We start from the raw sequence: 72,089 nt of genomic DNA, 5'->3' as shown, positions 1-72,089 counted from the left end.
AAAAATTAGTGGATAAAACTGAAAATAAAAAAAAAACTTTTAAAAAAAATCAAGTAAACTTAAGTGAACCTTATAAAACAAGTTAATCTCTAAAACTCATAACTTATTAATTTATAGACTTGAATTCAACTAAAAAGCATAACACCCGCCTAATTAAAAGTCAAAAGATTAAATCAATAAATTAAATTAAATTAAAAGCTAAATTTAACAAAAAGATTGAAAAAAAAAAAAAACTTAGAGACAACCCTTGTTATTTTTTTAAAAAAAAAAACAAATTTCATAACAAGCGAATAAAAATAAAAATAATGTTATAGGATGAAATTAAAAAATAAAAACTTAAAAAATAAAAAAAAAAATCAAGTAAGCTTTGAATGAACCCTGTAAACTTGAGTTAAATTTTCAAACTTAAATCAATTAAATTTTCAACATAGACTCAATCTAGTAGCTTTAACACTTGAAGAATTAAGATTTAGTGGAAGAAATCATTTAGTTTAATTTAATTTTAAAATGGAATTCTTTTTAAAAAAACCAAATATAATAAAGAAAAAAAAACTGAGTAACCATGTTATTTTTTAAAACCACTAAAAAGTCTCCCATAAAGTGAATAGAAAAAGAATAGAAAGCTTGAGGGTGAAGAAAAAAAAAAAGCTTAAAAAAGGAAAAAAAAAATTACAAAACCCTGGTCAAATTTATAAATCAGAATTAATCTTTTAAATTCATAATTAATTAAAATCCTTACTCGAAACTTAAATAAGAAACTAAACATGATTAAGCTCGCAAGTTAGGGCCTATAGATTTTTTCACAAGCTGCCATGTATATGAGTTAGCTCTTGTGAGGCCCACCCTGTTAAAGTTATTGTCAAACTTATTTTATTTTATTTTTTTAAATCAAGAATCTTTATGAAAAAGGAGTAAATTGTTACGGAAAGACGTTTTCAAAATGCATAGCAGAAAAGTCTTGTTTTGAAGAAATAAAATGATGCAGAACAAGCATAAGTATTATTTTTTTAATACAAACATAAGCATTTAATTCATTTTTTTACATAATTGTAGTTGCTCTTTTTAAATAGCCAAAAATGGGTTAAATAGTGGAAACTTCCATATATTCACATTGTTCTAGTTGATGGATTGCCCTAATTTTATCCCCTTTTTTTCAATTTATTTTTAGGGGTTTTTTTTTTTAATAATCATTTTGGTTATTTTTAGACTGATTAAGTCAACTTGATCATTTTAGAGCAACATCCACATAATTTAATTTTAAATCTGAATCATACAAGAAGTCAGGATGAAAGGTTTTTTATGTAAATTTTTATTTGTTTTTTAATTTTATTCTCAAGCTTTTTTTATCATTTAATCGGTTGTCTTTAAACTAACTAAATCGATCAGATTATATTGAGATAATTATTTAACTTTAAACTCAAATCAAACAAGAAGTTAGGTCAAAAGTTTTTTTTTAATCAACTTAATCTTTTTTTTTTTAATTTCATCATAATATTTTTTTTACTTATCAATCAATTTATTTTTTGATTGAATAAACCAACTAAATTACTTCTAACCAATCCCCACACTATTTAATTTTAAACTCAACTAAATTTAGTACTAATATCACATATTTTTTGTGTAATCTCCGTATATTTGGTTATGTTAAAAACGTAATTTGATTCGACCGACTAGTATCGTGGGCCAGTTGGTAATTAAAGCTGTTGAAAGTGTTAAAAGGGTGGTGGGGACGGATTAGAGGATGAATAATTAAGCAGTGTCCCACTAGCAGAAAACAGACAAAACAGGAGGACTTGGACGCCATGAGATTCAAAGTTTGTAAGAGATTCCACGACCAGCCGACGATTTAGGCCACACAAACCTGAGAGAGTAGAATCAATCAAGCACGGATTGACTTGTCGTCTGAGCATATTCATGAAGTTTCTCTTCTGCCCAGAAACAAAGAAACTTCAAAAAAGAAAAATGAACGGATATAATAGGATTTCACGGTTAATAACATAGTTTATTCATGTTATTATTATTATTTAATAAATAAAATAAAATAAATCCGAAAATAATTATCCGACCTATATAGGAAATTTGACTTGACTAGCCAATGGTTAATTTGAAAGCAGATACATACAATGATGAAAGCGTGGAACTTTAGAGACAAAAATCAAAGGATCAACATAATTAGGTATGCCCGGCCGTATTAAAAATACACGAATTAAAGACAATAATTTAACTTTAACTGAAGAAATTTTCGGGCAGGCTTGAATTCTGAGTAACTATGGAAAATCCCCCCTCGGTGTACGTAGTGGACCAACATTTTGATGAGCTTATACATGCATTTTAATCTGAAGACAATAAATGCATGCATCTAAAAGTTGACCATCTCTTTCTGAGCTACAATTAAAATGAACGTGTTGATTCATCAAAAGAATTCCAAAAAAAAAAAAACCAATATTGAGAATATATATTTGATTAAGGATTCCCTATTTGTGACTCTAAGTTCCTTTTTATTATTATTATTATTATTATTATTGATATTGATATTGGTGTCCGAGGTAGCATGCGTGTACCTCGATAAATTTCACGAACCCTAAAATTAATGATTATGTAAGTTTTTAATAGCCCTAAAAGGACTTGAACTCGATCGTGATCATTAAAAAGTAAATTCAAGGCCTAACTAGTTAAACTATCCCTCAGAATTTATTAGTATTAGTATTAGTATTCGATGCTTTAATTTCCATCTGTTCATTTCTAAGATAATAAAATTATGATACGATGAAAATCTTAACATTACAATAGAAGTAAACATTAAAATTATTATCAATAATAATATGGGTATTTGAGCTAGTTTTTTATATTCTAAAATTAATGATCATATAAGTCTTTAATGATCCTAAAAGGATTCGAACTTATGACTATTTAAAAATAAACCTAAAATCTGATCAGTTGAACTATTTCTTAGAATTTATTATTATTAGTATTAGTATTGATATTATTGCGCTTTAATTTACATCTGCTCATTTCTAAGATAAAAAAAATTATGATATGATAGAAAATCTTAACATTACAATAGAAGATCGTCTTCGCCATATATATGAGAATTAGGTAAATAATCAATGCTAGTGATGGCATAAAGTAGTGAATTCCTTCATCACGAAAATGAATTCCATGGATCAAGACAGGTGGTGGTGGAATAGGTGAAGCAAGCTCCTCCAAGGTTTTAATTTTTTTAGACAATAAAAAGAATATATATGTACATTTACATCAATAATAAAATATTCTCGAATTAGTTTTTCCACACACTTAAAAAAAAAAATTCATAGTCTGTCCATGCTATATTAATGATGTATTTATAAGAATATCTCGTAAATATCTTTTTTTTAATATTTAAACTTTAAATAATAATTTTAAAAACAAATTTAGCTTAAATTTTCAAAGATAACGTATGAAATTAATCACAAATAACTTATAGCTTGGTTTGACGTGGACCCACCAGTTGAGAATGCTTTTTTGACTCAATAATGAGCCTTTCCATGACGTTTTGTCTCTTTGGAAATTTTGGCCTCTGAGCATTTCCATGTTAACTTTAAAGGCATCACGATGACTATATCCAGATCGATTTTAATTTCTAAATAATGCATTGATTGATGCATTTCTAGAACGAATGCGCATCTTTGGTGCTGTGGAATATGACCAGAGATTTTATTAATAAGCATCTCAATTATATTAGATTTATGATTAAAATATTTAAGTTTTATTTATAAAAAAATTGATAACTCTGAATAAAAAAAATAAAAAAAACTAGAAAAAGCCCAACAAAACATATAAAAAACCAAAATAAGCATAAAAATATAATCCTATGATTATTAATGATTTTCTAATAAAAACCACCAAAATTTTATATTTTACTATAGAATATACTCTTGATAGATAGTTAGACAATGATTCCATCAACATGATTTTTACCAACAGGCTTACAAACAGTTACTATTCATCAAAAACTTTCTTTGATGATTCTTGTTTTGTAGGTCATTTCATCGGTAATGTAATCACCAATGAATTTATAGACATAAAAAGCATGCCAAAAAAACAATTTACTCATTTTAATTTGTCAGTATTTTCATATGTTAATATAACATTTCACCTATAAAAAAATTTGTTTGTGATTCCAACGATCATTTTTTAAATATTACCAAAGGTTTAATTTCATTGATAATTAAATGATGGTAGCAGTATTTTCTATAATTTTATTTCAACTCTCTAGAATATACTGACGGATTTAATCCATCGAGAAAACCATTGGTAAATTTAGTACAAAATAATTAAAACAAATTAAATAATTCAAAGAAGGTAAATTAAGATTGAAATCAAATATTTATTATCTATTTAAAAATTTATCATTTTAAATACAATTCATCTAGAATAAAAAGGCTGAAGGAGAAGGCAGGTCTCCTTCGAGATCGTGAGACCAATAAGGGGGATCACATGTACCACTCATCGGCAGCAAGATGGGTTGTCTAAGCTTTAAATCGTGGTTTGTAAATAAATTTGTAAAAATATTGGTTTAACTCAAGATTATCCAACAAATTAATTAAAACTACTCTAAATATTCATTATCAATTATCAACATCCATACAAATTTATACACATAAATTTACAGAAATTACAACTCCGTAAATTAATAAAAATTAAAATGGACCCATTAAACAAACTATTATTTATTTCATCATAACACATTTAATTCGGTAATTTGACTTAAGTTTCAACAATTTACAAACAAATATAATTTTATAAAATCTAAAACAAACCATAACAAACACAAAATTATACATTCATATTACAAATTTGTTTGAGAAAAAGCAATAAAACATGTACATACACTAACAAAATACATATACTAAAAAAAACATTAAATAATAATAAAATTGACATTTTAATGTTAAAATTAAAAAAATTTAAATTTACTTATAAAAAATAACAAAATCCAAAATAAATCAGAATAAGGATATTGTGACTTATAAAAATTAAACAAGGATGAGTTGTGTTGAGAAGAGGGGATAGTTTGGGGGTAAGTGTTTGCAGCTGGGGGGTAGTTTCTTTAGATGCAGTGGTGGGGGGAGAAGAAGGATAAATAAGGGAAGGGAGAGAAGGGTCGACAACATAGTGATATATTAACTTTTATCAATGAAATCATCGATGAAAATATTTTGTTGGTGATTACATCGGCGATTTGTTGATGAAGAGGTCACATCACCATACGAAGATCCCGGTTTGAATCCCTCGGTAATTATGTCGATAAAATCGCTTGCAAAAACTTCCACGTCATCAACTTGTTTTTTTTTTTGTTTTAATTCTAAATAGTTCCTCAGTAATTCTGTAGGTATATTATATACCGACATAATTGTTTTGTTGGTAAATACTGACCCCATTACCAAGGGATTTACATCCATTAGCAAATATCATCGCAAATTCCTGACAGAAAAATTTTATCGATAAGTCTGTAGGTTTTAATTGAATTTTTTGTAGTGAAGCACTCCAAAAACCTTGTAACTGCAATATAATGCAAATAAAAATGAATTATAGCATACAAATTGATATAAACATCAAGGGCAAAGATGAAATAGCAACAAAAAAAAAAAAATATCAAGGAACAACGAAAATAAAATAAAAGACAGGATGAGATAAATAGCGCAATTGATAAAATACAGAACCAATGCGAGCCCCTTTTTTTTTATTTTAATTTTAATAACAAATAAACTCACAAGTTTTCCCTCGTGCATAGTTAGGAACAACAGGTTTCCATTCTGTGGCTAATTCCATCTGTTCAAAAACAATATTACTTCATCGTCAGCAACAACAAGGGGAGTGTTAAGTGGAAATCCCAAAAAAGAAAAAAAAGTATTATTTTAGCTCTTTCATTCTTATTTACACTTATTTTTCTGACTCCAGTACCATTGATTTTTTAAATGATTTTTTCCCATTAAAATATACACAGTAATAAAAATAAAAACTATATTTATTCAATTTTAAATATCATTTTATATTCGCATCTCTATGCGAAGATGCTCTTGTAGTTTGGTGTGTAATAAGCATAATTTTAAAGCCTGGTTTGGCATGATAATTAATTTGAACTGGATTTAGACTTGAATTAAATAAAAAATAAAAAAAAAAAATCTAATATAACTCGACTAAATGACGGGGTGACCAGACAACCTCAATTTATCTGATAAGATCTAGTTAAAAACTTAGTTGTAACTCGTTGATTTTTTTTTTATTAAAACAAAGCTTATTTTAATTTTTTTTAAAAAAAATTGATTTGAGCAACTTGATAACTTGATTAAAATTCAAAATGTAGATTTTGAATCGGATTCGCCATAGATCTGGTCTAAAAACCATGGTAATAAATGTATAATAAAAAGGGATAATTTTGTATTTATGTAAAATTGGCGGTTACGGGCGAACATGAATACAGATAAAACCTGCAACTTTTTCTTTCTTTGACCACCGAACGCTTCCGTAGACTGTACTAATCAAAATTCCCTAAGAAAATATGACCAGTAAGAGAGACGACTAATACCCACACTCTCTCTCCCCCTCTCTCTCTTAAATTGTTTTCAATAATTTAGCGAGGCGCTTTCTCTTACCAATCCATAGACAAAAAAATTTGTCATTTCCACATTTGATCATTTATCATCAATCTCTCCGTTTTGCAGCCCCCTAGCTAGCCAATCTTCACTAATAATCTGTTTCTTTACACACCCACAAACATATATTTTACTTTTGGTGGCACTTTCAGTATCATTTCATGGATGATATTGAAGTTCCAAGATTTTTTATCTGCCCAATCTATCTCCAAATCATGAAAGACCCAGTTACAACCATAACTGGAATCACATATGATCGAGAAAGCATTGAGCGTTGGCTATTCACTAGTGAAAACACTACATGTCCAGTCACCAAACAGTCCTTGCCAAAGGACTCAGATTTAACCCCTAACCACACCTTACGCAGATTAATCCAAGCTTGGTGCACTGAGAATGCATCAAATGGTGTTGATCGAATCCCCACCCCTAAGCCCTGCCTCGACAAAGCCTATGTCCTGAAACTCATAAAAAACCTCTCCCATCATAAGTTGCAAATCGAAGCTCTTACACAAATGGAAGTACTTGCAGCGGAGAATGAAAGGAACAGGAAGTGCATGGTTGATGCCGGCTTGCCCAAGGCCATGTTAGTGTTCATCGTATCGTGTTTCGAGAATGGTCAAGTTTCTGGTATTCAAGAAGCTCTCTGTATACTACGTTTAATTAAAATCCCCCGAAGTGAATCGAGGGTGTTTCTTTGTGAAAATGGTAAGATTATCGAATCCTTGACGTGGATTTTAGGGTGCAAAATGGATAATTATGCCACTGTTAAATCCCATGCAGTTTCAGTGTTGAGAATACTCCTTGAAGATGCGAGTTCTAGTGTGCTAAAGAGGCTTAAACCTGAATTCTTTGAGAGGATTGTTGGTGTTCTGAGAGAGAAAATCACCCAGCAAGGTATTAAAGATGCCTTGGAGGTGCTGTTAGAAGCTTGCCCTTGGGCCGGAAATCGGAAAATGATGGTTGAATCTGGTGCAGTTTTTGAGCTCATAGAGCTTGAACTGGGATCTCCCCAAAGGAGAACCACGGAGCTCAATCTGGGTGTATTGTTTCACTTATGTTGTTGTGCCGAGGGAAGAGCACAATTCCTAAGTCATGGAGGCAGCATTGCTGTGGTTGCAAAGAGAATCTTAAGGGTGTCCCCAGAAGTCAATGATCGGGCCATTCTGATCCTTTCCTTGATATGTAAATTCTCAGGAACAAGCATGGTGATCCAAGAAATGGTGGATGCTAAAGCTGTGCCAAAGCTGTGTATGTTGCTTCAAGCTGACTGTGCACCATATCTGAAGAACAAGGCTAGAGAAATCCTTAGATCACATTTCGACGAGTGGAAGAACTTTCCTTGCATTTTTTCTTCCCTCTCGTGTCTTGAGTACAAGGTATCTAGGTGATTTCGAGTTCTTCATAGCCTTCTCCTTCCAATCCATTTCTTATAATTAATCAGTACAGCAACACGAATGTGAATCCCGTTAATGAAGATGCTAAAGGACCATCCAATAACGTGCACTAAATTACACATCCAAACATAAAACAGATGAATGCATTTGCAACTCAATGATATATATTCTTTCTAGGAGATGAAACTAGATTGCGTCCGAGATGATGCCATTCCCCGTCTAAAGGCTGACCACTGGTCAGCAAAATAACCTTAGCAGCTTAACTTTCTTCTTTTTCCGATTACAAGTTTCTTTTTTCTTTTTTTTTCTTAAAATGGTTATGCATTTGCTCACATCCCCAATAAGATTTGAGGGGGAAAAGGGTCTTAATAATTATTGTGAGACTGGTTGTTAATTGTATATTTACGTCATGATATGCAGCTTGCGATATTGAGATAAATACATATAAACTTGAGTTAAAATGAAAGAAGAAAGAGGTTCAAGCGTAATTCTTGTTCCATAAAATTATGCAGGTTGAGATGAATAGCCCAAATTTCAAGATGCTCATAATTAATATCGACAGGTTGGAAATAATTACTTCTCCTCCAGTACCAATATATATATATATATATATATATATATATGGAAATAATTGGACTTGTAATAAATGAAATGTAGAAGAAAGAAGGGAAAATCTTTTTATTTTCAAGAGTTTAGTTTAGAAAATGAACACGGCATTAGACAGATAAAAAGGAGGTAGAAGTGTATTTTTTCTCTGAAAACAGAATAGTTCTCTCTTATTTCATGAATCTGTCGTACCAAATAGGATAGGCAAACGAAGGTAAACTAGACTTCTCTACTGAGTCTACGCTAGATTCACCCAGCTAAGAAGAAGTCATTTTATAACTGTATCAACATGTAAGTCACCTCTCCAATTATTTCTATTAAAATAATTTTATTTTCATTTAAAAAAAAAAATTAAAGTCAACTATAACCTATCAACCAAACATTGAACTTGGATGTAAATTAGATTTTGAGTTGTGTTTAACAATCCATCATAAGAAGTTAGGTTAAACAATTTTAATCCTTCCAACATCATTTACTTATTGGGTTAAAAATAAAAATATAATAATTATTAAAGGTTTATATAATTTTTAATTTCAAAACCCCTAAAATTAATTAAATATATGCAAGTTGATCCAGATTTTTAAATTAATAATAAATAAAAAAACAAAAAAACAGTAAAAATATATTGCCTACCAATTCCTGCAAGCTGGCTTGGTGCAGTTTGTCATGGTTTAGGCGGGAACTTCCATTACTACTTAGAAAAAAGCAAGCGAAGTATATCAACAGCCGACATGTCGATCCACAATCGTCTTGTCTAATTATTAAATTTTCTTCCTTACTTTTCTCATTTTGTTACGGGAATGAAGAAAATTTTGAGTTCAAGATATAATTTTCAACCCGAGGACAGAATATTCAAAGTAAATTGTTTCAATAAAGATAAAGATGGAAAAACAGTCCACACCAAGTTTTATAATAACTAGAAATTTTAACTGATATTTTAAAAAATTATAAAATACTTAATTATGTTGAAAATAAAAAATTAATCTCTCTTAAACACATATCTAAAATAAAATATATTATTGTTTATTTTATGATACAATCTATTGTTATTTTACTAAGAATTTGCCTACACTAGTATAAATATATATTTGGTAAATGATTAGTAAGATCTAGTGACTCAGGATTTGGGTTTGACAACAAGAACTAATCTTCATGTTTTAAAATATGGGTGTTGTATTTTTATTTTATTCACTTTCAATATTATTTTGTAAAATTAGATTTTTTTAGTTTTTTATTTAATAAAAATTTGCAATGGCAATTTAGCAAGAGGATGTTGATGTATTAAAATTGAGGTATTTGGGTGTTTTCCTAAAGCTATACTATATTAATGTATTTTGAAAGTTTTTAATTATTAGTAATAAATTTCTTTTTTTTTTTTGTTGTATATGGGATGTTCTGTGGTTCAATAATTAATGGCATGGTGGAGTAAAGTGAAATAATTATCATAAATATACATCACACTCACTGCTCCAGTATTATAATAATAATTTTTAATTTTTTTTTGTATATAATAGGCCCAGTATTATAATAATTATTATCACAGCAGGGGCCACCACCGCGTTCACACGTAACCTCCAGAGTTGGATATCGGATATATATTTTCTAGATTAAAAGTTTGTAATAAATCATGATCAGATGAATCCCCTCCTTCCTCAGAGTCGGAGTCAAACAGCATGTGGAGCCTATCAATGTTGAATCTTCAAATTTTGAAGAGAGCACCTGCAGAAATATTTTGAATCTTTCCAAATATATTAATTAATCCCTTATTTGTCAATGCGGCACTTTTTTTTTCAGTGTTTTTAATAATATATTTATTTTAAAAAAATTACATTGATATTCTTTAGTGTTTTTTGATATATATTGGCATAAAAAATAAAAATAAAATTATATATATTTTCAAGTGAAATAATATATTTAAAAAATATCATACATTATAATACTAATATACAGTAAACAAAAATATATTTTGAATTAAATCCGTTCAAGAATAATTGATGCATAAACGAACTTAAAAATATTATTTCTGTATATAGATGTTTGTCCTTATTAAATTAAGCTACTATAATAAAATGATTATATATATATAATACAAGCATATTTCATTGGTAAATATTTGGCTGATGAATTTTTTATATATAGAGAGAAATTACTTGTCAGTAAATATTTAACCATGCATTATTTATATGGGCATATATATGGCTGATAATGCGTGAATTTACATTGAATCATTGAAATTAAATGGAGGAATATGAATAATTTTTAATTGTACTATATTGAAATTCGGCATAAGTACAAAAATAATGTATATCTCGATATATGCAATGATTAATATATAGCAGGAAAACGCAAGATATGCAATATAATCATATCTCATAATCAAAAACTTCCCCAAAAGAATAATCATTACTGATTTCATGCTCATCTCTCTTACAAGCATGGTTGAAGATTGAAACAATAATTATTATAGTATTCTTTCATACGATACATGGTATATTTCGCTAACTATGGTTTTTCGACTAGAAATATATTCTTCACAAATTAAATGTTTTCATATATAGGAATATTATTGTTTATGTGTATATATAGACACACACACACACTTTATGGATATTAGCCCCGGTTTTTTGAAGAAAGAGAGTATATATCTATTATGATAACATGTTTTATTTCTTTCTTTCTTTCTATTTTAAATTGGATTTCTGTTTCTTTATTAAAATTTTCTCCATCGATCGCATTATACGTCCGGAGGACCACAATTTTGTTTGGTGTCGAGATTCGAGTGTCCCATTGTCAGCCACCTGCATCCATTCATAATCCTTGAACGACGCTGTATAATCAAGTATATATGGGTGGGTGAGGTGCGTATACTTGTACAAAGTCAGACCGAGAAATGTAAGGTATCAAAGATTGATGGTTATGGTGCACCAGCCATAGACCAATAAATAGTTTGATAAGGTAAGTCAAAACTCAAGAAGAGCTAAGCTCGAATGCAGCTGGAAAATTATATATTAAAGGCTTGATTAATTATATGACTGATTTACGAGTAGAAAGCGTGGAGTGAAGAAGATGTGTATGGCCAGCAGGCTGTAAAGCAGCCACCGTGTCCTAAACTTGTCGGCGTCTTTTCAAATATTCATGCAATACAACACTTGAGAAACACGAGGAAGACGGAGAAAAATAATGCAAGAATTAAACAGATGAAAGTTCTAGAGCGAGAAAGTCAAAACTGATCAAAAGGGAGTGGCTTGCATTTTTTTCTCTTTTCATTTATCCTAGACCACATGCATCTGTCACGAGGTAGCCGCAATCACCTTCATAGACTAATTAAAGTAGGGTTTGCCCTTCTTGAGCCTCTCAATTGCTCGGAAAAGTCCTAAGCAAATTGCCTCTCTCTCAATGCCTGTATTTAACGTGTTTTGACTTTTTAATTTTGAACATCTCTCGTTATTCAACGCCTCACGTATATAACCCAAACCCAATACCATCTCCTATCTCCAAATCAAACCAATTCACACAACTCCTCAAAACCTACTCTCAAACCAAAATTCTCTAAAGCCTTCAATTCTTGGCTAGCTACTTTCATCTACTTTTGGTTCTCATCTAGGGATTTCCTCCAAAACCACTTTCTTGATCTTCTTGTACTTAATTTAGTGGTTTTTAGTGTTATATATTTTTAGATCTTCTTGGTTTATTTTGTGTAAAATGGAAGATATTGAAGTCCCTTCATTTTTTCTCTGCCCTATTTCTCTCCAAATCATGAAAGACCCTGTTATAGTCCCAACTGGGATAACTTATGATCGTGAGAGCATTGAGAAATGGCTGTTCTCAAGCAAGAATGATACCTGTCCAGTTACAAAACAAGTGATATCTGGTTGTGAGGTGACACCAAACCATACTCTTAGGAGGTTGATTCAATCTTGGTGCACCCTCAATGCTTCATATGGTGTTGAAAGAATCCCAACTCCAAAGCCTCCGATTAGCAAAGCACAGGTTGCCAAGCTTCTCAATGATGCTAAATCGCCGGAGCAACAGGTTACGTGTCTAAGGAAGCTACGTTCCTTCGCGAACGAGAATGAAACAAACAAAAGATGCATGGAGGCTGCAGGTGCTGTAGAGTTCTTGGTCTCAATGCTAAATAACTTCCATTCTTTATCATTTGAAGTAACTTCAGATGATGGGTTTGAGATCTCAAGACCAAGTGATGAGGCCTTGAGTATTCTCTACGGTCTACAAATATCAGAATCTGGCCTAAAGAATCTTGTTATGGGAAGAAATGGTGAATTCATTGAGACCTTAACGAAAGTTATGCAAGGTGGAAACTATGAGTCAAGAGCTTATGCGGTCTTCTTGTTGAAATCGATGCTTGAAGTTGCTGATACACTGAAACTCGTCAGTTTGAAACATGAACTCTTCGACGAAATAGTCCAAGTTTTACGTGATCAAATATCTCACCAAGCATCAAAAGCTACTTTGCAACTGCTAATCAGTCTATGTCCATGGGGAAGAAACAGAATCAAAGCCATTGAAGCTAAGGCAGTCCCGGTCCTGATTGATCTTCTACTTGATTCACCAGAGAAAAGAACCTGCGAGATGGTGTTAATGGTGCTGGACCTGCTATGCCAGTGTGCAGAAGGAAGAGCTGAATTGTTAGGGCACGGTGCAGGCCTAGCTATTGTTTCAAAGAAGATACTTAGGGTTTCTCAGGTGGCAAGCGAGAGGGCAGTGAGGATCATCTTGTCTATCTCAAAGTACTCAATAACTACCAGTGTTCTTCAAGAGATGTTGCAGATTGGCATCGTGGCCAAGCTATGTTTGGTGCTTCAAGTGGATTGCGGAAGCAAGATCAAAGACAAGGCAAGAGAGGTGCTTAAAATGCAAGCTAGAGTTTGGAAGAGTTCTCCTTGCATACCAGCAAATCTGCTCTCTTCATATCCAGAATGAGAGGAAGTGAAAGAATCATGAATTATCTTTTTTTGGTTACTTTTGTGTTTTCTTGTTCATACATAATTCAGTGATGATAATATTAGAAATAGATATACAAACGGCACGAAACTGTGTCGTCCACTTAGTGCATGTTTTATTGCAAATTGGGTTTTCCATTTTGAGGAAATTAATGATTATTAACAAACTTGAGATCTCTACAAGTCACCACGACCCACTAACTAGCTCCTTTTGTTGTTTGATTTAATCTTTTTTTCTAGCTCTCCTTTATTGCCTAATTAAACTTGAATCTACTAAATCAAATTTTGAAAAACTCCATCAAGAAATGATGGATCAACATTTCAAAACATTCTTCATTTTTCTTTCTCGATGGTCTCATCCATTCTCTGATTCCTGACAACTTCACATTGTTTCATAAAACGATTAAAGTTGTAAACACGTATGATCGATGTTTCTGCTACCATAGATTGTGAAGGCAACAAAATTATAACCATTGTGGTTTCACAGGGCTAAAGGCCGGCTTCCTTGTGAATTATAATAGGAGATTACGAAAGCTTTTAGTTCACTTGTTAGGTAAAACCTTCAATCTCCTCTTTGATGCAAGCTTTTGTTTCCTGTACTGCAAGTTTTGATCAATAATCAATGATCAAACCTCTATCATTTCGATTATTTGTAAACTGGTCATGCATTAATTTGCTGTTGATTTTGGATAATGAAGGAGATGATGATCCAATTAGTTTAAGGGATAATTATCCAAATCTACTTGTTGAACAAATTTCTATCCAAAGATCCATCAAAATATATATTTTTTAATCTATATAAACTCTAAAACAAAGTTTTTCATATTAAAAGAATTCGGATATCTAACTTTCATTTCATACTATATATTGACCCATATATGTGGGGTTTTTATTGTCTGAAAGCCTTAATTTTGTAACATAAATTAAGGCTTTCTTACAATAAATACTATTATTGACAATATAATATTTAATACATAACCTAATAAAAGATTAATTTCCTACTCAAAAGTCCAAATTCATCAAATTATATTTTGTATTTAAAAAGTCCTAAAATAAATCTTTTATACCAAAACAATCTGATTTGGTTAACAGTTTTAAATGAGAGCGGATATGTTGATTAGTTTCTCAGTACTATGAAAATCTAATTTGTTTTGGAATCTTATAGATATAAGAGTATCTTTTTTTAATGTTTTTTCCTGATAAAATATTTTATTACGAGAGAGCTTTGGGACTATTGATCTCTTGATTTAATTTCAAGGCATTTATTTATTTATTATGAACCGGCCATTTGTCGATTTATATGTATTTAATGGCTGTATCTTTTAGATTTTGCTGTTGTTTATTATCTAAAAAGGAAATGACATCCAATTAATTTAATTTCAAATTATAGCATCTACTTGTGAGTCAGCCCGGCATATTCTGCTATTAAATTCAATGCTAGCCACATTTACTAGATGCTTTGTTTTATGAAGAGAGCAAAAAGTGACGTGAGATAGAGACAAATCTATCTGTAAGAACCACTAGAATTTGAGCAAGATAGCATTTTTTTCAGACATGGGTCCCATATCAAGCACAATGCATTCAATTGGCTGCAGCCCATTCTTGAATTTGGACCCTTCCCATCGGGTGCTTGAGCAGTTTGACGTCAGTGCTTCTCTTTTATTCATAAATTTAGCCACGGGGTCAATGCTGGTTTTGTTGGTCTTACTAGATAGTTGACACGGGAAATGTTGCCGGATCGATTAATTATCTTTTTTAATATAAAAAAAAATTGATAAAGCAATGCTTATATTTTTTAAAAAAAATCAAGAAAAAAGCCCCTCGCCCTTAAGTTTAATTAATTTAGCTTTTAAGAGAGTTTAGTAATTTTATTGTGCAGCTAAAAAGTTAAAAATCTAGCTACCTCCATGGATTTTGAATTGACAATTTATAAATCTCGTTGAAAAAATCATTTTACCCCTCAAACAAAATTATAAGTTATAAGTTTTGTGTTGTCAATAGCAAAATGATAATTTTACAGTGCTAATCCATATTAAAATTAGAGAGAGTCTACAATAACAAATTTGATAAATTTTATGTTTTTATTTAATTTAATTATAAAAAAATAATAATTAGCAAGTGAGTTAGTTCTTAAAATGATAATAATTAAGTGATAAGAACTCAACTAAAAAAATATATTAATGATCCTACCACTTATATTTTTTTAACCTAGTAAATATATAATCGATTACTTTTTCTCGTATTTGGATTTTTAGTAAAGGCCGCCTTCCGTGAATCATGTCTAAAAATGTATCTATAATATAATAAAATAAAATAAAATAAAACAGCAACGAGTACTTGGAGTCCAGCTCCTTGGCAAAAGCTAGGGAAAGCCATCCAATCCACTCTTTTGGTCTTTTTCTGAAGCAGAGGCGTCACCTGTCATGACATATAAACAGTGACTTTTATTTGATAAAGTTAACGTTCCAGCGTTGAATAGGATTTATTTAAGGAATTATTAATTTATAAATGTTATAACGACGTTTTAAGTTATCTGTTGTCGTGGAGATTTAGAAGTCAAAAGAGGCTGAATGGCCTGCTATAGCAAAAGCTCTTGAATTGTGGATTTATTTTTGAAGTTTTATCTCTAAATCTGTTTGTAAATTATATGAATAAACAATATTTTTATTTTAGCATCTCAATTCCCTTTATGGTTGGACTCTTTATTTTTTTATCATGTTTTGCGTAGTGTAAAAAGAATATATAACTTTGTGGCTTAGAGAGGAGAGAAGCTTTAAATATTCTCGATGATTTATTTCAAACAGCTATGGTTATTGGGGTACTGGTTTTCATTTTATTCGCTTTAAAATTCTCGTCAAAAGTAATTGGATTCGAGCTGTCCTGTTGATTTTGGTGGCGTGATACACGCCGATATGCTTGATCCATGGCGTTAAAATGCTGTTTCTAGTGTATGTGCACCCACAGCATTCACAGGAAACCCACCGTTAATTCATTAATCCCTCCTCAAATTCAACAGGTAGAATGAAATTGTCATCAAATTGTAATTGGTTAGTCTTACTTTCCGTTTAATTGTTCATAATTAATTAATAAAATAAATATTTTGATGTTAATTTGCATCCAGCCCGTCAAGAAAGCAAATGGCCAACCTCATATAAAACCATATTAATTACACAACACCATATGAATTGTAATATATATATATATATATATATATATATATATATATATATATATGTAAAGTAAATTAATGATATATAGGTTTAAACCGTGAAGAAAAGTATTTGTAGAAAACTTGTGGGAATATTATATCTCAAGAAATTCAGTGGTGCATGAAAATGTTCATGTCGCTACTTCTCTTACTACCATTAATTTCCATGGACAACTTGGGGCGCGAGCTAGAACTTACAAGCAGCAGCAACATCACCCTCTAGTCAAACCATGGTGCGTACCTTGAGCTAGCACACGGTAATCAAGGACACAGCCTTAGGCGACAATCATAACACATACTGGCTTGTCACCACGACGACCTTTGCATACGCTAGACCTTAATCAACCATGTCTCCTCTCATCTTTAAAATACACTTCTACATAGCTGCGGGTCATGTCTAGATCAAGTTGGAGGCACAAGCTAGTTGATAGTTGTAGACGAATTCTATCCCACGGCGCCACCCTCAAACGGTAAATTTGACTACCATAACGCTAATATAATCTGTTAGAAAGAAATTCAAACATTTGATTTTATCAAACTGTGTAGCGCGTAGATCATTGATAAATCCTGGAAGAAGCATATGATTGTGGGAGTTACTTACTTAGTTTCTTGGATCATGTGATGCATTTGCAGGTACGGTGTTAAGACGGAATAAAATTATATTGATTTTGCCTACCTAACCTTGAATGAGAATCGTGAATTAAATTAATACACTAAGAAGAACTTTGATCGATCTCTGTAGTTGAATAATTGAAGTCTTCAAGATTCAAGCTAGCTAGCATGCTTATGAAGACCAACGTATATTTTGTGGTTTATAAAATTTGCCCTGCATGCCAAGTTGATGGATGAGGACCGTCAAGTTCCCCTTTAAAACCTTGGAGTTTTATTTTTGCTTCTTTTCTTTTAATGGAGGCAAAGGGTCAATCCAGAAATATTAAAGTTTAAGGAATTGGAAGATTGGTAATTAATTAACATAAATGGGGGGTCCATATATATATATATGAAGGTCAAACCCTAGAGGCTCTATCATGGGCCAAAGAAAGGCAATATTTGCATCAATGTACGTGGTTGTTTTAATCAGCCATTGAAACTACTGGAAATCAGAAAGAATAGTTGAAAGAGAAAACAAGTTCTTAGTGAAAATAACTTAATTGTGAGACAATTAGGAGAAAATCAATGGTTGATGTAGCATTAGATGAATGGCTTGATTTATTTTGGTTTATCTTGGGAGGCTTGTGCTACTATTACAAGCTACAACATGGTCTGGGTGCTGGTGTTGCTAGTCTTCGTGGGTATAACTAGCACCAATGCCCACCATTACTCGAGGTTTTTCCACGATTTACTTTTGGTGATGTGATCTAATATATATGAAACATATAGGATATAAAAAAATATATATCATTATCTCAGGAAGGACATTTGTTAATAATTATTTAAATTGAGTTTCCATGAAAGTTACGAATTAGTATCCTAGATGAAATAGGATTTAGAATTCTTAGTAAATGAACTAGTACTTGCAATCCTTGTTGGGTTATGATAGTTTGAGAGTCTATTCTATAATTCATTCCTCTATATAAATACAAGGGCCTTGTACACTATAAAAAAATGTGTTAAGAGTTGAATATTAATCAATAAAGTGGGCTTAAGAGATTTAAATAATTGTGCATGTTTTATTTTTAACAATTGATACCAGAGTGTAGGTTAATTAATTAAATAAATAAAAACACAATAACCCTTTCTCCCTTGAAGATAAAAAAGCAATAGCTTTAGTTTCTTTGAAGCAGCAACCCTAAACAAATCATGAGCCCTTAATTAGTTTACATAGCAAACCTTTGAGCGATTCCTTGCAGCTGGTTGAATCGCGTAATCAATCAACAATTGGTTCAGTACAGGGCAGTAACAACAAAAAAATTGAGCCAACAACAAGTTTCCTCACATCAAAAGCTGCAAATATCACATTTCATCAAGTTTTTTTTTTTTAAATTTTATTAAGTTAGCAGTAACAGCAATAAAAATAAGCAACCAATAGCAGCTTCCTGTTAAGATTTATTATTATTATTTATGATAACTTCGTAAATATTTTGTATTGTCCTAGTCTTTAAGGATTTATTTAGTTAAACAAATCGTGGTTTAATGGTTATAGTAAGTTGTCCTTGTTGTCCTATTCTATAGGAGTAGTGGTTAAATGAATGTTGTGGTGTAAAGCCTACATATAGGCCTCTTCTTTGTCAATAATATAATTGCTTCTTTCACCGTTCAAATTGCTTTTTCTCTATTTTGTTTCTCAACGTAGTGATAGTGGTATCAGAGCTTGGTTAATGAGATAAAAACAAAAAGAGAAAAAAGTTTCTAAATGGTGAGTCTCCATAATAGTAAGAAAATAGCAGTAGCTTTTTCCCTTCTTCATCTTTTACAACAGTAGCTTTTTTCTCCTCTTCGTCCTCTGCAAGTAACAATGGCATCATATTCAAATTTTGTGCAAGTAGCGATCCCACGTTTTGATGGTCACTATGACCATTGGACTATGCTAATGGAGAACTTCCTTCGGTCAAAAGAATATTGGCTGATTATTGAATCTGGAATTGAAGAACCAGCATCAACTACAACGTTGACAGATGCCCAGAAAACAAAATTGGAAGCAAGAAAGCTCAAAGAGGTGAAGGCAAAAAATTATCTTTTTCAGGTAATTGATCGTCCCATCTTGGAAACAATTCTTAGCAAAGAAACTTACAAGGACATATGGGACTCCATGAAGAAAAAATATCAAGGCTCTAATAGAGTAAGCGTGCACAACTTCAAGCCTTAAGACGTGATTTTGAGACACTACAAATGAAAGTTGGAGAATCTATCACCAACTACTGTGCCAGGACTATGGAGATAAGCAACAAAATGCAATTTCATGGTGAGAAGATGGACGATGGTGTCATTGTTGAAAAAAATACTATGTTCATTGGCACCAAAATTTGATTATGTTGTAAGTTCAATTGAAGAATCAAAAGATATAGATGCACTATCTATTGATGAATTGCAGAGCTCTTTACTAGTCCATGAACAAAATATGAACTGAAGTTCAAATACAGATGAACAAGCTCTAAAGGCTTTTACCTTTACTCAATTCTCAAATTCTAGAGGAAGGGGTAGAGGTAGAGGTAGAGAGAGGGGAGGTAGAGGCAATAAAGATGGCAGTAGATAATGTTTTAAGGCTGATAATGATCAATATCAAAGCAAAGACAGAGGACGGGTTCAACACTTTGACAAATCCAAGGTAGAGTGTTTTAGATGTTATAAATATGGACATTATCGTTCTGAATGTTATGCTAGGCTGCCTAATGACAAAGAAAAGGGAGAGCAATTACATTTTGCCAAAAAAAAGGAAGTGGAAACTTTGTTTATGGCTGTTGAATCTAATCAGAAGCCAGAGTCTGATGTTTGGTATGTGGATACAGGTTACAGTAATCACATGTATGGATGTAAGTCTTCTTTTTCTTATTTAAATGAAGATTTTTATTTTTTCGTAAGTTTTGGTGATTGTTCCATTGTGAATGTAATGGGAATAAGTGATATTGAGATAAGAACCAAGAATGGTTTTGTAGAAACAATTTTTAATGTTCTTTACGTTCCTGACTTGAAAAGTAATTTATTAAGTGCTGGTCAATTGCAAGAAAAGGGTTATGTGATAACTATTCAAAATAGTGTTTGTGAAATATATGATCCTTCAAGAGGAGCAATTGCTATTGTTCAGATGAGTTCAAATAGGTTGTTTCCATTGAAGATAATAACATCTCAACCTTGTTTAATGGCTAAAATAAAAGACCCTTCATGGCTTTGGCATTTTCGTCATGGCCACTTGAATTTTAGCGGATTAAAGACTCTTCAACAGAAAGATATGGTGACAGGCCTCTCTAAAATTCACATTCCTTCCTAAATTTATGAAGAATACGTTGTTAGTAAACAACATCGCTCTCAGTTCCCTCAAGGAAAGTCATAGAGAGCAAAACATGTCCTAGAGCTGGTATATTCTGACATTTGTGGGTCGATAAATCCATCTTCTAATGGAGGTAAAAGATATTTAATTACCTTCATTGATGATTTTACTCGGATAACTTGGGTTATTTTTTACAATACAAATCGAAAGCTTTTTATGTATTTAAAAGCTTTAAGGCTCATGTGGAGAATGAAGCAGAAAAGACTATTAAAACCCTTCGAACATATTGTGGTGGAGAATATTGCTCAACCGAATTTGAAGCTTTTTGTGCAGATCATGGCATTCGAAGGGAACTTACAGTTGCTTATACACCACAACAGAATGGTGTATTGGAGAGAAAAAATAAAACCATCCTTAATATGGTGAGAAGCTTGTTAGCAAGAGGGAACATTCTAAAATTTTTTTTGCCAAAGGCAGTAAATTAGAGCATTCATGTGTTAAACAGAAGTCCTACCTTTTCTATTCAGAACATAACACCCGAGGAAGCTTGGAGTGGGCAGAAACCAATTGTACATCACTTCATAATTTTTTGTTGCATAGCTTATGCACATGTTCCGTATGAGAAAAGAAAGAAGCTTAATGGTAAGGGTGAAAAATGTGTCTTTCTTGGCATTAGTGAATGTTCCAGGGCTTATAAATTGTTCAATCCACTAACAAAAAGGATTGTGACTAGCCAAGATGTTGTCTTTGATAATGAAAACACTTAGAGATTTAAATATGTGTGCATGTTTTATTTCTAACAATTGGTATCACAGTCTAGGTTAATTAAATAAATAAATAAACACAAAAACCCTTTTCTCCCTTGAAGATTAAAAAAAAAAAAAAAGCAATAGCTTTAGTTTCTTTGAAGCAGCAACCCTGATCAAATCATGAGCCCTTCATTAGTTTACATAGCAGACCTTTGAGCGATTCCTTGCAGCTAGTTGAATCGCGTAATCAATCAACAGTTGGTTCAGTACAGGGCAACAACAACAAAAAAATTGAACCAACAACAAGTTTCCTAACATCAAAAGCTGCAAATATTACATTTCAGCGAGTATTTTTTTTAAATTTATTAAGTTAACAGCAACAACAATAAAAATAAACAACCAATAGCAGCTTCCAACAAATTACACAAGCAGTAGTAAATCAATCCCGATGATCAGCTTAACAAGTTCTAGATCAATCCAGTAGCTTCACAAATGTACATTAGAATCTTTCTTTCTTTGGCAATAGTTGCAGGCTCATTTTCTTTAATAGCAGTATAAGGCAGTAGCTTAACAATAACGTTTTTTTTTAGCCATTCAATTAAAAAGATGGGTTCTAATACAAAATTTATGGATTGTTTAGTGTTTTGATTTGATGGCAAAAACAATTTTGAACATTAGAGAATTCAGATGCAATCTTTCTTTAAGTATATTGATGCTTGAAATGTTGTCAAGAACAAAGTTCTAGAGTCAATGAATGTGCAAGAAACAAATCGAGCAAAAAAGAACGAAGCTCAATATCACATCTTTCAAAATGTGAGAAGAAATTTAGGATATTTTGGACAAATCTTACAAAGGTTTAAAAAAGGCAAACAAAGTAAAGCTGCAGACTTTATGCACAAAGTTTAAGCTTCTTTGAATGAAAGATAATAAGATTATTGAGGAGTATTTTTCATGAATACAAAAATTAGTTAATCAGATGAAATTTTATGGAAACAAGATGATAAATTCCTAGTTATGAAGAAAATTCTTTTAAGTCAAACATTTTATTTTGAGTACATGGTAACAGCTATTGAAGAATCAAAATATTTGAGTGAGATGTTAATTGATGAATTATAAGGTTTATTAGCAACTAATGAGCATCACATGAATTCAAAGAAGTATGCAGTAACCATTTAAGATGCATTGCAATCTCAGTTGAACATGATAACCAACAAGGAAATCTTAAACAAAATTTAGCACAATCAATGTGGTCAAAGTAGTAGAGGTAAATGTGGATGAAATAATAGATTTGATCAACGAAAAGGATATAATGGAAGAACAAATAATAGAAGTGAAGGAGATTCAAATCAATATGACAAGTCTCAAATTCAATGCCATAAATTTTAGGAGTCTAGTCACTATAAGAGAGATTGTAAGTCTCATATTCAATGTTATCACTGCAAAAGGTTTGATTATTATCAATAAGAGTATCGACTTAAAACTCAAATAATATAAAGGTGCATGCAAAATTTATGGAGACTAATAAAAATGCTCTTGAGACTTTGTTTTTAGAAAACTATGATACATAGAAGGATGAAAAGGATTGGTGGTTTTTAGATATAGGTTGCAACAATCACATGAGTTGCAACAAAGAGCTATTCTCTAAATTGGATGAATCTTTTCGTATATCGATGACACTTAGGAATAAAACAATCCAACATTTAGAAAAGGTAGAATTGGCATTAAATTAAAGGATGGTTAAATTAGTTTTATTTTTGAAGTGTTCTATATGCCAAGCTTACATAGGAATTTATTAAGTTTGGGATAATTAACATAAAAGGGGTATGATTTGTGCTCCAAAAACAATATTTCACTATTTTTGATGAACAAGAGAGGCTAATAGCAATGGTAACTATTGCTAATAATTGTTTATATCCATTAAAGGTTAGTTACAATGAGTTGTCTTACTTTAATTATATGATTTCTAATGATAATTGGTTATGGCATTTCCATCTTGGACATTTAAATTTTAGGAGTTTGAAATTTATTTCTAATAAGAAATTGGTTTGTGGGTTGTCATAATTTGGTCCTCTTACAAAATTTTGTGGGTTGTCATGTATTTTAGGAAAGAAGCACCAAGATCCTTTTTGAAAGGTAAAACATGGAGAGCTAACAAGCCATTTGAACTCATACACTTAGATTTGTGCTCTACTGAGGTTCTTTCATATAGAGGTAACATATACTTTATTACTTTCATTAATGACTTTAGTAAAAAGACTTGGGTTTATTTCTTGAAACAAAAGTCAAAATCTTATGGTGCATTCAAGAATTTTTAACTTATATTGAAAAGAAAAGTGGGCACTTCGTTAAAACCTTAAGAACTAATGAAGGAATAAAATATATTATTTATGATGATTTCTTATAAAAAAAAAATGGTATTCAACATCAATTCATTGTTAGATAAACTCCTTAATAAGATGGTGTGGTGGAGAGGGAAAATAAAATTGTGATGGACATGGTTATATGTATGTTAATAAAAAAATTACCTAAAGATTTATGAGTAAAAGCAGTTGTTTGTGCTATTTATGTTCATGAAAAAACTCCTCAAGAAATTTGGACTCAAAAGAAGCCAAATAATAGTTATATCAAGGTGTTTGGTAACATTATGTATTCTCATGTTCTTGATGAGTTAAGGAAGAAATTGGATGACAAGTGTGTATATATATATATGTTTTTGTTACAATAGTAAGACAAAGGGTTACAAACTATACAATTCAGAAATTGAAAAGGTGATCATAAGTTCAGAAGTTACTTTTAATGAAGATGAGATTTGAAAATGATCAACTAAAGAAGTAAAATCTTTGTCATTGCTAGTTGAAGTTTACAGTGATATGCCAATGAAGTATCAAACTATATAACCTTCAACACCTATTTGTGCAGAGCCTTATAGCCACCTATAACATTAACATTATTTTCCTACATACTTGCAAGATTATGTTCTTAGGAATGATATTTTTTTTATAATGATGATGCAATGTAAAGTTTAAAGAAGCTATAATTGCTTAGTTTGAGATGATAGACATGGGTTTAATATCTTACTTTCATAGTACTGAGGCTACACATATCAAGGATGATATATTTATTTCATATAATAAGTATGCTAGTGATGTGCTAAAAAAATCAAAATGGAATCTTGTAATCCAATTTTGACTCTAATGGAAGAAAGATTGAATAGTATGAAAGATGGCAGTGGTGGTTTAGCTGATTCAACCAATTTTAAAAGATTGGTGGGAAGTTTGCAATATTTGACTGCTACTCGACCTGACATGATGTATGGTGTTGGCATTGTTAGTAGATTTATACAGACTCCACATCAATCTCATTTGAAAGCAGCAAAATATATTTTAAGATATGTCAAAGGTATGCAAAATGATGGCATCTTTTATTCTTGTGCTAATAAAGTGGAGTTTGTCAGATATACAGATAATAATTAGGCTAGTGATATTGAAAAAAATAAAAAGTACTTCAGGTTATGTTTTTTATTTTAGTTTTAGTGTGTTTTTTTTGTCATCAAAGAAACAAGTGGTTGCTATTTTTATTGCTGAGGTAGAGTATATTGTAGTTGGAAGTTGTGTTAGTATGGTTAAAAATAAAGCTTAGTGAGTTGCAACATTATCAAAACAAGCCAACAAAGATATTTTATGACAATAAGTATGCTATTCCATTAACAAAGAATCCAATGTTTCATGGTCGAGGTAAACATATTGACATCAAATACCATTACATTCATGATTTGGTGAAAGATCGAGAAATCATGGTCGAGTTTTGTTCATCTAAAGATCAAGTTGCTGACATTTTCATAAAGAATCTTCAAGTTGATTTATTCTTAAAAATTAAGAAGATGATGGGCATGAAGAAATTTAAAGAACTTGGTTTAAGGAAGGGTGTTAATAATTATTTAAACCAAGTTTCCATGTAAGTTATGAATTGGTATCCTAAATGAAATATGATTTAGAATCCTGAGTGAAGTAGTATTTAGAACCTTGTTGGATTAGGATGGTTTAAGTCTATTTTATAATTTGTCTATATATAATGCAAGAGACTTGTATGCAAGAAAAAAGAATGTGTTAAGAGTTGAATATTAATCAATAAAGCTTGAGAGGTCTAAATACTTGTGTGCTCTTTATTTCTAATAATTGAAATTATAAATTTTTATTAAAGAATTATGTGGTGTACATATTAGGTGGAATAAAAATGTATAATCAAGAGGGCGATGACCTTCATTATAAAGCCAAGTACTCATTAATTAAATAATCAGTTGAAAAAAAAATCTTCATATAGCAACTTATATTTATAGTACTTTATCATGTTTTAAAATCATTTTCATAGTTTTGCTTTATTTGCCTTAGCTATTCAAAGATTGATTAATTTTGATCAAATTCCATGCTCAATCTAGTAGTGTAAGGACTCCAAGAAACTCATAGACACCCCAATATTTGTAAGGAAAAAAAATCTTAAAGGAGATCAGAAAATTAGAAGGGGCTTGATTTTACAAAATTATACTCTTTAATCACCATATCACCAATGAAAACCTGCGAGAATGGAGTACATGTTTACTTATGCTAAAAAATGATATGCTATCTTAATTTCTTAATGATAAACATCTAATTTTTCTCTACATTCTAGCTCTCTATTTTTTAATTAAAATTTAATTCCTTCCAAAGCAAGAAATTCAAAACTTATATAGGAAATCATAATAAACAAATAATATCTTTCACCCAGAAATTAGATCAATGTAACTTGTCATTAATAAAGCAATGTTACTGATTTAAATGAGGATCAATACTCGATTGTTATTTTATGCTCTCTCGGTATGAACTCTTGAAATCAGTTATAGGATATTGTAAGGCTTATAGCCACTAACTAGATCAACAATAAAAATACCATCACTAATTATTATTAGCAACAATATATATCAACACACTGAGTACTCAAATAAACATAAAAGGAAAAACCACCCTTAATATTATATAGTTTGGTCAAATTATGTTTATTCTTTATAGTTTTAAAAATTACACTTTACATCCTAAATTTTATTCGTGCACTAATAGTTAACATCCTTCCCAAAATAAGTCAAAAAATATATGACTATTTAAAGGATTGTCATTTTAATCTATTTAATGACTAAACGTACACCCACACATACTCCTCTTCATCTTCTTTCTCTTAACAAAATATTGTAACTAACCAACTTGATTAGCAGCAGATAAGGGACTAAAGCTTCAGGAATAAAGTTGTTGAGATATGCTCATCCAGTGATGGAGATTGCATAGGTGGGAAAATATTGACACTAGATCATCATAGTTATGCATTGGCGTTTAGATGATTAAAAGGAAACAATAGTACATCAATTAAGAAGGAAATAGTTAAGCCTTGACTATGTCAATACTGTAAGTTTAGTTGGATTTAAATTGGGATTCAAGATCTTAAATCTCATATGTAATATTTATTTTGTTTAGAATTAGGCACATGCATGGATATAGAAAATTTTAGAATAAGATTCATTATTTAGGAAGCTCAGTCACCTTAAATTGGTTACTAAATTTTTCTTTTGATTTTCTTTCTATTTATCACCTTTCTATAATTAAATCATTTGCTTTCATAATAAAGCCTTCATTTTGTTCCTTTTACTTGGTTTTTTCTTATAGTAAGCAACCAAAATACCATTCCATGTGTGTGTGTGTGTGTGTATATAACTCAAGATTTTTGTAAATTTGGTATCAGAGCCAACACTCCAACAATGGCAAATGGTGCTCACACATCCTAATTGCTTCAAACAATGGCCATGATGAAACAACAATAGGAGGAGAAACAATAGAATCAACTATCTCGACAAAGAATGTTGGAGAAGCTGGTTCAATAACTACAAAACATATATGTAAATGATGATCAGTTAGCCAAGATTCAAGTGAAAAGACTAGTGGAATCTTTGCCAAACACTCCATTGACATATGTTAACAGACATCATCGCAATGAGTTTGAACCATAAGGAGAGAAGCTTCAACAACTTAACCACAAACTTTGGTAGTAGCCTATGGACTTGCTAGAATGCAAGATAAAAACTTGAGTATGGTACGAAGGAGTATGAAGTTTAATGTAGATTTGACATCGAGTAAATGGTCTTCAGAAGTACAAACCAAAGTGGATGTTAAATCATATCTAGTTGAGCAAAAGCTAATACCTCTCAAATCAAAGAGAAGCATGATAAGGCCCTATATTTTAAATGTGATGGGAAATAGGGACCTAACCATAAATATGGTAGGCCTAATTTTTTTTTTATTGAGGAGGATGAGGAAAAAGTGATTGGTAAAGGCCCTAACTCTATAAGAGACTTGATTGATCTTGAATGATCATTTTCAAAAAGAGAGAAAGCTAAAATTTCCTTAAATGTTATGTTAAGAAGCCCTAATCTGCAGACAATAAGGATTAGGCTCATAATTAAAGGTTAAATAGTTGTAACTCTAATGGATATAAGAAGTTCTCATAATTTTATTCACTCAAAGGTTGCAATATGGTTAGGCATGTTTGCTAAAGAATAATAACCTATTAAGGTTAAGATAACTGATGGGTCATAGGTACAAAAAGAAGGGTTTTGTCTAGAATTAAAGATTGAGGTTTAAGGAGCTCAATCACAAACATAAGCATGATATTATACAGGGTTATGGAAGTATAGCTAGCCCATTGATCCAATTGCTTAAAAAAATATAATTTAGATAGAGTTTACAAGTAAAAAAAGGCCTTTAAAAAATTAAAACAGGCTATGTCAAAACCTACAATCTTAGTAGTATCAAACTTTACTAAACCTTTTACAGTATAATATGATGTCTTCAGGAGTAATGGTAGATGGATGTGTTGATGTAATAAGAGAAATCAATCTCTTATTGAGTAAAGGTTTTAAAGGTAAAGAATTAGATCCATTAACTTATGAAAAGAGCTATTGACGTTAATAATGGTAGTACACAAATAGAGGCTATATTTATTTGGTCAACCTTTTAAAGTTAAAACTATCCAACAAAGCCTCAAGTATTTGTTGGAACAAAAGATAGGGACATCCTATAGCAAAAATAGTTTTCTAAACTACTAGGATATGAATTCTTGGTGAAATACAAAGCAAGGAAAGAGAATAAAGTGGTTGACATATTATCTAAGAAAGCTAAGGGGTTAACTAGGAGAGAAATAAAGATTGAAGAATTATGGGCCATAACTATTCTATTAGTATAGTGGGTAAAGAATTTAAAGAGATGTTATGCTATAAATTTTAAAAAATCAATATATTTTTTTGAAAGATGAAAGAGGATTTAAGAGCATTGAAGTTTCAAATTAAAAAAGGGCTACTACTATACAAAGGAAAGATTTACATTAGTAAACATTGTCTTCTTAAACCTGTAATTCTAAAAGTTATCCATGACAAACCTTTATTAGGGAACTTATGATATGAAAAGACACTTTGAAGGTCTAAGAAGGATTTATTTCTGGACATGTATGAAATTAAAAGTAAAGGATTACATTTGATAATGTAACACTTGTTAAAGGGCCAAATTAAAAAACCAAATTAAGGTTGCTAAAACCCCTACCAATATCGACAAAACCTTGGTCATCCATTTCCATGGATTTTATTGAAGGGTTATAACCCTTTGATAAGTATTCAGTAATATTCATGGTGATTAATAGGTTAACAAAGTATGCTCACTTAGTATCCATGACTCATCCTTACACAGCTCCAAGGGTTACCCTAGTTTTTTCTTAAAATGTCATAAAGTTATATAAGCTTCTAGAAAATATAGTTTTGAATAAGGATTCTATCTTTACTAATAGATTCTGGTAAGAATTGTTCAAAGTACAAAGGGTTGGCTCCAAACTAATGAGCAGATTAACGTTACCAATAAAACCTTAAAGAACTACTTACGATGCTTCATAGGAGATAACCCTAAAACTTGGTCATAATGGATCATCATGGTTGAGTGATGGTATAACACTAATTACCATTTGCCCCTAAAACCTCCTCATTTTAAGTATTGTATGGTTACGAAACCCCAAGCCTATTCAATTATGTTCTTGGTCTCACATAGAATCAAGTTATAGAAAAGCACTTAAAAAAATAAAAAAAAAATAAAAACAATCATTTTACACAACATCAAGGTCAACCTAGTTAAAGCACAAAATCAACAAAAAGAATAAGCTAATAAAAAAAAAAAAAAAAATGAGCAAGAGTTTGAGGTGGGAAATAGGGCATGCCTAAAATTACAACCCTATCGTTAAATAAGTATATGACAACAAAGAAAGAAGAAGTTAGCTCATCAATATTATAGGCCACTCAAAGTAAAGAAAAAAAAATTAAGAGTGTTGCTCATCATTTGAAGCTGCTTGAAGGGATCAAAGTGCAACCTACCTTTAATGTTTCATTGCTAAAAAAAAACTGAAAGCTACAGAACCTATGGCATTAAAGCTGCCACCATTTTAGGAAAGAATTCCCATCCTATTACCCAAATAGATCTTGAAAAAAGGGAGAAAAAACTTGAAAGGGTGTCATAAAAGAGTTCCTAGTACAATACCAAAGGCAAACCGATAAGGATATGATATGGTTAGATTAAAAGTGGCTACATTCAGCTTATCCCAACTTTGAGGTCAAGGATCTCAAAAAGGAAATAGATGTAACAGCTAACATAATTAGTAGCAAACAAGGGATTGAGAAAAAAAAGAGATTTCAGTCCTCAGTAGTGAGAGAAGCACCCGGCTGTAAGTGAGAGAAAATGATCGTATGATCTGGTTGAGCATCTTCTCATCTCCTTGTGCAGTATCTTCTTTTCTTGTTCTTAACTCACTATAAAGCTCCCCTTCTGTCAAGTATGGCTAAATCAAAGACCAAAGCATCATCTCTTAAGACTATTCAAGGTGATTTTAGTCTCTAGGTTCCCCGTCATGGGTCAGCTTCACGAGCGACTAGGGCTTTGTCTCGTAGCCGTTCGCCGGTTCAACAAGCCATCAATTATGCCTCCCCTACACCCAGGAAGAAGGCGGTTCTGGCTGATTTTGTTACTCCTTCAAGTGGGGTTAGGGTTTCATCAAAGAGTAGGAACAAACCCATGTAGAGGAACAGTTCCTCACATTCTTCCACTGGTTCTAGTGCTTGTAATGAGGGCTCTTCTTGAAATTTTTGATCTCACATCGCACCGAATGAGTGTTTGGCTGGGTCTCACCTGAGATGTTCCACCGGGCTCTAGCAACCCGACTCGATGGTTCATCTTTAGTCCCCCCCTTCTCTACCACCTTCTGGTAAAAAATGCTCTTCTTCTCAGCCTCCTCGCAGTGTTCCTCCCACTAATGATGGTCATATTTTAACATCTAGGGCTCAAGCCACGCTGTTGTCGAGAGGCTATAAAAGCCCTACTTTAGATATCCCAAAAGGTACTTCAAACCCATCGCCTCATCCTCTTATCCATTTTCCTAATTTCGCATTATCTGAATCCTGTCAACTAAAAGAGACAGGCCTAGGAGATGCCACCCCCTTGTGGCGTTTCTGCTTGATTAGGTACGTAGCTGGGAAATTCCTGGCTATGCATCTCTTGTTGCATTTCATTGGTAAGCATAAAGCAAAATTCACTATACATGATTTTGGTTGGTTAATATTTGCTTTTCATTCTGAACTGGAAATGCTAGAAACCATGAGTGTTGTTCCTTACTTCATGTTTGGCCGACTCCTTATCTTGAAAATTATGCCTGAGTTCTTTGATTTCCAAGCCTTTAATATGACTAAGCTACCAACCTGGGTAAAGCTTCCCAACTTGCCTATGCGATGTTGGACTCCTTTGTGTCTTTTCAAACTTGCCAGTATTATAGGGAAACCAATACATTGTGACATTCCCACTGCAAATATGTCTAGGCTCTTTTATGCTAGGATAATGATTGAGGTTGATTTGTTACAAGAGTTACCAAATGCAATCCAAGTTGTCTTGCCCAATGGCACGCCTTTCTCTCAATAGGTCACTTATGATTTCCTCCCCAGGTTTTGTAAGAGGTGTCGGGTTATAGGTCATTCTGCAAATGCATGCAACAGGGGGCTTAGTCCCAAGAGGAAAAAATGACCTTATGCAGTTGCTACCAATTTTGTTACTAGAATTCCTTTTGAGGATACTACTGCTGTTGAGAAACAACATCCTTACTATGTAGGCCCTCCTGCTGATCCTCATGTAAACCCTATATACACAAAAACTGGTATAGTTGATAACCTGAAAACCCAATCCCTTGGATGCAAACGATCCAAGATTACTGCCACCGGTACCAAGCAATCTACTACGCTGAACTTTGTGCACATTTCTGAAGAAGGAGATACTCCTACTATAAAGGCTCTAAGAAGGCAATATCTAATGAGAAGCAGGGCAGCTACCACCTCTGATGCGATTCTTCTAGAGAAGCAAAAACACAAAGGCATTGTTGTAGTTCCCATGTCAATGAGCAGTTCTGATGATATTGCTCCTTCATATATTTTTTAGCTACTTGTATTGTGGTTTTCAATTTGCAGGGAGTTTTCTTTGCTAATTGTTTTATACTTGTATTTATCTCTAGTCTCTTTTAGTTAGTTGGTTCAACTGTTTCTATAAGGTTTCTGGTCCTACTGGATGTTTTTGGTTGGGTGGTATTTGGATTTGTTGTTGGCTTTGTTGTTTTGTGTAGGCTCTGTTATGGGGTCTTCATGCTTGTAAATGTTTGGATGCTCCACTGTTGTTGGAATGCTTTTGGGTTTTCCACTGATGTTTGGATGGCTCCCATATATTTTGCATTGTTGAGCTTCTGCTTGTGTCCACGGTTTAAAGCTAGTTTCTTTTATTTGTTTGCCTCTTATGGTGGTCCTAGCTATTTTGGCCTTGCTTCTCTCTTGCTTGATGGCTGGTTCTAGCTGGCTTGATTTTGTTGGTTTTTTTTTTTGGCTTAGTGGGAGCCTGTTCCCCTAGCCTTTTTTTCTACTTTGTTGGCCATGCTGGCCTTTCCTTGTTATGGTTTATGTTCTGCTTTGCTTTACTCAAGCTGACTGAACTAGGCTGCTTTGTTTGGGGTTTTATTTCCTCTATCTTTATGGAGTTTGTTCCATGTATATGTAAATGCATGTACAGATGATTTGCTGATTCGCAGCTTTGTTTTATTTTGATATTTAATACACTTATATTTTGAAAAAAAAAAAAAAAAAACAACAACAACAAATTGAAGCTTCGAGAATAAGGTTGTTGGGATAATACTCATATAATGACAGAGATTATGTAAGTGGAAAGATTTTGACACCTGGATCATCACAGCTATATGTTAGCGTTTGGTAATTAAAAGGAAATGATCACAGCACATCAGTTAAGAAGGAAATGGTCAACATTGACTATGTCAATATCATAGGTTTAGTTGGATTCAAATTGAAATTTAAAACCTTAAATCTCAGGTGAAACATCTATTTAGCTTAGAATTAGGTTGAGTATGTATATGAAAAATTTCACAATAAGATTCATTTTTTAGGAGTCCTGACCACCTCAAATTGATCACTAAATTTTTCTTTTGATTTTCTTTTTATTTATCACCTTTCTATAATTAAATTATTTACTTACATAATGAAACCTTGATTCAATTCCTTATACTTCATGTTTTTATCATAATTAATAGTCAAATTACCCTTTCAAATACACATTAACATTAACTTAAGGTGATTGACACTTTCATGTCTAGCATTGTAGTAAAAACACAAAAACAACTAAAAGTTTAAAACTCAGTAATCATTATGTTTGCAAGTTCCAGCTACCTTAATTATTGACAATCACATTGAAACTCAACTAGATTGACAAATCCCACTCCACCAAATCCAAAAAAGACAATAATTTAAATAACAAAGTAATTGAAACTTAACAACCTACATATACTTGTAATTCAAGAATTTAAATTGCTTAAACATGAAAGTTCAACTTCTCTGGTACCACAAAATCCAAATGTTGTCTTTAAGATCATGTTCACCAAATTGATAAAAAAAAAAAAAAAAAAAACTAATTATAAATTCTAACTCTTTCAAATTTGCTCTAAACAAATCAAATTCAATCCCTAGCTAAAAAAAAAAAAAAAATCCTGCCGAAGACCTTGACAAACTAATCAAAATACCAACAAATATTCAAACTCCAATTGTTACAACAGCTATTGATTAAAATCTTAAAAAAGGTGAAAACATTATAGTTGAACCATTCCACCCACCCCAAAAAAACATATAATTTCATCGAGATTAATCATATTGGCCAAAGAGGAAGGTTTTCCTCACTAAAGAGAGAGAAGATTGATATGTTGTTTGGTTGATTTTTTAATTTGATATGCAAGGGTAGTTTGGTTATTTTTTTGATTTAAAATTTTTTGTAGATCCAAGATATAAAGTATAATTTTTTGAAATTATAGCCAGTAATTAAAATTAAACCAAATTACAAGATGGTAAATGTAATTTTCTAGATTAAAAATCTTTCATGTATCAGAAACACTTGAAATTGATACTTGTTTGGCTTCCTATTGAAATATCAATTCCTTGATCTTATTGTAATAATAACTGAATCTAAATGGTAAAGAAATAGCTAGTCCCACATCAATTTACACTTGTACATGCAGTTCAATCTTGTAAAAGAATTGATCACAGAAGAAAATAAACCCATGTAGTCGACCTCAATTAGTTTGGAATTAACATACGTTTAGTTGAGTAGAATCAAGGTAAAACACCAAGGAGTTGTGCTGACAAAATGACGAGACTCTTCTTTTAATTTATTTAAAAAAAAAAAAAAAAACAGAGAGGAAGAAGAAGAAGAAGAAGAAGAAACATCTCTAACTGAGAGCAACATTTTTGAAGCTTCAATATATAGTTACTTCCGTGAGTGGAGTAAACAAAGCCCAGTTACAGGTGCCATTATAAACACGGGTAACATATACTTATTTGTATATTACATGTGCCATTATAAACACGGGTAACATATACTTATTTGTATATTACAGGTGCCATTATAAACACGGGTAACATATACTTATTTGTATATGTAGATTATTCCGGGTTCTATACAGTGATATGCATGTATAGCAAGGGAAAAAGGCAATGAAGTAACACATTTTATCAAGACCTTGAGAAAGTATCATCGCTAGACATGTCAAAGGGACTCCAGTTCCCAAATAATAGATTAGGATCTTGAGTGTCAGGTCCAAGAACTGGTTGTTGAGACATTTCCAGGCTATGATTATCCATCATCATGTGAGAATTTGACCAAAGTATCTCTTGAGAGACTGTGTCTTGTCCTGGCAATGGTGGCAAGTGGAAGCTGCTTGTTTCATGACTTGTACATTGTTGAGTCCTATCTTGGTGATCTTGGTGCTTGTGGGCTGAGTCTAGAGTATAGTAGTACATCAAGTGATCATTGTCACTTGAAGGAACTTCTGTCGAGAAGTCAGAGATGGTGAGGGATCCAGCAAGACCATTTTCTTCCGGTAATTGAGCACTTGATTCCAAATACATGTTCGGAATGGTAGGGAATCCGAGAGATGGATCAAACTCGCTTCTAAATTCAGGCACTTTAAAACCACTCTTGGAATCTTGCTGTGGATTCAAGAACTTTGCATAAACAAGTGCGAGATCAATATGAGAACCATCAGGAATCATGGATGAGCTAGAGGACTCCATGGAGGAAATTCCTTTATGGCTAAATGGATGTCTAATAGAGTTATTAGACAAGCCTCCATAACCTGAAATCTTAGAGTGAACATCTGTTGATAGCCTCATTGACTTTCCTCTTCTATTCTTCCTGCAACCACCACCAACAGGCACGTTTCGCAGGGATCCTCCTTTAGTCCAGTACCTTCTACAACCTTTGCAGAAGTATCTCGGTTGTGTTAAACTGTAGTTGTTGTGATAACAAAATTTAGTATTTGAGGAACCACACCGAGGACAACTTGGTGATATCTCAGCATGTTCCTTCCATCCTGTCTCCATACCAGATTGCTTCAAACTTCATAGGCTTCATAAAACTGCCTAACCTTTCACTGCTTCTCTCTCCTGTTGAGTTTGAAAGCAATTAAGAAAGTAGTATAGGAAATTTGAGTGCAACCCAAGAGAATGAATGGAGGCTTAAGTTTGTTTCAGGTGCACAACTGTTAAGGGAATGGAAGTCTTGGAAATGTGTATGCACTCAAGCACATGAGACAGGCAGGCTTAGTGGATCCGGTGCCGTCAAGGAAGATTTTGGTGGTGTGTAACAGCCCCGGAGGCTAATACACAGTGTCGCTGTTTAGTACATGTGGCACAATTGTACTGGTGTATATGAGGGTGGTAGAGGAAGCAAATGCCTCGAGAGGCTGACTTTGATTTCTTAGAAGAGCAGGCATCCTATATTAAAAAAATATCAACTTGGCAAACTGACACCCGAAGTGTTTCTCCACAGCCTAATCTTGTACATGTTAATGTCCCCGTTCCAAGTAAAACCTCCCCCTGTGAAGTAAGATCAAATATTGCACAGATATAAATATATAAGAGCTGCATGTACAAGGTTGGATATAAGCAGATTTTTCCCTTTTCTTTTTAATGATCTTTTTTCTTGTCACATCGTCCATTTATTGCTTTGGCAATCAATGCCAGATGACTGCCATTTAATTTAAACAGCGCCCAAAAAGCCACAATACTTGAATGGCAAACACCACTTAAAGCTATATCTCTCGCTCGGTTAATTAAACAAGTTTGTAAAGACAATGAGCATGTAGCTCAACAGACAGTAGGGTTCTTCTCTTCTTCCCAGGAGATCTCGTGTTCGAGAGCCTTTCCTTTGTAATAAAAAAGAAAAACAAGTTTGTAAAGTTTGAACTGAGACCGACGATAAGAATCAATCCTGGAGCCAAAAGGTGTTTCCTTATCTTCCCTTGTCTTTTATTTTTCCGAAACATTTCCTCATTTCTTCACAAAAAGAAGCAAGCAAGAACACATCACATGCTAGTGTCATAACTGTAGAAATGTGGTGTTTCTTAAAAGAGAATGTCTACCAGGAGATACTAGCTATATTTAGTAACTTGAAAAGGATCTCTTGGATCATGGGCTCCTCGGATCATGTGAGCCTTGTAGATTTCATAAACAATATATTTTTTTTTGTTAGGAATCCAAGGTTTCCACTATGACGTTGACTGAGGACACCCAGAAGTTAATTCATCGATTTGAAATGATCTTGCAAACACAATCAAAAACTGCAAATGCTACAGTAGCAGAATAGCTATTAACTTGTGCTTAAAGCTGTAATCAACATTCTATATTAAAGAAATTTTTGTATATCTTAATGTGTTTTGAAGCTCCCATGGATATATATTTGTAATGGACAGTAACACAATTTGGAAATTAAGAACTCATTGAATGAAAAGATTGAGGGAGAAGTTTTGAAGAGAGGGAAGTACTGAATGGATGAAAACAATGTTAAGCAGCCTGTAAGAAAGTGGGGATTTTGGGTCAGAAGGAACTAGTAAGTGAGAGAGTAGAAGAGGACTCAAAAGAACCAAGAGAAGGCGAAAAGCATCATTAGTTGAATGGAAGATAACGCTAGAAAGGTCCATCAGAGAATCAAATTGTTAATTCATATAAATGGAACAGTCACATTTGAAGATCAAACAGTTATGCACGATTATTCACTCGGATTTCTTCTTCTCTCTTAAAATTCTGCCTTCTGTTTCCTTTTGCCTTTCCTAAATTGGTTAGCACTCGTTTTAACTTTCGAAGACTTGATCGATCCATCTTGCGAGTGTCAATATTTACTAACATTCAAAACTCTTTTTCACGTCCTTGAGATGTCTTCCACCCAAACTTAAAGATTTCAGAGGCAAAGCAATAAGAACTGGATTTAGGCTTGCTTTTATCAAAGAATCAAGTTCCTGTTCTTCTCAAACTATACTAACTAATTTCTCAAGCTCCAGCCCAGTTATAACTCTTCTAGTTGTTGGCCGTTTGGTGCCATGGGGGAGCGACGCAAACAACTATCTTGAGGTAAAGGACTTCATGTAATTCTTATTTGTGGTTGCAAGTAGCCAAGTAGTATGATGAAAACGGGCAAAGAAGCAAACCCAGGCATAGTGCCCATAATACATGTCGCTTGAATTACTATGGATAGACCATAAGGAGACCAGGCATCAAGGAACTCAATGTTCCAACTGTCCTCGATCCTTGCTGCAAGATTAAGAGTGATGATTGAACAGCAAGTGCGGGAGTTAAATATTCAAGGCCACACCAGCCACCATAAGCTTCTCTCGCTTCTTTTCTTTATTTTTCTTAGTACTTCAGATTAAGTAGAACTGAAACTAGGGACATCTGAAGGCTATCCCCATAGCAGCAACTCTCCAAGATGAATCCATAAACATTAGGAGACTATCCCAAACTTGCCGGATATCCAGACCCTCTCACTTCTGACTTCCCAATCTCCATTCCTCGATTGCTAGATCCAACACCAGCTATAAAACCAGCACAATGGTTACTCTCCCTTAGAGCATGCAGAACTCTGTCCGTCTAAAAGCCCTCTTTCGAAGTTATCCCTTGGAGACCGAGAAGCCTTGAATCCAGTTTCCCCGTTCGGTCTCATACCAAACCTCCCACCCCAGGAGGACGCCCTTGGTCAGCAAACGAGCTGCTATCAACATTCAATTTCAACCACACTATAAAAGGATGTTCCAAAGCAGAATAGCTGCTATTCTCTGGATTATCGCATCGTGCATGCTCTAACCTTTTTTCACCCCAATAAACCAGACAAGGTTGCTGTAAATTCCCATTTCCCCGGTACCACAAAAGGCATCATTATCGTCTTCAAAAGCAGCTGAACTTGGTGGATTTGGACAATTTAGGAATTAGCAAATATATCCTATCTGTTATTTGAGAATTCAAGTTTCATTTTCTATATAAAAAAAAAAAAATCCGTTTTTAAATTGTCCACAGCCAATAATATCTCACACCAATTCCTATCAAGCTACTATACAGATTCTAGTGATCATGTTAAGCTAAGAAGGATTCCCACCTACCAAGTCCTACAGCTTGCTACACTAATCAAAGATCATGAGATTTCAAAAGGATGCTATGATAATTCTCTAAGTTGAAGGGGGGGAAACATATGCAGCCATCAAATTTGCACATGACAAATGATTTAACAGATACAAAACACAAACGTTACATTTGATCTTACAAGTTACTTCTGTTTCTTCTTAACTTGTAGAGATTGTACTTGAGGACCAGGTCTCTTCTTTGCAAATGTACTGGTTCTGCTTTCTAATTCTCCATCACTGTCATCATCCTCGTTACAATCTCTAGCTGGTACAATGGAATCCTCAATAAGTTTAGCAGCTCTTCTCTTCCCGGCTTCCAACTTGGCATATAACCTCCTTTCAACAGGGTCATTTGATAGTCTAGCTTTAGAATGGCGTGGAACTTCTTTTGCACCAAGTCCGAGCCTAAGAAAAACATGCAAAGATTTCTTAAATACAGCTTATAATAACGCAGCAAAATCCTCTATTGAAAATGTAAAGATGGCTATACTACCTAGAAGGCCGGCCCTCTGATTCTACTTCTGCTGGTTCATCTTCTACAGCCTTGCTCATGTTATTGACCCATTGTCCAGCCTGCACACAGCAATGTTAAGAAACAAAAGGAAGAACAAACCACAAAGGAGGTGAAATTTCTGCTGCACTTCCACTAGATTGAAAGTCAATGTTTCATTCTAACTATACTCCACTTCTTCCTTAATCTACAATGTCATTTGCTATTTTCTTATGAACAGGATAGGGTTACTAAATCATCACCAAACCTTATGATTCATGGAATATATGGGGTTTCTGTTTCTCTGACTATAGTGGACTGCTCTACACGTTCAAATATTTCCCATAAACAGCAACATGAAATTGGTAACGTCATAGTTACTAATAATTGAATCACAGCATTGAAGCCTGTCTCTCTCTTATGCTTTCTAGGGTGTTGAAAAACTGGCCAGTGTAAGGGAAGAAAGGGGGAAAATCACACATAAATATAAGCAGAACTATAGTATAAAAAAAAAAAAATGAAAAGAGAAGGATTTCGTTACCATTTTGAAGGCAATGTCTAATCTGACAATCTGTGCAGGGGTTTTTTTCTGCGCTGCCTCCATGCTCATTGCTATTTGCTACTCTTTTTAATTAACTTGCACTCGCGATTCAATGCGCTGAAAACAAGTTTGGGGAAGCTAGGGTTCTAAATTCACCTGATAGGAAGCAGAACATTGGAAGGCAAAAGATGAGAAACATATATGTCAGTCCAGATAAACTAGAGAGAGTTGGTATTCATGCTTGTGCTTGTGTTTGGTTTTGTGGGACAGCGTAGTACTGGATGGATGCTGGTGCTTTTTCTTATTCTAGGGAGGGAGTGGATTGTTTTGTTGTGGCCTGAAGAACCTGAGTTGTCAACCCACTAGGTCAATGATGTACTAAAGACTTGATCAACTAGAAACAGACTCTAACATCCTCTCTTAAACTATGTGCTAATAAAAGCACTTAGTTTACGCCTTAGTTTATGCCTGGAAATATGCAGACCCCCATCAGACTTCTTAATTTTATGAACATGTCCAGTTTCAAAGGCTTGGTCATTATGTCTGCTATTTGCTCGTGTATTACAGTGAACCATCTTAACAATACCATCTTTGGTGAGCTCATGGAGGAAATGGAACCTGATGTCTATATGTTTGCGAAACTGATTCAGCTTGCTGAATTTAAGTCTGCCTCAATTTCAACACAAATTTTAATTAATCCAAAAGGCAAATCACAATTTAAAGGCTCAAATTGACAAATATAATTCAAATATCCAAAATACAAAAAAGAATTAAGTATCAAATATCAAAATGACAACAACCAAAACCCATAATTAAAAAAACAAAAGTTTCTTCAATATGTGGAAATGACATTAAGAAGCACACAAAGTTGGTGTAGCATTGGAGTTTGCTGGATTGAATCAAAGTTTTAAACTTCGTACATAGAAAACTATAAAGTTTCAATGTTTGCAAAGAAATACCATATTTGCAGCACCTTCCTTGACCCAGCTCACTCTTAGGGTCTTTGTTAATGTATTTAAATGTCCATAATGCAACATAGTAGTTCTAAAGTATCAATAAGGACCATATTTCAATTCTAGCAAAGGTCTCATGCATCATCAAACCAAAATTCATTTTTTATTACAATATGTTTATAACACAAATGCACTTGTAACAGATTATGATCTCATATATAGAAGTTTGAAACATTCCATAATCTAATGGGTAAATGGAAACAAAAAAAAATATTTTACAGTATTAGTATTAACACCACCAAACAACTTTATGATACACATCAGACAATTATAAATGGTCTTATTGTGTGAACTAACCTATTTCTTAAGACATTGAGGAAGACAATTTTTCACAGGGGATATCTCGGTGAAGCTATTATGTAAAAAGGTAAAAATAAAAATAAAAAGAAGTTGCCACCTAGTTTTATGATAATTAAAAACCCTAACTAGTTTTTTAAAGGTTGTAGGTAAAGGACTAGTTATATTAAATAAAAGATTAAATCACTCTAAAATCTACCTAAGGTAAGTTGTTTCATGTTCATTTTTAAAAATAAAATATACTTATTGTACTTGTATGCTAAGGTTTTGCCTAAACTATGCTTGTGTTAATTGCAAGGGGTAAAGGTTTCTAGGACATAAGATAGTGATTTGGGATCCAAACCTAGCAACATGGCCTAATCCTCAATTTAAAAATTCAAAAAAAAAAAAGGTAAATTTGGCTTTGACCCATTCCCCTTGCTTACACGATTTGTATTTTATTTTTATGAAGTTCTAAATAGAATCCTTTTAAGGATTTTACCGTTCATTGATAAAAACAAAACCTTATATTTTTTGAAACTGCAATGTTTCAACTTCTATGGAATAGAACCCTTTTAAGGATTATACTACTCATAGATTGATTCTTCGATGAAAAAACAAACGTTTTTTTACAAATTTCGAAATTTCATGTTTAAAAAAAAACATGGGAAAAAAAATTGAAGGGCCAAGAATAGGTTTATGACAAAGTGGTTTGCTATTGGGGTCAAAACAATAAAAAGTTGGTCCATTCCTCCCATACCTAAACAAAATAACAGTGAGCTTCCAAGGGTTTTAGGGGAACATTTTCTTTACAGATAAATTAAAATAATCTATCAATACTATCATTTATGAATGTTCATATCACAACCTTTAGACAACTACTAGTAGCCTAGCATTAAAGCATGACAATTCAAAATCTACAACCAGCCTAGACAGATCGTTTACCAGAGGAAAAAAAAAAAAAACCCTTCCCTTTTCGTCATCTTAAGAGTCCATTCTCACTTCTCCTCTTAACACTTTTGCTTGATCCGATTACATTACATAAAAGCATCAAGTCTAGGCACACAAAATACAAGAGACAAGATTAATGTATCAACCTAACCTAGTGTTTCTATACTGCACAAGCACACAAAAACACACACTAGGCAGCACAAAGTGCAAAGTAAATAAAAACACCCGTTTGCTTTGGAGACAAAAAGCACCCGTATAAGAAAGCATTCGTCAAGATTTAATATTTTAATGAGGAAGCAGTTGGTGAATACGGAAACAAAACAGCAAAGCTAAAAGAATCACAATAAGCGAATACATAAACAAGTACAATCCTCAGATTGAGAGTTTGATTATAAAGGAGATTAAAGGGAACCTATCGGAGTCTTGAGGCTTACTAAAGCAGTAATGAAAAGAAGAAGACGTTCTGCTTGGTGGTGGGGTGCTGCTGCTGGTTGATGAAGAGGAAAAGCGGCTGACAGAGCTTGCTGCTGGAGCGGTTGTGGGTGTCGCTGATGGAGAGACCTTGTGGATTAGTGGATCGGTGACTGGAGCTGCTGTGAAATATATGGGTGATTGGAGTTGCTGTGATACAGAAACCGTGTGAGAGAGGCAGCTGACTTTAATGTACTGGGCAGTAGGATTTTTTTTTTCCTTCTTCTTTTCTTTTCTTTTCTTTTTGTTTTTTATTTAGGTTTTTGTACGCTAGGTCAAGGTTGTCAAAAACGCTTTTTTGACACAACACGGAACATACAATATAAACTCAACTCGTAAACTCGAATCGTAAAATCGTAAAATCGCAAGTAAAATTTTTTAACTAAAAATCATAAAATCACAAGTAAAATATTTTAACTAAAATCGTAAAACGCAAGTAAAATATTTTAAACAATACAAATATCCAAACATCTTAAAATATATAATTCAAATAAAAGGATATTGAAATCGAACACAAAGGATCTGGAGTCTGGAGTCTGGACATATTGAAAGTCATGCCTAATTACTATTTAAAACATAAAACAATTACTCTTTATTAAGCAAAATCATCACAGAAACAATTTCTTGCAACCAAATCATAATTTCTTGCAGCCAAATCATCACAGAAACAATTACTCACAATTCTCACATGACAGAAGATTCACAATTTGTATTAAGCACAATTTGAATCACAAAGCACTGTATTTTATTCTATATTAAGCATAGATGCATAGATTCAACAAAAAAAAAACATTATCTTATCAACACAGAAAACTGGTGTTTTATTCTATATTAAGCATATTGCTAAACTAATGGGGTCTGATGAACATTTTCCACTCTTCTAATCCAATCTCCTCGTGTGTCAACAATGGTGGCCATCAAAATATAACTACTAACGTTTGCAGTTTTCTCTAGAGAATTAAATGCAAAATATAAAAAACCTTAAAACATTGAGAACCAGCAATCTTACACCTAAATTCACAGAATACCTAGATAAATTACACCTAAATTCCCTTCACATTCAGTTTTCTCTCAAAATTTCATATAATTAAGAAGCTTAGTTAAAGATAATCTTACACGGTTACACCAGCAATCCTGGAATGCTTCGTTGTCTATGGAGAATTGCAGACTCTGCAACACCAAAGAAAGCAAGATCAAACAGAGCATAGGTGAACATTACAAGTAATTACAACACACAGAAGCAAAAAATTACCAGAAATTACAACACACAGAAGTAAAAAATTACTAGCAGCAGTAAGATAAACACAGATAATTACCCACCGAGAAAATACCCAGAAGCAAACCAATTAATAGTAGAATACCCAGATAAGTTTTGTCTCTAATCACCACCATTAGACAGAAAAAACAAAGTTTGGGATTGGAAATAAATTTTTACCTTCGTCTCGCCAAGAACGCTCCGGATCGGGGGAAAGGGCTTTCTTAATCTGCTGGGGAAAGGGGAAAGGGGAAAGGGGAAAGCAAAAGGGGGAAAGGAGTCAGAGAGGGTGGGAGACAGGGACGAAGTCTTGAGTCTTGACTATGGAGTAACTGGAGTGGACTGTGGAATGTGGAGTGTTTGTGGACTGTGGAGTATTGATCAGTGAGTCACGGGTGGGGTGGGGTGGGAAAGAGACTGCTAAGTCATAGCCTCATAGGGCATCAAAATTTCTGCATTTCTCGTGAAAACAGTACGTTTTTACCCTTTTTTATGAGTTGACCTACTTTTATACGAGTTTAACCGGATTTAATTAATTTTATTAATTTTCAAGTTTTAACTTCCATTTTATATGTTTATATGTTTTAACTTGTAAAATTAAATAATTTTACGAATTAAAACACATTTTTAACAACCATGCGCTGGGTCGCTTAAGATCGTGGTAAATATTATTCAAGGTGTTTTTTTTATTTAAAATTTAATTTTTAACATTAGTAAATTAATTTTTAAAAACATCAAAAAAAAATTAAAATACTTCAAAAACAAAGTATATTTTTTTATTTATGTTTATGCATTATATTGTTGACGTCCCCTGCAAACCAGAGAAGTAATTTTAAAAAATCATTACGTGGTTTTTCCTTTATTTTTTATTTTTTTCTCATTCATCCTTTGTCATCTTAACTCTTTTTTTTTCTTTTAATTCATTCTTTATATTTTTATTTTTATAAAATATATACAAATACAAAAAAGAGTGATGAAAATTAAATGAGCTTCATTGAAAGCATATTTTTCAAAGAAGTTAAATATTTTAAAAACATGTGAAAAAAATAAGATGAAAACATGATAGTTTAATTATTCAAATTTTAGATTTATTTCTTAATAATCACAAATTTAAATTCAAGTTCTCTCAGTGTCAAAAAAACTTACATGAAATTAGTAAATATGTGCAAAAACTGACTAGACACTCACATTAAAAAATAAATAAATAAATTGTATTCCCTTGTCCAGGTAACTCTCCCATTCTGCAACTAAAATATACAGAAACCGCATCAGTGAAAGTGTCCAATTTTGAAGATGAAGCAACATCTCGAACCAAAACCTCAAGAGGATTTCGTATAAAAATGCTTCCTAAATCAGATCAACAATCCACGTCAAGAACATGAAGGAGCTACAAGGAATTAGCTAGACCTAGGAAGCCACAACTTCCTACCCTAACACCAATTTGGGCTCATCCAACAACCATGACTGCACAGCAATCAGAGTGAAATGATGGCGAGATTCTGACTTCTTCTGAGAACAATAAGATAACCACATTTGCATTATCTACTCTACAGTTTCAAGTTATAAGACAACTAATCCTACAACTTCATACAGTTTACAGCATAATTGTATCATATTTTGGAGCGGGAAACAACCAAAACTGGGGACCTGGAAGCCAATATTGTCATCTTTGGAAAAAAATAACCAGATAATAGGCAATTTAATGATAATTTACAGTACAACAAGAATTAATGACATCATATTGTACAGCATTTATGCAAAAAATTTCAGCGAACAAGGCTGAAAAACAATTCTTGCAGAATAGGATAATGGAAGCTGGGACGTGATGCAACATGGACACACAGTTACAGCTCCGCTGAATGTACCCTGAAGAACCTAACGAGATCAAAATCTAAATCCACAGACAGATGCTATTGCTGGCCTAGTCTTTCCTGTAAACAAGAAGAAAAACATGAAAATTTAAGAGACAACTATCATTACAATACCTCAAATCTCATAAAAACCAACTCAAAGACCAAAAGGATTGAACGATAGGAATAGCTCAACATCACATCTGATAATTCAGGATGACAAGGGAAACTGAAACTGGACCCAAATTAACTACTTGGTTTGGATTTTACTTCTAAAAGCATAGGTTTGGTCTTGATTCTTTTTATATATCACCAACTGCTACACTGATTTACACATCATATGATCTTATTTTGGCATGGATGGTAGTGATTAATCTTGTAACAGAACTCTCAAGTGCAGGGCAGTTTTAGAACTCTTTCAAGGGGCTGAGAGCCTGAAACTTAAATCATGTGGTTTGTTTTGACTTGGTTCAGTTATGGCTGGTTTGGTTTGATAATAGTCAGCTTAACTTTAAGCTCTCGCCCAAAAACTGAAATTTGTTTATACAAAGGCTTCAATTATCATTGTAACTTCACAGTTTCAACATCAGTAAGAAACAAGAACTAGCACATAAGAGCTGGAAAAATGAGGAAGAAATTTGATGATAATAACCTGAAGCATCTGCATTAATTTTGGATTTTGCTCCAAAAGCCGGCACAGCTCTTCCTTGTTACTCAATAAAGACTGCCATAAAACAAGAGAATTAACTTTAAGGTGAAATAAAGCATGTACATTTCAAAATCATAAACTATGTTCCTTGGCTGTAAAATGCAGGTACCGTGATAGCTTTTGGATCCTTGAAGTACTCCTGCAACGACATTCCAAGATCTTGTTGCTGCTGGGATGAAACATCTCCCTGCTGATGTATAACATGTGGCTGTGCATGCTCAACTAGCTGCTGCCTTGACTGAGAAAGCTCTTGCTGCTGAGCTTGATAATGAGCATGAACAGAAGGGAGTTGTGGTTGTTGCAGCATTTGTAATTGATGGCCTTGCATTTGAATAGGACTTTGCAAAGACCCCCCTTGTTCCAGCTGCTGAGAAGATTGTGCAAGTGACCAAAGATGTTGAGGTGGCTGTGGTGGACGTCGAAGCGGAGGCTGCAGAGGCTGCAGCTGAGGAATGGAGAGATTTTGCAAGACATTTGGACTCTCGCCTTGCTGCTGGGTGGGGATGCTTCCATAAGGAGTCACAGGGATTGTAGCTGGCCTACTGAAAACCATGGGTGGCATTAGAGGAGATGGCATATAAGAAGTTAAACCAGCACCCGACACGGAGAGATTTCCTAATCTCGGATCAATTGGTGAAGTAGAGGTCTGGGGAAGCTCATTTGTTCCAACAGCATATGCTGAAGACTGAGAAGTAGAAGGATTTAAAGAAGGTAAATTATATGGACTAGATGAGAAGGGAGGTGGTGTAGGAGGAAGTGGTGGGTGAGGCCCAGCAGATCCACTGGGAGAAGAGATAGAAGCACGTGAATACTTGGAATCTGCCATCTGAATGGAAGGATTGCTACCAAATGCAGATAGATAATCTGACTGAACCTGCAAAAGAGGGGAAAGTATGATTACACAAATGCAGAAGAACATGCGGTAGCAGCAGGATAGCAGATAAAATTTCTTTTAAATCGACAGCATATCTTATCTTACTTGGAAGGGTGCAGGAAGTGGAGGCTGCACCTCTGTTCCAGAGTTAACATAGGGGGATGACTGAGTTGGACCTGGATCATGATTCTGAGGAATCATGGATGACATTGCTGGAGGTGGCATTGGAGGCAAAGGTGGCTGATTCAGAGGAATTTTAGAGTCATAAAGTCCTCGAGATCCTGAAGAATGCTGCAAGCTGTTCTTCATATAGAAATTTTGTGGAGGCATCCTTGAATCAACTGGAATCTGATGAGGAAAACCTGAAGTACTTGCAGCTGAAATAGAATCAAAGCCAGCAGACGTCTTAATGGTATTCTTTGCATCATCAGGTTGCTCAAAAAACTTCTTATCCGAAGAAACACTTGGTTCTCGTGTCAACGGCATTTCAGGTCGTGAAACAGACATCCTTGAAGAGAATTCACTTTGGGTGTTCTCATCAACATGAGATGCTAATGGTGTGTGTGAATGAGAAAATTGATTGTTTTCATTAACATCACTCTCAGTCTCTTCAACAATCGAGTGGGGAGAACTTTGGTCGCCTATGACAGGGGCTAGCTGCTCCAGATTATCATCAGGCTGAGGAAAAGGCAATTTGTCATCAGATTCAGACTCCTCGCCATCAAAAACAATATCTATTCCCTGAAGATCATCATCCAGAACAGTTTTCAATTGCTTAGACTTGTTGTCTTTTTCCTTATCTACATCATTCGCAGGGGTTGCATTCTTAACCTTTGCTGAAGGTTCCCCAACAACAGCTACCATTGGATTCTGGCGTTCTCTTTGCCTGGCCATAAATTCATCCACATGAATTGATGGAGGTCTTCCACCTGTAGATCCCACTCGCTGGACTGCTATAACATTTGAATTGCTAACACCATCAACACTTCTTTCTCTAGCAACATAGTCGTCAACGTGCATGGATGGAGGCCTACTGGTATTTGGTTTGCGCTGCCTAAAGGTGTCCCTGCGAGTTGGACCAGAAGGAGCAGTTGATGAACCCATTCCCCGTGAAAATGCATTTTGTCCAGTAGCTTCAGCCACTGAAGTTTCTCCCTTGACACGCTTACCAGAACCATCCAATGCTGATAATTTCCTTTTCATAGAAGGATTCTGCGACAATCTATCAGGTAAGGTTTCTGGACATTCCCACAGAAATTTATCTCCAAGGCCTCCTAGGTAAAGGTAACCATCAAACTTTTCAGCAGTGCCATCTCCCATCTGATTTATTCTTGAATGAACCAGAAGCTCATTTGATGGTAGAGATTGAATGCCTTCACTGCTCATAATGTCATCTATTGTAACTGAACCAGTGGGCTTCTGCAACAATAGCAACAATGACTTCGCAGAATCTGAAGCCTGTAAATTGATGACACCCAGTCAGCTTCCACAAAACCAATGATGATAAAAGAGAAATAATTTAAAGACAAACATTTTAATCAACTTACTTGATACAAACTTTCCCTCATATCTGTAGCTAGATAGTCATCATCATTTAACTTTGAACTCAGAAGTGTAATCATTTCCATTATGAAACCTATGTTCTCTGGAGAGCTATCTGTCCCATCCATATCATCATGGATACCGAAAAGTTTTTTTATCGCAGCCACCCCATTCAAATTCAAATTACTAAGAGAAGAATAAGAAACTATCAGCTTAATGGATAAATGACTTGGCATATATCATTACAGGAACAAAAGTTGATGATGAATCCTATATCATAATAAATTATTCAAAACCATGAACAGCAACCTAGAGACAAGAAAAAAAAATCCCTAAATTGCCAAAACAGACCTAGCACAAAATTTGAAATGGTTTTATTGATAACCAGGATCCGAAAGTTATCAATGAAGCCTATAACCAGTGTTGTCAAAGGCAATAGGCACTAAAAGGGGCCAAGCCTGTAAAGTGCCCGAGGCACTAGGCACTAGCCAAATGAACCAAGGCGATATGCTATAAATTAAAGAAAATAAATGTATAATATTAACTTTAAAATATATATAAAATACCATAACATATTCATATAAAGTTATATTTCTCATTAGAAAATCAAAAGAAAATATAAAATATTGTAAAGTAGCATATTCTAAGTACTAACTAATTTTTTTAATTTTTGTACAAACCATGAAAGTAAGTACACGATATCAACTGAAGTTTAAAAAACACAGCAAGAACAATAAAAAAGTTAGAAATTTCAGCAACATAACACCATTAAAATGGACATGTGAAGAGAGTGACAAAGAAGGGATAACACGGGGTGAGAGGGAGAGAGGGAGAGAAAGAGTGAAGAAGAAAGAAATTAAGTGAGAATGAAACAAAAAGACAGCAGATAACAAAAAGAAGAAAGAAATTTTTTTTATTTTTTTTGTACCCTAATCTTTGTTTTTTACAAAAAATACCCCTAAATTGTTTTTGTGGTAGATTAAAAAAATGGACAAATAGGTCAAAACATAAATCAGTTAAAAAGAAAAATCCAGCAAATAGGCAGGCGAGCAATAGCGCTTCATCGCCTGAGGCTAATAAAGGTGTTATGGCCTCGCCTCTCCTGTAGTGCTTAGGCAAACACCCAAGTGTCTTTTGACAACACTGCCTATAACATACATAAATTATTCAAATGCCATAATAAACCTTGCACAAAAAATTGAAATAGTTGTCTGCAAACATGTATAAAAATAATATAAACACAGAGCTGCTAACAATGTTATGGATCTTATTTGACATTCATAGAAATAATTGTTTATTGTATGATATATGTTCAGAATATACTTTTCATTAAATAAAAACCAGTTATTGATACCAAACATAGACAAACAGTCTATTTGTTGTTTAATCGTTGAGTGTTCTCCATCCTACCTATAACTATCCTCATTTGTTCAGTACATTTAATTTCTCTTATATCAGAGGAGTTTCATATCTCATGCAATCATCACAAATGGTGACAATGCACTATGGCTGTCAGACCAAAAAAACTCAAAACAGGCTCTCTTAATGCTTCTAAGATTATTCATTGCTTAAATGAGTTCAGCTTGGTAACTGCTTGATTAGAAAGGCCAAGGAAAATTGTGAATCAAGCTTGTCAAATTGTCACAAAATCAGCCAGAAACTAAAAAACCAAGCACCATTTTTCTTGATTGGGCTCCCAAACTCAACCACATCAGTGAAGTTCAAACTACTACCAAAAAGAAAATGTGGACAAGGTCAGTGTATTAGATGACACTAGTAAAACCATATATCAATGAATACCACTTGCAAATTATGGCCAAATTCAAGCATCCAAAATATATACTACAAGCATATGCAGATTATAGGGTTTTCCAACATAAATACACTTCATAAACTACTAAAACAATAGCATATTACTCAATAATCCTAGCCAACCATTAAAATTATACTCCAATTCATGGACAAAAAAAAACGAGCTGACTCACCATTTACTATCCACGCAAAAGCACAAAGCACCAATAGATAATGTAGTAACAGCCTCAAGTGCACAAATTGAGGCGTCATCTTTTGAATCCACTGATTCCAACAACCTAATCCAGCAAGAAAGCAAAGGAGGATGCTTTCTCCATTCGATGTCATCCAAAATATAATCCCCGTTCCTTTCCTGTCCTTTTCCAGATTCATGTTCCTCAATGCTGGTGTTGATGTGATGCAAAGTCGTCACACAAGCACTTTGACCTTCATTGCAGGAACCTAAATCTTTAAAGAATGCAAGGCAAGAAAGCAACTCTTTTCCAACTGGTAAGACCTGAAAATTGAGGGCATTCCCAGTTATTGGTCGACTCAAATGAAGCAAGACACAAGTTCCTCTCAAAATCTTTCAGGACCAGAAACTTCAAGGTGATCCAAAATAACTAAGAGCAAGAATCTAACCATTTCCCTTTCCAAACCACAAGCTCCAAAGATTCTCAGTCTTACACATCCTTAAAGTTTTTTCAAGTTCTCAGACACTCGCAACATAAATATCAGAAATACATCTTCCTTAGCAAAGAAGACGACCAACCAATTGACACAAATAGTTTGTATGTTAGCACTTCCTCAATGTATAGAAAGGAACAAAGAGTTACCTGGCAGAACTTAAGCAGATATGGTAGAATCAATGAATAGTCTTTAGCACTTAAACTTGCAGAACTGTGCCTAATACACCACCAACAAGTTTAGTAAACATAATGTCAAATCCCATCATGTCAGGGGGGGAGGCGGAACAGAGAATGCACATAAATATTATCTTATGTTTACTCACAAATCATGTCTCACGGGGTATGGTAAAGGTGTTCGAGGAACAAAGAGAAGTGAGAAGGACTTGAACACGGGACAGCACCAACTGATCAAAGTAAACCCAGACTTGGCTGAAATTTTACTATCTGAGATCTGTTTTCCATCTGAACTGATAGCAACTAAACACCTTTCCAGCACTTGTGTTAGCATCTCAGCGATGCCTTCCTCCAATAACAGTTCCTAATAACAACAAAAATCAGTGAGTGAAACAAGTTGCTGATATGAGGTTTACATATATGTGTTTGTCTGTGTGTGCGTGCGCGTGCGCGTGTGGGGGTGGGTGTGTGTGTGTGTGTGTGTGTGTGTGTGTGTGAGAGAGAGAGAGAGAGAGAGGAAGGGGTAAGGGAGGGAGGATTAAAAGCAGATGCCAAAAACTAATTGGTAAACCACGTAAGTAACAAACCTTTGCACATGGATGTTCCAATATGCTCGCAAGAAAATCAAGATATCTGTAAACCTGAAAGAGAGAACAGAAATAAATAAAAGATACAAGTGAAAAATAAAAATTTGGGAGTTGCAGACACAAGAACCTTGTAAGCATCAATCTCTGATGGAGAAGTCAAGTCAGAAAGATGATTGCGGATGCAGCATAAAATGGGCTGCAGAAGCAAAGAAGCATACTCAATCTTTTGGCAAGCAATTCGAATTATGAAAACCCGAAGCATGTCTTGAATGACCACCAATGCCTGCTCAAAACAAATTCCAAAATAAATTAAAACGTAACTTGAAGTCGCACATAGAGGCACTTGTTTTTATTCAAAAATGGAAATTGTTACTTCAGAGGTACACTAAGAAGAAATACATACAGATATAGCATAATGTTCGATAATCTGTGCAATTTTATCGAGATGTGGTGTCAGTTGGTTAAGCAGTTTCTCACGGTGTGAAGTCTCCAGATACCAGTCAACCTGTTTCTCCTTCTGTGGCCCCAATAATGTCCCAACAGCCAATTTTCTTAGCGCACTTAACATGGGCATTCCATTTTTCCAAAGCCAGACACCTTCTTCAGGAAATAAATCATTCTTGCAATAAAATTTGATGGAAAAACTAGTCAAACACTTGCATAAAAATGGACACTACTTGGAAAATAATTCACTTCAAAATGATCACTAAATAGAATTATTTCTCATCATTCAAACAATGCAATTAGAGATCCATGACAACTCACAAGTAAATAGTGTCGAAAACACAGCACTAATCATTGACTTTAAGATGGAAAAATATAAGCGTAATCTGAACCAAATACAAGTACTTGGACAGAAGTCAACATACATGACCCAAATGTGCAACTGTTCACACCTAGCAGAGCAGAGAAGTAAACTGGAGATATGTGACTGATCCACAACTCAAGCAAGCCCTTGAACATTAGGCCCAATCATGGAATTGTTTAACATCAAAAAATTGATTAGGTGAAGTGGTGTATAATGATAACTTTCTTACCAGAAGACACAGCAAACTGCAGGTTTCCTTTGGACCCAAGGCCAACAGTGAAGTAGCTTGAACATTTGCAAGAAGAGAGTGGAAAAGGCCAGGAGTCCAGCCATATAAGGGCCAACAAGTAAGTGCTGATACAACAAGATGGCAGACAGCTCCAAAACCAAGTGCAGAATCAGGATAGGGGGATGATAAGTCTGCAGCACTTGCAGCTAGCTTTGGACTGCGAGCACCATGATTCAGTTGAAATATGCAGACAATGGAAGCACAACTATAAACATGAGAAAATGTCAAGTTACCTAACTTCTCTGTGCAGTCGCAAAAGGGCATTCATTAGTTTTGTATTCCTGTGCTGCTCTTTAGCTTCCTATGAACATGACAGAAAATCAACTCCATGAGCAAAGACTTGAAAAGTCATTCAACTTAAACAAAATTAACTAAAAACAAAGTGAACAAAAAAAAAAACTACTACAAAACACAGATTTTGAATTAGACACTCCTTACATAGTAATATACTGTCACAGAACAATTTGCACTCTTTTGCGTCTCTTTGTGATCAGTAAAAAGTGTTCTAGAAAAATGCATAAACCTACATGCCCCTTAGCTGCTCCTAGGGCCCGATATTTTTCAATCGCATTATGTCCAGGCAAAGAATTAGCAAGGGCAAAGCTGTATTATATCATAATATAAACCAACACACCAAGCAAACACCTAGACTTCTGCCAAGAATGTAGCTCAAGGTTGCTGTGCCATTCAGTTAGACTCATCTCAAGTTAACCCAGTTCATAATTTCACAAATAGATTCGTACCCTAAATAAGTGTTCATCGTCATTCATCTGCATGTCTACTTCAAATAAAATTTCCTTTCAAAGAAGATCAAGGTGGAAAAGTAAGAGATCTATCAAGAGAGTCATCACAAAAAGCAACTCACTTGTAATTTCTGCAAAAGATTGATCAGCAATACCAGAGAAGGTACCAAAAGATCAACCAAGCTCTGCTCACGATTACGTTCCAATAGCAAATCAGATGTAGAATTGCGTTCTGTACCCTCATCAACAAGGTAATCTGTTCAAGGCAACATGGAGTTCATGTCTCATATATAAAATAGAGGCTAATCACTAGCAATAGAAAAAAAATTGAACAGAAGATTAAACCAGTTATATTCCCTTTTATAAGCTTTTAATTGGTTTTAAGATAAAACAAGAAATTTCTTCTAAGAAACTAAGAGAGAGACTATAACAGCAGGAAGAAAAGGTGGATAATGCATCCTCCAAACATACTAATAAAAAATAGTTCTCCTAAAAGCTAAAGCAAGGCATCATAAAGAAGCCACAAAATACCCAGATCATACAAAATCATTTTTATAAACTCTTGCATACATATTTCGCTCATATAATAAACATACTGAAAACAAATTTAGTAACTAACCATAACTGTTTGATGACCTTTCAAGCATCAAGCTGCACTTGATCAGAATTGCATAAATAACTATGAGAGCACCTTCATCATACAGAGCAGCAGCAACAGTCTAACAAAAGAACTGCAATGAGATAACTCACAAATTCATCATAGTATTATGGATGAAAAGTACAGTTACATACTGAGTTTTCTGACACAAAGGCCAGTATCCGAATGGCTGTTGTCATCTGTGTTATGGATGAGTCACGAAGAGGATTATCCTCGAAAGACTTATCAGAGATCAACTTTCCAAGATTATCCATAACATTTATGTCCGAACCACCCAATGCATCTCCAACAACTTGCTCAACATCTGTCAAATCAGCCACCAAAATGTTGGTGGAGGTTAAATGGGCATCTCCACCAGAAGCCAACACAGCAGAATACCGTAAAAGACCAATAGCCCCGTTTTTATGATAAACTACACCAGCATCAAACCACTCCAACAGTCTAGTTGGAGTATCTTTCCGATTGGAACCAGGGGAAGAAGAATGTAATGCTTTATGAAGTTCCATAGCATGTCCAATCCAAGAATCAAGGGAAGATGCAGTTGAATCAGTGACAATGACTTCAAAAATCTCTGCAGCCGAGTGAAAAATCGCAAGATTTATTGGAGAAGCTCCTGCAGACACAAAATCCCAACCAATCCATGCCCGTTATACAGGTAAACAAGTAAAACCCCCAACAATTTAAAATTAAATGTAAGAGTTCTGGACTACCACTAGCAACTGGCTCTGACTCCTTGACAGAATGTAAGGCTTCAATCAAGATTGAAATGGCCTAACCAAAAAACAAATTTGAATATTAGTCTAAGGAAAAACTAAGACATCTATTCACTAAACTAAAGTTATCGCACAAAATTTTTTATATATAAGGATTCAACCTATGACATTTCATGGAATGAAGGAGTTAAATTTCAACATCACTTGATAGTATTGCATCTCCAACATTTAAATCATGCATGCATGCTGCCTTAACACTTCTGATTTAGTGTCTCTGCAATTTAAATGGAATTGGAACTACTTGCTGCAAGGCAAGTTCACATCACATAGTTATCATACCTCAGGAAAATATCCCAGAACCAACAAAGCCTGGCGCCCACAATCTGACCTGTACATCACAAACAATAATGTATCAAAACCATGAACAGTGTATTTGAAGATAAAAGTTTTCTAAGCTAAAAAAGCCATGCAGTTCCACCTGGAAAGGCCACAAAGCTCCCACAATACCCATAGAAACTCTTCAGGATGTGGAGTTGATATTAGCAAACGATCAATAGCATTAACCTGCAAGAAAGAGAAAATCTAGATAAATTAAATACTTGGATGTGGGGTTCAAATGAAACTTAAATCCAGATGAAACAGAAACCATGAACTCAAGTAAGGGAACTAACCACTCTCAAATGCGTCTCAATAATCACTCCAACTTCATGTGGACTGCAAACGAAACCCTTGGACAATAAAACAGATGCATAACGTAGAGGAACACATTCTTCCCTATTCATACCACCCACACCCCTTAAAGCATCAATTAGTGTAGTGCAAAGCTCGGGGTAATTTAAGAGAAAAATTAAACCTGGAAAAGAAACCAATATTTATTAAACCAATCTCACTTCCTGTGAAAAAGGTAAATTGGACTTCAAGAATTAAACCTGAGCGACACATAAGAAGTGAAAGAAGTATGGCCCCAATAGTTGATGCGATATCAACAAACGTATCCATGGCATCTACAGCTTCTGAACGCAATATGGGGGAAGACAACAGTGCAGCTGACAAAGGAAGAAAGCCTCTCTCCTGCTTCCAAGAAGACATTTTGAATATGATGAAACAGCTGGTAATTTGAAGCTTAAAGCATCTTACAAGCCAACAAAAACAGCACTACTACAAGAGCTCATGAACCTGACGTAACTGCTAGCACAAAAAGTGGTTTCTAAGAAATTCTGCAGCCCATCTAGGATATAAAAATCTCTACAATATATATCATCTAGCTAACAACATTGTTGGTAAAAGAAAGTACATTGTGTAAAATAATTTGTTCTTATGGCTTGAGTGGGCTGCATGTATCAACTAGCATAAAAACATATTTTATTTGGTGTCAAAACATATTAAAGCATGAAATCACACATTAAAACATGTTTTCTGGCATTTCTAAATTGCTTCTTATATTGAGCCTCATAAAGTTAATGACCAATTTGAACAGATTAAACTTCAATAAGATTAGTGATAGAAGAGTACAACAGAATGGTTGATAAAAAAACATTAACCTGTCTTTATCAGGTTTTAGGACATTTCATTTCCATTCTCTCTTCCACCTCACATTCCCTCTATTTCTGTTATATATCTCCCTGGCTCTATGACCAACTATTAAAAAGCCTGGCTTGCTTGTTTTAAGTATTTTATATTATAAATCTTACTGTGAAAGGGACAAACTGTTTCCCATATTCAAAGAATGATGATATGAAATATCCCACATTCTGCAATTATATAGCTCCTACATCTTTATGCAGAACTTAGTTTCAAAACATTTCATATCTAGTAGAAATTTGAGTAAACCACATTCTTGCTCTTATAGATTCATCAGAGTTCCACTGCTACGCCCACAGTTTAAAATTTCCCAAATTTATCCCTGTGGTGCTAATAAGTTTCAGTTTTTCCATTTTACAAAGTAAATAACTAATAAAAAGCTGACTTTTTATTTATTTTTTTTTATCTTTTCTTGCTTTTTCTCTGATTTTCTCCTCTCAAGTCTCCATGTATATTATCATGTCACACAAAAACAGTTAAGAACATAGAAGAAACTTGAAAACCAAATTCAAAAAGTAGGCTATTTAATCCCCAAGTGTAACAATAGAACTTTTAGGACTAGAAGGGTGACTTTAAAAAAATTTATATTGTCAGAGTAGAGTTAGAACATTGGTGAATCTATAATAACAAAAATAAAGTTCCCACTAAACATTTTTGTCTGGATTGACTAAGATAATGAGCTTGAAGTTTTTCAATTCAATTTATTCGATCAAGAAGCAATTAATCCTTTCTTTATCATATTAATATGAACCCAGAAAAATCAAAAACTGATATTAACCACAAAATTTCCTTAATCTGACTACTCTCGATTTTCATTTTGATTGATTTGAAAAAAAAAAAATTCATACTGAGTAATTCGAGGGTAAACTTGAATTGTAAGGAAATATTACTAGAGCCTTAAAATCGCAAAATTGTGTTATTTGTCATGATGAGTCTCACTGTGACCATTTTTACATCACCCATTTGCGAGGGACATGCTGTTCAGATTGTTCATCTATGGTGGTGGATTTCATTATAATCTCTTTTGTGGGTTTCATAAGGAGGAAAGATTGTAGTTTTGTACCGTTTGTCTTCCTATGATGTACCTGGTAGGAAAGAAATGCTAGAATTTTTAAAACCAATACCCTTCAAGCCAATTGTAGAGTGATAGGATAGTTTTCCTTTCTTCTTGGAGGTCCCATGCTTCAGGTTCCTTAGCTAATACCCACCAAGATTGGCTTCTCTTTTATGACATGTTTTTTGTTTCCATATTTCAGAGGATGACTTATTTGTTATAATGCTTTAGTATCTAGATTTAGCCAATTAATCAAAATTTTCTTTTATCTAAAAAGTCTAATTGTTCACTTAATCATACTCTGATAAATAATACAAGAACATATCAAATTCAAGCAGCGGACCCACTACAGATCCTAGTTAAAAGTGCAATTTAACAACCTTAGCTAACAAAAAGTAAAATCCATAGGCTTAACATCACTTGCCAACTGAAAGCTGCATGATAATAGCTCATGGCACCATCAAGCATGGAAATGGATACAGGAAGGAAAATGAAACACGCCTACCTGCTCCACATAAGTCATTTGAGGCTTTGTGCTCATGTCTATAAAAGTGATGATTCTAATTATAATACAGTTGAAGACCAATAACTCATCACACACAATGCATAAATGAGTATATTAAGAGTTCATTTGGTATGACTTATGAAAAATAACTTTTGATTTAGCAAATTTTCATGTAATTCAACTCATTTCTGCACAAGTTATGTAGAAAAATAACTTCTGATTTAAATCAGAAGTTATTTTTCTACATAACTTGTGCAGAAATGAGTTGAATTACATGAAAATTTAAAATATGACACAAAGTAACTTTTTTGAATAAGGAAAGTAGTTTAGTTAGAATCCATAAGTTAAAATATAAAAATTTTAACTTTCAATTAAAGCAAAGTTTGGGTTCAATTAGTAACAACGTTTTTGTTTAAGTCAACAGTTATTTCTAAGCAAATAAATTTATGACTTTCTTTGAGTCAAAAGTTTAAGAACAACTTAAATGAATTGGAAAAAGTGATTTTGATTTCACTAAGAAAGTCATAAATTTATTTTGATTTCACTAACAGAACCTAAATCTAGTCAGTGATTTTGATTTCACTAAGAAATGTCACAAATGAAAAATATTCAGGAATAGCTCAGCCCAGCAATGAAAGCAAACATGAGTTCAGTATAATAGTGTATGATAGCGTTTCATGTTCATCAGCATGTAAGCTATCACTCCCCAAAATAACATATGATGGAACAAAACCTCTTTGTGAATGATATAAAGTTTATAAGACTTCATCACTTGAAATAAGCAAAAGCAATATTTACTTTAAAAGAAACATCATCGATAAATTGAAAAGTCACACATGAGAACAAGAACTTGTATCTATGCCTGCCTGAAAGTAGCATACCTTGAGAAGTGCCAGCAAATGGGAATCAATATCCCAGTTTGAAAAGCAGCAATGTGATGAACCAACCAAGTTACTGGTTGCTTTATATGACAATAATCCTTCTGTTTGACCAATGATCAATGACCTACTTGCAGAGGCTGCTATAGAAGGATCTTCAATTGGACCACGCAAATTTATCAATTTCTGCATAACACTTGTCACTAAATAAGAACTAAGAATTATGGTTTGGCATGCTGCCAAAACAAATGCAATTGAAAATTTAGAACTGACCAAGAGCATCTTAAGTTGAGATTTAGCACTGTTAAGCATTGCTGACGTAACACTTGTAACTCTTCCAAGTGCAGAAAGTCCCCCTAGAGCAGAAAGAACAGAAAGCTGGAAGAGAATGAAATTACCACAAGTTAGCACCATTGTAATTTAGGGAACATCCTGAGCCACTTAAACACACTGGTAGAATACCTCATATCTAGAAACAACTTCATAAAATCGTAACCGATGAAGGACATAGGTTGCAAGAGAAGCAACATCATGCTGAGGTCTTTGTAGGAACAACTTCAACAATTGACTATAACCTTTGCTAGTACCAGATGGGATATTTTCATCTTCACGAGGCCACCAACCTAAAAATCCTTCACAGCCAATTGGATGCCTTGTTGCCTGCTCAACAACTCCAAGTGATAGTAAAATTATGGCGGAAGAATTCTGCACCTCATTAGAGAAAATATGTGCAAGCTGCTCCATTCCCCCACTATTGACGAAGTGAAAGCAGCTTTCTCTACCAGAGCACAATAAAAGAGCCAAGCTCAGACCCAGAATGACACTCTTGTTCTGATGATCAAGACACAAGATCACAAATGGACAAGATTTAGCAAAATGATAAGGAGATAGAAAGATGCCTCATGTGTTTCTGCATGCAAGCAGACTGAGAGAGAGAGAGAGAGAGAGAGTATATGATTTTATGATTTTTTGAATTAGATTCAATAAACAGATTCTTTAGAAGAATTTATTAAGCAAGCAGTAGCACAGTCACCTGTGAAAGCTGGCAAGCTCCAACATTTGTGGAGTTCCTTTCAAAAGATAAATACTGGCTTAACATGTCCACCAGCTGTTTAGAAGTAGCCAAGTCAGCCTCCGACTCAAGAAATGTGCAGTCTGCCAAAAGTTCAGCTGATTCATCTCCTAAGACTTGTCCAAGCACTTGGAGAAGCTCATTTCTAGCCTCATTGATAACATGGTGAAACTCTTCAATGTTTTTGGATCCACACATTTTAATGTGCTTCTGATTTACTGTTTCACAACACAAATCACGGGTGACAAAGGAACAAACAGCTTTCACTACAGTACTAAGAACTCTATGCACAGAATCACTAAGGTTCGGGAGCTCCAGCAACTTCAAAATCAGCTGCAAAAATTGCTTAACCGCAGCAGATATATGTGATGCGGCAACAGGTAAAGATAATACATTCAGAGAGGATAGAGAATCCTCAACAGTACGACTAGTTGAATGTAATGCCAAGGGGAGATCCTCGAGCTTTCCCTCAGCAGAACTAACAAGATTAGTTAAAGAGCTATCATCAAATTCAATGTTGAACTGCCCCAGATCCTCTGCTGTGTTCCCATATATGACCAAACTTAGACTGCGATAGCTGCCCCTCACAACCAGATGGTTAGTTACAACAGCCTGCAGTAAATACATGCGGGGAAACTTAAGCTTAATCATAGCTTCCCTATTGAAAGTTAAAGAAAGAAGTGCAGGAAAAAAAAAAAAAAAAGAGGGGGAAAGGCATGATTAAGAAGAAATGATAATAACAAAAAAGTTGAATGAATGTAAAGCACACTATAATTGGGCAATCAAAAAAATGGGTGAATAAGCAGTGAAAATCAAAAGCTAACCACCTCAACTTCTAGCACATGTGATGACGAATGGGAATAGAGGAATGGCTGGCAGAGTCGTCTAAATCTTGTCTCCCCCTCACACTTAACAAACACCTCCAAAGCAAATGACGGAGGTGACGTAGCCCTGCATGATACAACTACACTTTAGGATATGATTAAGAGAGATTATATGATATGTTCCATTTTAAGCTTCTGACTAATTCGAGCCATGCACCAATATGGCATATCTCTAAGCAAAATTCAGTACACAAAACTAAGGATGACAACTTTTTTTGCAGGATACAATACATACAGGATATATTCTTAAAGAATCCCAAGATGGAAATTGGAAAATTTTAAACAAAAAAGGGCACCACCTAAAGAAAGTACAAAAACAATTTCTACCCTTCCGTGTAATTGCATGAAGCACAGTTTTATATTGCACTTGTGAAGGTAGTCGTAGCATCAGATGATGACGACACCGTGACTACCATGATTTGTAAACAAATTTCAGCAAACTCTTTCTACTTTATAAATTAACTAATTTCACCAAAAATGACAATCCTTACAGATTTCAACTTATAACATTGGCAAATGAGATTCGAATTACAAAACCCAACATGCATTATTGCTACTAATCTTAATAATTAATATAAAAAAAGGTCAAAAACCAACTGCACTAAGCATAGGCACAATATCAATACTATACTGAAGATTGTAATTTTATAGTGAAATTGAAGGGGGCGAATGAGGACATGAATGGATGGCATACCCCAGTAGCGACACTGCTTGTGACGCAGAAGAAGCATTCTGTTCAAGAAACTCACACGCAGTAATCACAATTGGTTCAGCGAACAATACCTGCACACAAATTAATTCAAAATATGCATCCTAAGAAGAGAAGAGCATGGAATGAAGGTAATACGGTGAAGAAGAGGATGGATTGGTTAGTCAGTTACCTCGTCGACGTACTCATCCAGTTGAGGATGAACGAAAGTTTGCGAGAACAAGACGCTGGGTTCGGGTCGACCCATACTTTCTCTAGGAATGTTTTTTTAGGTGGTCAGGTTAGAGAAACCATTAATTCGAAGTCTACAAATTTTAGGGTTTTTGAATTCAATGGTTTATGAGTCGCTCAAGGATTTTGATTTGATTTGCACAGGGAGGGGGAGAAGAGAGGGGAAGGTTTACTTTTTAGGGTCTGTGTTTTTTTCCTTTTTCTTTTTGGTTTGGTTAAATAATATATGAATTGACACGTCGGCGGCTTTAGATAGTTTCTTTAGAGCCCAAATCAGACGCCGTGTCGTTTGCTAAACAATAAATGTATTCCCTGCAAGGTAGAGTTGGCAGGGGCAGACCCATTTCAGTCCCCACGATGACAAATCCTTGTACAGCTTGCTATTTCCAAAGCCGCCCGCAGTGCCTAAACTTTACTTTGTGCAGAAAACACAGATCAATTTTGTAGCAGTGACTTTATTGAACAAGAAGAAGATGAGTCGGAAGCGTTTCAAAATTTTTGTTTTTTTTTTTTTTAAATTTAATAGAATTTGTATGTTTTGGATCGTTTTTGATATGCCGATGTTAAAAATAATTTTAAAAAAATAAAAAAATATCATTGAACATATATTTCAACACAAAAAATTATTTAAAAAACAACCGTTACCATACTGCTAAACATATTTATAAGCGAGATTGCTTATTATGTGTGATTTCATGTTTCAGCGTGATAATTGTTAATATGATGATTACTAGAGATTTATATGATCATTAATTTTAAAGCTCATGAAATTAATTAAAATATATACAAGCTCACTTAAACATACATATTAATAAAAAACAAAAAAAAAATGAAAGCATTAGCGTTGTTGCCCTAACATCAACAACTCTGGTGTTACAGAATTTGTATCTTCATTAATTCCTTGTTGCAGAAACGCCACCCATGTAGCTCAAATTCCTCTTGTTCCATGAACATAGGTATTTGGAGCACCAAACAAAATGCAGTAAGATTGACCTTTCCTGCGTATTGTTCTTAGCACAAAAAAATAGAGATAAATTAATTGAACCCTAGCATAATTTTAATTGAATTCGCAAATTAAAAATCTATCTATTCCATACTTAAAATTAATAATTGATCTTAACATAATAAACAATATGTTTTAATACACCGAAACTATAATAATGGTGTATTCGAATATATACTCAAATCTAATATTCTAGTTCAAATCATACCATTTTCCTTTTGTTATTGGTTTTGTATGCATATTACTCCTTCTCTATGTGTTGTTGTACCATAGCATGCAAATCTTTCATCACTCGTGTTTTTAGGTGTAGGTTATTCTTGTATAGCCTTAATCTTAGATTCATCCATTTATATGCCATTTGCATAAACAATATATCCAAAAAACACAATTTTATCCATGCAAAAGTCATATTTTTTTAGATTATTATACAAAGACTCATTTCTAAGTACGATAAGAATATATCTCAAATGTCCTATATGCTCATATAATCCCTTACTATAGATCAAGATATCATCAAAATATGCTACACAAACGTACCAATAAAAACATGCAAAACATGATTCATTAATATCATAAAAGTACTGGGTGTATTAGTAAGTCTAAATGGCATCACTAACCACTCATATAAACCATATTTAGTTTTAAAAGCAGTTTTTCATTCATCACCTTCTCTCATCCTAATTTGATTATAACCATTTTTTAAATTAATTTTAGAAAATATGATAAAACTATACAAATCATCTAATCTATAGGTACGATGTTGATACTCTATAGTGATATTATTGATTGCTATACAATCAACACACATACGCCAAGTATTATCTTTCTTTATACTAGAAGTATTGGAATTGCACTTGGGTTTATACTTTCTTTAATGTACCCTTTAGATATTAACCCATCCACTTGTTTTTAGAGTTCCTTAGTCTCTTTTGGGTTACTTCTATAAGCTAGTCAATTAGGTATGGATGCTCATGCAACAAAATTAATTTGATGCTCAATTCCCCTAATCGATAGGAATCCACTTGGATTTTCACTTTGAAAGATATCACAAAATTCTTGTAAAAGAGATTTAGAAACACAAGATTTCAAGTCATCATAGTTTAAATATATCTTCTTATACATAAGTAAAGTCATGGGCATTTTAGAAAATAAAGCATGTTTGATTTCATCACATTTTGCAAAGAAATTAAAGTGTTTTCCAAATTTTCTTACACTCTTTTCTTTTCTCACCCTTTATTTCTTCTCTCCACACTTGGCTAAGGGTGTTCGAAAAAACCAATTAACCAAAAAAACCAAGAGAACCAATAAAAAATTAACCGAGAAAACTGAATCGAGATAGAAAACCGATTAAAACAGTTTTTAAAACCATAAAATCTTGCCGATTCAGTTCGATTTCGGCTTGACCACTTAAACCGGTGAACCGAACCGGTAGTATAAATAACATAGTAAATAGTGAACCACTAAGTTTAACCCTAATTGACATTCTGAAGTCGCCGCCCTTTAATTTTCATCCTCCATCTTCTCTCTTATGCATCTGTGTTGCCCCCTGCCCCTGCATCTTGACTCTTTCCCTTCAATCTTCATCCTCCCTGCATTTTGCCCCCTACATCTGTCTCTTCTCTAGCCGAATAATAAGTCAACAACCTATATCTCCACATCCATTTAGTCTACTTGTAGTCGAACAAAACCCCTTCGCTTCTCTCTTCACTTGCAGCAGAAAGAAAGGGCTCCTCCATTAGAGAAAAGGCAGCAAGGTAAAGTTTATCTTCGTGTACTTATAAGTTCAACTTTTTGTTTCAAACTTTGATGCTTCTCTGACCTCTGCTTCTCATTTCTCTATCTTTAGGTTCGCCCCCCTTTCCATTTACTCAATAGCTAGGGTTTTTGCATCTTTCTTCAGGTTCGCCCCCCTTTCCTCGCCCTCTCTCCTTTCTGTTGATTTATGTTGTTATTGAATTCTGCTTGCTATAGTATTTTTGTTTGATTCTCAATTAGTCAATTGTAGTCAGTGGGCCTATTACAACATTTCTTTGATCTGTATTATCAATTATGGTTTTCGAGTGTTATGTTAGCTTTAATAATAAGTTCAATCTATTTTTTCATGGTCGTTGGGTGAATCTGTTTTTTCATGCCTATACTACTTAAACCTCCACATTGTTGTTCTTAATCTTGTGGAGAAGAAACACTGTTAGTTTTGCTGATTTTTTCTGGTTATAAAGATATTTACAAGTGTTTGAGTTCATTCTGGTCATATATTTGCTTCATATTTCTAGTAACCCTTGAGGGGTAACTGTTCGTTCTGTTTTTTTATGGTTCTCGGGTGAATCTGTTTGATCAAAATGGATTTGAACAGTGTTCATAGCTTTATTCAATCTGGTTACAGTATTTCTACAATGAATTGATATTCAATCTGTTTTTTTCCTAGTCCATTACAATATTTCTGCTTGATTGTCAATCTATTTTTTGCCTAGTCTATTATAATATTTTTGTTTGATTCTCAATTAGTCAATTGTAGTCAGATGTTGATTCATGTTATTGTTTTTTTAATTTCAGATGGATAATTGGGAGGATCCTACACTGATTGAATCAAATCCTTCAAGTTTGGAACCCAATTCTCTGCCTATTCCAGTTCCAGTTGCTACTTCTAGTACAAATAGCAACACTAAAAGTGAAGGTAATCCAGCTTCTAGATCTAATAAAAGAAAAACATCTCAAATTTAGGATCACTTTAAAAAAATATATGGTAATGTTAAGGCTCTTAAGGTTGCATGTATGTATTGTGAAAAAGACTATGCATGTCATACTATTCTTAATGGGACTAGTAACATATGAAGTCATCTAGGTGTATGCAAAAAATTTCCTTTTGTGATTGACTGGAAACAAAAAACTTTAGTCTTAGAACCTAGGCCTATAATAAAGGAGGGTAACAATGGAGAGGAAAATTTGGTGACTATTAAAGCAATGGGTTATAGTTATGAAGAGTATAGGAAAGCTCTAGGAAAAATGATTATACTTGATGAGCTACCTTTTAACTTTGTTTAAAACCAAGGATTTAAATCATTTTGTCAAGTAATGCAACCTAGATTTGATGCTCCTTCTCGTTTGATGATTTGGAGAGATTGTTTGAAAATTTATGTAGTTGAGAAGGAAAAATTAAAGAAAGCTCTTAAGGATCAACGTATATGTTTAACAACTGATACTTGGACATCAATCCAAATTATTAATTATATGTGTTTAATTGCCTATTGGATTGATGAAGGTTGAAACTTGAATAAAAGAATTCTAAACTTTTGTCAAGTTTCTAATCATAAAGGTGAAATAATTAGCCAAGCAATTGAGAGTTGTTTATAGAATGGGGAATTGATAACATTTTAACAATTACAGTTGACAATGTAAGTTCAAATAATTTGACAATAAAATATTTAAAGAGAGTAATAAGTAATTAGGCAACTAATATATTGTCAAATGACTTCATGCATGTTAAATGTTGTACACATATTGTTAATCTTATTGTATGTGTGGAATTGAAAGATATTGATGATTCAGTTGTTAAGATTAGGAATACAGTAAGGGTTGTTAGATCTTCTCTTTTTAGACAACTTATTTTTAACCAATGTGTAGAGAGGTTGAAAATTGAGAGTAAGAAATATATTTCCTTGGATGTTGCAACTAGATGGAACTCTATATATATGATGCTAGATATGGCTGATAAATTTGATGTAGTTTTTATGAGGTTAAAAGAAACTGATTCTAGGTATTTGAGTTACTTTGAGGTTGATTCAAAAGGAAAATAAAAAAACTTAGGTCCTCCTGCTTTAGAAGATTGGGAAAAGGCTAGATCTTTTATCAAGTTCTTGAAACTATTTTACACGGTTACATTGAAATTTTCTGGCTCGTTGTATGTGACATCTAATTCTTTCTTCCATGAATTGATTTCCATGCACACAAGCATATCTCAACTTTGTAGAAGTGAAGATGTTTATGTATGTAAAATGACCAAGAATATGATGGCAAAGTATAAAAAATACTGGGGGGTCAAGATACACAAAAACTTTTTATTGTATGTGGCTGTTTCAAATTGAAGTATATAAGATTTTGTTTTGGAAGATTGTATGATGTTGAAAAGGCTGCAAATTTTACAATTAAGGTTAAAAATACTTTGCTAAGGTTGTTTGAGCATTACATAAATGTTAATGAGAATGTTGAGGTTGTTCATAGTATTGGAACTAGTATAAATGATATTAGATATTTTAGGTTAGTAGAGGTGTAATACTACAAAATACAAGATTTTTTCTAAGGTGGCACAACACGTGTTAGCTATTCCGATATCTACAGTTGTTTCTGAAGCAGCTTTCAGTACTAGGGTCGTATTTTAGATCCGAAGCTATTTATCTCCATCGACAGTGCAAGCACTGGTTTGTTATCAGAATTGGTTGAGTTTAGCATCAATTCCAATCAACATCAGAAACTTCATGGATTATATTGAAAATTCTAAGATGATTGAGTCAGGTAATTTCTTTTACAAATTTAAATGTAGTTATTTTATAATATCATTTATTTACATATGTTTAATCTAACATTTTAATTTATGTTTTTGTAGAATTTGATGAAAGTTTAAAAATCTCAACTGATTGTTTATAAGTTGTATTGACAATGTTGGTGCAATCCTGGAAAATAATTGTTTTGGGTAATTAATTTACTTTACCTTATTAATTCCTTTTAAAATTTTGCATTGCTAATTTTTTTAATAGTCGAACTGTAATATATTGATAATTTGCTAGTGTTTCTTTATAGCATTATCCTTCCTAAATCTTTTGGCTTTTGCTGTTGCTGGAAGTTTTGGATGCTGCTGTAGTATTGGTGTCAGATTTTTTTCTTCAAATTATGCTGGATGTTTATGATAAATCATTACTAGTTGTTATTTGCTAATGTAAACTTTTTTAGTGTGAACACTTCTTTTAATTTAAGGTGCCCAAATTTGATCATGCATATTGCATATTGCATTGATTTGAATTTTCATAGCTTATTTCCTTACATATTAAAGATAGTAAGATAGAACATTTCAAATTTTTTGTTACTATAAGCATTTCAAAAAAATTTCAATATTTTAATTTCATAAAAAAGCTTATAACAAAATTAATCAAATTAGAACAATTTAAAGAGTTTTGATTAAAAAGCCTATAAACTTAGCCCAACAAGAAAATTTAACAGTCCAATTTAATCTAAACCCATTAAAAAAAAGTTAAAAAAGCCTATTAATTTAATGATTAGGTTTCACGGTTTTTTAGCTCAAAAACCGGATTCAACCGAACCAAACCGGTTCGGTTAGAACCTAAATTCAGTTTGGTTCGATTTGAAATTTTAAAAATGTGAGTTACATGGTTTGGTTGGTTTTCATGGTTCAAACCAAACCGAACTGAACTATGAACAGGCCTACACTCAACTTCTACCTTTTTTCTCTTATTTTAGCTCAAACTTTCTTCCCCTTTCCTAGTGGCCAAAACTTTGTCGTCATGGCTCGTTTTATTTTCACTTTTCCTTACAAACTCACCATGACACCATCCAATGAATTCCACCAAGTTTCTATGTATTAAATTACTGATAATTTTTACTTTATTGATGAAAATTTTGTCAATTTATATATTATAAAACAAGTCTCTTCACAATAATGAGACTAGCTAGCTAAATCAATCAATATCCCCTTATAAACATGTTCAAATCCTCTTCGGCCTCACCTCATATGATACTATTATAATAATCTCTCTCATTTCTTTCTTTTTTTACTTATAAGTTTTCTACTGAAATCCAAAGATGAATTAAATTGTCACGAGTTAATAATATTTCGTTGAATGCCCATACTTGTTATAACTGAGAATCCAATCCCAACCCATTTTGAAAAAAACTTTTATTAAATCAATATTGTAAGAGAAAGTCAAGTTACTCAAAAAAATTAAACCATTTTCATATGTCCAGAACACAATAAGATTTCTAAAGCAGGCTTTATAAGTTAAGCATCCAATGACTTTCCACTGGTATCATTTTCTAGATAAGGCTTTTTAAGTTAACCAAACATCAACTACTTTTCCACTAGTAACATTCCAAAAGAAAGATTTTATCGAAACAATCAAGCCTTTATTGATACTAACAAGCTCCATCGATCGATCCTAAGAATTCATAAAGGTACCAAACTCCACTATAACAATGGGGTTAAATGAGTATTGAAGTTTACAAGTGTCTGAGTTGAAGAGTTCCTGAAGTTCCAACATTTATGATGATGTTCCAAAATTCAATATGCTTAAGAATTAGGTTTTTAAGTATTTAGACAATGCATGATCACACATTCATATCAATATTCCCTTCTCCAAAGCTCAAGAAGCACATGATTTGTGGTAGAAGGCCTAACACTTGCAAAACAAACCATTTTGGTAGGTTTAAGAGACCTTCAAATGATAAAATTAGTGACTTTTAATTAAAAAGATTGTAATAAATGAGAGAATAAACTTTAAATTTCAAGAACAAGAATGTTTGTTCTTATTTTAGTACGATAAATGCTCTAAAATTTAAAAGTATTGATACTTAGAGAATAAAATTATGAATCTTTTACCTAATTAGTTCAGGGATATTTATAACCCTTAAATATTATCATGTTATTGGAATGAAGGGGTTAGAGAGTCATTTTCTCTTCATAACATTGATGATGGATAAATATCCCTTACACAATATTAATAGCGATGAAAATATGGTAGGTCTTTAGAAGATTTTTATGCATTAAGGGGTGTGGGGAGTTAAACATCTTTGATATTAATATTTTATGTTCAAAATCATAAGAATAAACAAACGAAGCTCTATGACCTAACATGAGGTCTATAATGATCAATAGACTCATACTCATCTAGGCTTAACACAATACCAAGCCCTCGGGTGTTAGGTCTAGCAATTTATCATACTTGTGTCCTCTTGTGCTCAGCGCAAAGTTAAACCCAAAGACATTGGATCTGACAGCTTGTCAAACCTTTGTTTATTTGAACTCAGAGAGTAACTGAACCCAATGATATTAAGTGTGACAGTTCGTTACACACATGCTTATTTAGGCTTAGTGTGTAGTTGAATCTAAGAATATTGGATATGTTAACTTGTTAGACATATGTCTAATTTGGCTCAGCATGTAGATGAAACCAAAGATATTAGGTCTGAAAGCTCAGCACACTCATATCCATTTGGATTCATCATTTAGTTAAACATAAGGACATTGGATCTAACAACTCATCTGACCTATGTGTGTTTAGGCTGAGCACGTAGCTAAACCCAAGGATATTGGGTCTCACAGCTTGTCAGACCCATGTTTCTTTAGGCTCAATGCATAGCTAAATATAAGGATGTTAGATCTGGCAACTCGTTAGACTTATACCAACTTGAGTTATACTCTTAACCACACCCAAAAGGAATTGGGCCTTAAAAACAAGTTAGATCTATATCATATGAGCTGGGCATTCTACTAAGCTTGAGTATTTTAGTTGGGGTTATAAGCATTACCCATATATCATTGAGTTATCACCATGCTTTTTAACCTTTTAAACAAGGGCTTAGGCTAAAAATTAATTTTATAAAAATATATCGATTAATTTGTAGCCTTTTAAGTCTTTGTGTATTTTATACACAAAGATTTGAAAGGTTGTGAGCTTTAATAAGAGACTTTTTACCTCCAAATAGAATTGTTGGGATTCTTATTGCCAAATAGCTTATCCTCATTGGAAAAAAATCTCTTAGGAAACAAAATAGCAGCGTGAAATCAATATAGTAATTGAGTTGGTTTTTAAAGATTTGTGGAATCATTATGTTTATTTATCCAATAGTAAGGATGAAAAGTTATTTCTTTTATAACCCTAATTGTTATCGTTTCCATTCTTTTCTCTTACTTCCACTCTTGTAATTTCTCTATAAAAAAACAAATTGTTAAAGAAACTTTGAGTGGGATTTGTTATGTCAAGAAGAAGCTTTGTTATTTTAGGTATTCCTCCACCTTAAACTTTTTTTTTTCTTCTTATTAGAAAAAATAGACTTTAGAAAAGTTAGATCCAACCCAAGAGTAAGGATGTTGCTTCCTCTAATGGTGAGTCTACCTTCTAACCAGAAACTAGAGAAAATAGTAGGGGACAAGGGTCCATTAAACTAAGCCTTAAGACTAGAGAGGGTGGAACTCCACCATTCACTAGAAAAGGAAGGTAGTTCCCAACACTAGATAAGTCTTTCCCCTAATACCTTTAGGGAACCCTATAAGAGAGGGGGGGCCATTTCAAGCCCCTGAGGACAATGCACCCAACACCCTAACCATAAATGAGGTGGCCTTTATCAATAGTCTGTAGCCAGAAGAGTATATAGCTAAACTACCTTTCAGAACTAAAAGAATTAGCCAATCAACCTTAGTCAATGCCCATAGGGTACTATAAAATCATTACCCCCATGTGTATGTAGAGGACCATACATGGAGCTTGAATTACTTATACTAAAATGTGATATTGTCGAGCCCAGAGAGTAAATAATAACTCGATACTTATGTGGGTTAAAGGAATAGATTTTTAATATAGTTTGGTTGTAGCCTTATTGAACTTTCAATTACATGAGAAAACTTGTTTTGAATATGGAAAAGCAGTATAAGAAGGTTATAAATATTGGATGGAAATCAGCATATAAGGAGGGTTCTTCGAAATTTCTAATATGGTTCGGTTGCAGCCTTATTGGACTTTTAATAATGTGAGAAAACTTACTTTGAATATGAAAAAACAGTAGAAGAAGTTTAGAAATACTAGATAGAAATCAGCATATAAGAAGGGTTCTTCCAATCAAGGTAAGTACTTCATACTCTAAAGGAGTTTCGATAGCAAAACCTTGTATTTTTGCGGCTTTTAATAAAGGTAATATAAGATATGATTCTTCAAACTTTAATTCAAAGAAGTGTTTCAAGTGTCAAGGATATGGATATATTGCTTTTGATTATCCGAATCGTAAAATTATTGTTATTATAGAGGGAGAGACTGTTCATGAAAATGACTTGTTGAATGAACCAGATCAAGAAGGTGAAGTGACTTATTCTGATTAAGGTGAATTATTTATTGTTCGGAGAAGTTTAAGCATTGTTCATGATAAGAGTGAATATTAGGTTCGTTGCAACATTTTCTTCACTCATT

At 33.5% G+C, this 72,089-nt stretch overlaps 5 protein-coding genes across 7 annotated transcripts; 2 read left to right on the top strand and 3 right to left on the bottom strand.

Annotated features, from left to right (window-relative positions):
• The first annotated feature begins 6,452 nt into the window (after positions 1-6,452).
• Positions 6,453-8,072, top strand: LOC118050833 (E3 ubiquitin-protein ligase PUB24). The gene has a single exon (XM_035061312.2). It carries the CDS (start codon positions 6,797-6,799, stop codon positions 8,021-8,023), a length of 1,227 nt encoding a protein of 408 aa, XP_034917203.1. The 5' UTR covers positions 6,453-6,796; the 3' UTR covers positions 8,024-8,072.
• A 4,050-nt stretch (positions 8,073-12,122) lies between these two features.
• Positions 12,123-13,779, top strand: LOC118050844 (E3 ubiquitin-protein ligase PUB22). The gene has a single exon (XM_035061321.2). The coding sequence runs from the start codon at positions 12,338-12,340 to the stop codon at positions 13,574-13,576; it is 1,239 nt and encodes a 412-aa protein (XP_034917212.1). The 5' UTR covers positions 12,123-12,337; the 3' UTR covers positions 13,577-13,779.
• Positions 13,780-34,431: 20,652 nt separating this feature from the next.
• Positions 34,432-35,629, bottom strand: LOC118050852 (dof zinc finger protein DOF3.5). Its single transcript, XM_035061331.2, has one exon. It carries the CDS (start codon positions 35,493-35,495, stop codon positions 34,626-34,628), a length of 870 nt encoding a protein of 289 aa, XP_034917222.1. The 5' UTR covers positions 35,496-35,629; the 3' UTR covers positions 34,432-34,625.
• A 2,935-nt stretch (positions 35,630-38,564) lies between these two features.
• On the bottom strand, positions 38,565-44,033 carry LOC118050861 (uncharacterized). Of its 2 annotated transcripts, XM_035061342.2 has the most exons (6): positions 43,741-44,033; positions 43,422-43,475; positions 42,269-42,455; positions 39,595-39,750; positions 39,057-39,136; positions 38,565-38,968 (listed from the first exon to the last, which is right to left on the bottom strand). In XM_035061342.2, exons 4-6 carry the CDS (start codon positions 39,661-39,663, stop codon positions 38,707-38,709), a joined length of 411 nt encoding a protein of 136 aa, XP_034917233.1. In that variant the 5' UTR covers positions 39,664-39,750; positions 42,269-42,455; positions 43,422-43,475; positions 43,741-44,033; the 3' UTR covers positions 38,565-38,706. The 2 variants fall into 2 exon arrangements, with proteins under 2 accessions (XP_034917233.1, XP_034917236.1); XM_035061345.2 differs by lacking the exon at positions 42,269-42,455 and having other exon boundaries at positions 43,424-43,475.
• Positions 44,034-45,228: 1,195 nt separating this feature from the next.
• LOC118050879 (protein virilizer homolog) lies at positions 45,229-62,103 on the bottom strand. Of its 2 annotated transcripts, none has more exons than XM_035061350.2 (28): positions 61,843-62,103; positions 61,656-61,744; positions 60,902-61,028; positions 60,039-60,689; positions 59,468-59,836; positions 59,279-59,383; positions 59,009-59,191; positions 55,917-56,058; positions 55,659-55,840; positions 55,466-55,551; positions 55,327-55,375; positions 54,985-55,045; positions 54,409-54,887; positions 54,236-54,335; positions 53,739-53,872; positions 53,107-53,174; positions 52,814-53,030; positions 52,180-52,395; positions 51,904-52,059; positions 51,777-51,830; positions 51,339-51,553; positions 51,163-51,232; positions 50,521-50,843; positions 48,541-48,721; positions 47,099-48,451; positions 46,229-46,993; positions 46,063-46,134; positions 45,229-45,491 (listed from the first exon to the last, which is right to left on the bottom strand). In XM_035061350.2, exons 1-28 carry the CDS (start codon positions 61,915-61,917, stop codon positions 45,471-45,473), a joined length of 6,543 nt encoding a protein of 2,180 aa, XP_034917241.1. In that variant the 5' UTR covers positions 61,918-62,103; the 3' UTR covers positions 45,229-45,470. The 2 variants fall into 2 exon arrangements, with proteins under 2 accessions (XP_034917241.1, XP_034917248.1); XM_035061357.2 differs by having other exon boundaries at positions 60,905-61,028.
• Between the last annotated feature and the right edge of the window lie 9,986 nt (positions 62,104-72,089).

Source organism: Populus alba, chromosome 16, assembly GCF_005239225.2.
Source record: "Populus alba chromosome 16, ASM523922v2, whole genome shotgun sequence".
Classification (NCBI taxonomy): domain Eukaryota; kingdom Viridiplantae; phylum Streptophyta; class Magnoliopsida; order Malpighiales; family Salicaceae; genus Populus; species Populus alba.
The sequence above is the reverse complement of the archived record's forward strand: the minus strand, read 5'-3'. Positions and strand labels throughout refer to the sequence as shown.

Bases quoted from the DNA above. Each gene is read 5' to 3' on its own strand.
- LOC118050833 (XM_035061312.2), top strand. From the start codon at position 6,797: ATGGATGATATTGAAGTTCCAAGATTTTTTATCTGCCCAATCTATCTC.
- LOC118050844 (XM_035061321.2), top strand. From the start codon at position 12,338: ATGGAAGATATTGAAGTCCCTTCATTTTTTCTCTGCCCTATTTCTCTC.
- LOC118050852 (XM_035061331.2), bottom strand. From the start codon at position 35,495: ATGGAGACAGGATGGAAGGAACATGCTGAGATATCACCAAGTTGTCCT.
- LOC118050861 (XM_035061342.2), bottom strand. From the start codon at position 39,663: ATGAGCATGGAGGCAGCGCAGAAAAAAACCCCTGCACAGATTGTCAGA. The intron at 39,137-39,594 runs GTAACGAAATCC...TGCTGTGTGCAG, and splicing joins TAGACATTGCCTTCAAAATG to GCTGGACAATGGGTCAATAA. The intron at 38,969-39,056 runs GTAGTATAGCCA...TGTTTTTCTTAG, and splicing joins TCAGAGGGCCGGCCTTCTAG to GCTCGGACTTGGTGCAAAAG.
- LOC118050879 (XM_035061350.2), bottom strand. From the start codon at position 61,917: ATGGGTCGACCCGAACCCAGCGTCTTGTTCTCGCAAACTTTCGTTCAT. The intron at 61,745-61,842 runs GTAACTGACTAA...ATTTGTGTGCAG, and splicing joins TGGATGAGTACGTCGACGAG to GTATTGTTCGCTGAACCAAT. The intron at 51,233-51,338 runs GTGAGTAAACAT...GTGGTGTATTAG, and splicing joins TACCCCGTGAGACATGATTT to GCACAGTTCTGCAAGTTTAA.